Consider the following 72,089-nt stretch of genomic DNA (forward strand, 5'->3'; position numbering starts at 1 on the left):
ATTCTTTATGAACTTTGAGTTAGTTAAGACATACTTATAACTACCTTGGTTTATAATTTGACAAACAAGAATAATTGTAACCTCTTTGTATTAAAAGTAAATGATCACTTTATTTTTTTTCAAAACATTTTTTTTTTAAAAAAAAGTCTAGGTTGAGCTTTGTATAAGATATACCACCTCAAACAATCAAAATAGGGTGCACCTCCAAAAGATGTTGTTTTAATACCAATTTTTTTGAGATGGTATGAAAATCTATTTTCATCCCTAATTTTTATATGGGATTTTCTACCAAGAGGCCATTTACTTTTTGTACAAGAATGTTATAATCAGTCTTGCTTTTTAAATTTTAAAGTAGGTGGTTGTAAGAGTGTCAGTGAATAGATACAAAGTTTCAAAGAAAAATTTTCAGACTTTGTGACTCACCCCAAGCCATCTAATTTGACATCTAATGAGTGAGAAGAGTTGTAACCTCCTTGTAATAAAGATAAATGATCTCTTTGTAGACAATCTCTTATGATATTTAGAACTTCGAAAATAGTGTAGATCTAGTACATCTACATCCACTTGAAAATGGTAAAGTTGGATGATTCAAATAATACATTATAAGATACACTATTTCTAGGACTTGAAATTATTTTCTTTTCACACCCATATATCTTGAAGTCATGATGATCAATTAGAAGGTTTTTCAACAATAGATCAACCTTCACTTGAAAAGTTTATACAAGGTGTCAACCTTATACTGTAGAAGTAAGGTGCACTTATAAAACTCACTAAAGAACGCTAGGCTATTTCAATGGTAGAAAACCCTCCAACGGATTACATCGACCTCGAGATTCGTTGATATGAAAATGAAGTGATTTCAGGCCCTAAAAATAGTTTTATCTCTAATAATTATTTGGACAATCTATTTTCAGGTGTTTATAGATTTGCTTGGTTGATCCTATTTTATGAACTTTATACTTAGGTGGTGATAATAGATTTTTCATGCCATCGCAAGGTTTTGCAAGACCAAAATTGCAACTTTTCGTAACGTTTTGAGGTGCGCCTGACTTCAGGTTGACACCTTTTACAAACCTCATCCTTTTTTAAAAAAAGTGCAAAAGTAAGAGATTGGGTTGCATGAATTAAACAAGAGCTTGATATAGATTTATGTTTGTGTTACCAGAAACATCGGTCTCTACCTACCGGGTAAAATTACTGAATTTACTTTTTGGTCCATAATTTTGCTAATTTTACCTTAAGTTCCTATTCCCATGATTTTTCTTATTTTTGCGCCTAGTTCGATGTTTCGAACATCTAACTAGTTATTTTTTTCTCTTTCTATTTTTTGACATTTGATGCCTAAATATCGAACTGCCCCTATTTATAGGAAGGTCTAATTGCAACATCGTACCACCTTATGTTTTTGAACGGTAAACATCGGAATACCATTTTCCATAGTTTTTTACCGTGTTTAGAAAAACGCCGAGTCCAGTTCGACTCGGGAATCGCCATGGATGGATTGAATTGGCGAAAAAAGCGGGAATCGTCCGGTTTTAGAGAGAACCGGACGCTTCTGTACAGTGACTCGCCGATTCACTGTATTGAATCGGCGAGTCCGTACAGTGAATCGGCGAGTCCCATACGAAATTTTTTTTTTTTTTGGTAATACTTGATCGATTTTTTTGTAATACTTGATCGATTTTTTTGTAATCCATGATCGAATTGTTTTTTTTTTTTTTGTAATCCATGATCGAATTTTTTGTTTTTTTTTGTTTTTTGTAACCCATGATAGAATTTTTTGTAATCCATGATCGAATTTTTTGTAATCCGTGATCGAAATGTTTGTTTTTTTTTCTTGTAATCCATGATCGAATTTTTTTTTTTGTTTTTTTTTTTTGTAACCCATGATAGAATTTTTTGTAATCCATGATCGAATGTTTTGTAATACATGATCGAAATGTTTGTTTTTTTTTTGTAATCCATGATCGAAATGTTTGTTTTTTTTTTCGTAATCCATGATCGAATTTTTTGTTTTTTGCTTTTTTTGTAACCCATGATAGAGTTTTTTGTAATCCATGATTGAACTTTTTGTAATCCATGATCGAATTGTTTTTTTTCTTTCTTTGTAATCCACGATTGAATTTTTTGTTTTTTTTTGTTTGTTTTTTTTTGTAATCCATGATCGAATTTTATGTAATCCATGATCGAATTTTATGTAATCCATGATCGGATTTTTTGTAATCCATGATTGAATTTTTTGAAAATTTGTGATTTTTTTTTTTAATCCATGATCGAATTTTTTTTTGTAATCCATGATAGAATTTTTTGAAAATTTGTGATTTTTTTTTTTTAATCCATGATCGAATTTTTTTTTGTAATCCATGATAGAATTTTTTGAAAATTTGTGATTTTTTTTTTTAATCCATGATCGATTTTTTTGAAAATTTGTTTTTTTTTTTTTTAATCCATATTAATTAAAGAGAAAATGAGAGAGATGATGATTCTGAGGCCACCCTATCCCAGCCATATTATTCACATATCGAGTCCTAACAGCAATAGTGTAGGGATGAGCACAACAGTGCAGGTGAGCATGAAAGATGGACAATCTTCGGGGATTTTAGATTGAAAACACAACAAAACACTAATACTCAAGGATTTGGGAATAGTCAGACGCTTGCTAATATCGATGATTCGTTTTTAGATCGAATCAATGAATTGTAAATGAATTCAATCAATGGCACTAGCGTGACCAAGAAGAACAATAACGTCGTCTATCATTTTATTTTTAGATCATATGTTACTAATTTTATGCTTTATTGTAGTCCATGTATGTTGATATACTTATTCCATGATAATTATATGTTTATCCTTTTGTGTGATGTAAATTAAATGCTGAATGGCGGTTCATGCAGGGAAAGAACATATCAATATTCGCATATTCATTCAAAAAATATGAAAATTCTTAATGGAGTACCCTCATTTCTTATTGAATTCCTAAAAAACAATATTTATAATGAATTTTAATAATTTTTTCGGATTTTTTTTAAACTTTATTCTGACCGATTCACCCGATTCCCGATCCGGATCGCCGATTCGCCGATCCGGATCGGTTTTTTAGAAGCCCGATCCGGGTCACCGATCCTTTTCTTAAACCATTGGTTTTTTATATTTTAGTTGTCCAAACTTCCTAATATCTGACCGTATATACTTACGGGAGAAAAAGCAGTTCAAAAGTGGTTTAATATTTGAAAGCTCAAACTACTAAAATATTTCAAAACTATAAAAAAAAAGTGGTCCGATGTTTGCAACATTAGATTGCTCTATATACAACGTTGGAAAAAAATGTAGGGCAGTATGATGTTGCAATTATCAAACTGCCTTACAAATGGGGTCGTTCGATATATTAAAAACCTGGCCGCCCCAAAAATCCCCCTTTTTTTTTTTTTTTTTAAAAAAGGTCGTTCAATATTTTAAATATACAATCGAGGGCAAAATTGAAAATATATGATAAAAATGGGGGAGAAAGTCCTGATGGTAAAATTACCAAACTTATAGATAAAATGGTAAATTCAATAATTCTCCCAGGTTCGTACGTAGAAATCCCCAAAAAACCATGAAATCCCTTTGACATTATTTTTATTTATTTTTTTTGTTTTTAAGGATTTTGTAGAGGGAAGACAACCTCAAGTCGGAAAAAAAACAAAGTTTAGGACGGCACTTCCTTTTGTTATTGCTTAATGAATTTTATTGGCCTCGATTTTCCTTTCTCAAAAGAGTTTTTCACCTATACTTGTGTACCATTTTTCACTTTCTTTTTAAGTAGATTTCTCCATTATCTTGCATTCTTTTAGTGGTTTTCTTGGATTTTTTTTTGGTAGTGGTTTTTTTTTAGTCGGTTTGCCCAAGTTTTGTACAACGATTATTTCATGAATAGACGAGAAACCTTTGTTCTCAATAAGTGGATACCTCATATGACGTTACTGTATCTAAGTTGTTTCCTGAAACACAGGCGAGTGCTAATAGTGCTTGTACTTTTTGGTACAGTGTTTGAAAACTTGGATCAGCTACCCGGGGATAAATCTCCAACAATCGAATTCCTTCATGGTAGTACATTCATATGGTCGACCCATATTATTTTTCTTACATTGTTCTATTTTTTGTTTTATCTTATTTGTTTTAGTTATTTTCATTATCTATTTAGGTTATCAGACATACATATCTGTATTTTGAAGGGCAAGTTTTATAGGACAGTTGTGATATCAGCTTTGCTCTATAGGGCGAAATGTTGGGCAGACAAAAAACAGTATACTCATAGAATGAGTATAACGAAGATGATGATGTTGAAATGGATGAGTGGCATGACAAGAAGGGATAGAATTCGAAATTAATCAATTTGAAAAAATTTACGTGTAGCATCAATCGACGATAAGATGTGATAGAGTAAATTTTGATGAGCTGGTCATGTGTGGTGCCGACCCAGTATAACACCTATTAGGAGGTACAACTTAATTCAAGTAGAAGGGTTGAAAAGCGTAAGGGATAGGGCCACAAGGTTGTGGTCGAAAATATTCCGAAAAGATATGAGGACTTATGGCCTCACTGAAGGTATGACAATAGAGCAAACTGGCGGACCAGGATTCGTATAACCAACCCTAAATAATTGAAAAAAAGCTATGATGATGATGTAAACTATCGGAATGACGATCTCAATTTTGAAAATCACGGTACTAGGATTGATTTTGGAATTTTGAGAATCACGGTACTAGGATTGATTTTGGAACTTTCATTTTGAGTTGCAGTTTACTTGTGGAAGCAATCCATTTGTTGGATGTTGTGACAGCAGTTGTTTCCCGTTTTTTTACTTTTTTGAATGTTAATGAAAATCGTTAGTTTTTTCGGATTTATGCTTTGAGTTTTTTGGTGGCTTTTCTTTCCACCTTCGTCCTCTATTATTTTCTTATTTTATCATTTTGTGCTTTATCAAAGGTTAAGAGTTTTGCGCGCTCTCATACCACTCATGAAATTGAGCAAATTTGTGTTTGAAAAGGATAAAGGTTCGATCATCAGTTTGATATGGTTTTTACCTTTCGTTCATCAGTTTCACATCTTTACACTAATTTATTTTTTATTTTTTTTCTACAAACTATTTTAACGCCAAATTTTGTATGCCAATCCTCTATTAAACTCGCACAAACGAAAAATATAAAAACAATATTCCCAATAATATAAAAGGTATTTTAGTCATTATATTTTATTTAAAAACTTTTTAATATTTTTTTATAGGTGCGCCCGTATGAGAAGATGACATGTACCAAATTTCATGTTCATACACTTTGTATAATAAAAATAAAAATAAAATACTTTGAGACGTCGGATCTTAAAATCAAACAGATAGTGGCTCTCTTGATTAAAATTGGACGGCTAAATGGTAAAAGAAGCATAGATCTTCTATGCTTTAGGGAAAATATAGAAACCTTTCCCGGCAATGATATACCAAAAATAGACCTTTCAAAATTGACAAAAGATGGCGTTTGATGACCTAATCTTAGAAAATGATCGATCTAAAAGGGAATAACAGGTACGCACATGTAATTTTGAAGAATCTATTAAGGCCTCCGGAAAAGAGCCCAAGCTTAATTGGTTAGCACTTGACGAATTGCAAGGCTATGTCCTAGGCTCAATTCTTACCAAGGCTAAAGGCCCTCTTCCCACTAACGCACCCAAAAAAAGAAATTACGGTTAACAATAAAAAAAACAAAAAACTATTGGGGCCTCATCCAATTATCATCCGATAAGGCTGCTATACTTCGCACTAATAATCAGCCTGCAATTAGTAATTTAATTTTGGAGAATCTATTAGGGCCTTATCCAATGACCATCCTTATGGAGTATGGGAACATTTTAGCAAATAAAATCCAGAATCACATTGTTATTAATTTAATTTAATTTTTCTAATTTTTATTGTTATTATGACATATGAATTGCAGTATACGATATACGAGGGTACCGATAACACACGTGTCCAGTCATATATATGCCTATAAATTGTATAAATGTGTTGTATCTAGATGAACTTCTCTCAGTTTCACGCTTCTAAAACTCATAAATGAACACATCCCCGTTTCTATGTAACAGGGTGTCGAACATTCAGTGGGACGGATAGAAAATGAGAAAATCTTTATCCCTGTAGCATCTCTTCTGTCACCCACGCCCTTCTAAGCCGCAAATTTCCCTGCTGCTTCTCTTGATCACTATGAGCCAGAGGAAGGAAGCGGGGAGAGATCTATGAACAATCTACTCCCTCTTCTTTTTGGGCTTATAAATCTCAGATCTCACATTGCAGCCAGTTGCGCCATCTGCTAGCCCAAGTCTTTGAAATCCCCATTTGCTAGAAGAATCGCCATTTGATTTAGATGGTTCCTCTTCAAAAACGATCGCAATTTTCCCTCTTCCAGTTCAATGCTCTCACGAGTTCAGAGAAGTCACAAGTTGGCTCAGTTTCAATTTGGACTAATCAACTCTGTTGATGATATCCCTAGCTAACTCGTTGGTCTCAAACCCAAGAAGAAGATTTCCAAATCGTTAAAATGGAACGCTTGAAAACCACATAGCATTTCTTCTAGCAAACGGGGATGCAAGCTTCTGGATTAGTAAGGATGAAACAAAGCAATGACATATCCAAGACTTGAATCCGAATCAACGCATAAGCAGGCAAGAAAATTCACACATCATTGAGAGAACCATGAAGACTATATGGGTGGTTGTAACGCACAACTATATTAGCATAAAAGCAATTAGATATTTACGATTAACACATAATACAAGAGAAATATTGAGAGTTTTGGTGGCTTCGTCAAAAAGAGAAGGGACGAAATTTCACATTGTGATCACTGCTGCAGATGAGAAAACTGCTACAAGGATAGCTCATTCTATGCCTCGCCATTCATAACTTTGTATGTCATGTTGTCTGCATTTCTCTCACCTTTTTTCCATTCAGCCACTCGAACTACTATCCTCTTTTAATATAGTCGAGAAAGGTCCCTTTAGATACCAGGCTTTAAAAGATTTTCTTACCTCCAATCTCCAGTGAGCCTACGGTGCTGATTTTGATTTTGGGTTTCAAATTCGATTGCATTCTTCATAAGTCTTTTGGTCCCTGTTGAACTTTACGAGCTCGGTCACGCCACGACCCTTGCTGCATTGCAAACACCTACATGAAAACCTAGAAATGAGATTTTCCAGGTCCAATACGAGAGAGAGAGAGAGAGAGAGAGAGAGATTTCATACCCTTTCACTGATGATGTTCTCGGCAAATCCATTCCCTTTGGTATCTGATCTGTCCTCATCAGTTGGGGCCGGCGATCTTTCATCAGATAGGGCAGCAGAACCAACAGGTGCACCAAAGATGGCTTGATCATGAGCAGCCTCTATCTGGGCTTCTCTGTTGGCCTTTGAAGCCAAAGAACCAGAATTCAGATGGTGCAGCTTATAAGAGGTTGCACAAACAACATGCTCACGGTGTCTTAAATTCTAAAGAAATTCAAAACATCAAATATAACACATACCTCCATCGCAGCAAAGCGAAAGTTTCTTCCTGTATCAAGCCCTGCATCATCTCCACCACCAGCTGTGGTTTAATGGGAAATGAAAATTACTACCATGGGTACACCAGGTTCATGAATACTAAATAACGAAATCTATCTCAACTTGCAAAGGCTCTTGTTTGGCCAGGTCACAAGGTTTCACATAGCCAACAAAGGAAATAAAATTTATTCAAAGTTCTTATGCCCAGTAGCCAAATGAAAATATTTTTACACGAACATACAATTTTTTTTGCCTAAATACATCAACCAACAAGCAATCAGTTTATTTAAATTCAATAATTGTGAGACATACCTTCCACCTCCACATCATCACCATCAAGTGGAGCATCCTTGTCAAAATCAAAGCGCTCCCATTCACTACTCATGCCCTTCGCAGCATCTGTTACCACTGCACCACACAAGCCCCCACTAAGTTTTTCTTTTCTTTTATACTGCCTTTTTTTCCCCCTACAGTATTTGAAAACTTTGTGAGTCCCAGTCGGACTTGCAATTGGACAACCTAGTAACTTGGAACTGGCACCCTGCTCGTCCTGGATGAACCCGACTCCGGTGACCAGAGTCTACCCGGATCTGCATAAGTCCCCCTCCAAGTCTCCCCAGCTTCAGGTTTTAAAAGATGTTCTATGAAAAAAAAAAATCCTACTACTTTTTAAGACTATTTCTTTCTTTACACAATTTCATTAATTCGAGGAACTAACTACTCAACAATAAATCAAATGCTGCAGGGAAATGATCTTTACACTTCCATGAGGCAACATCGTCGTGCTCTAGTGCCTATAGAATCAAAGAATTTTGGCTGGAAACCCATCCCATTTCTGAGTTCAAATGAACAGCATTGGTGACAACAATTTGTCACATACTGGTGTAAACTATTTTCACCTCTTTCTCATAAAAGCATTCAAAAGAAACTTCTCAAATAGAAAAATGTATCCCATAACAATATTTGTCACCACAAAAAGTTCTCAGTTTCTACAACAGAAAAAAAAAAAAAAGGTTCTCAGTTTTTAAAACTCAGCCACTTCAAGTATCTTCCAAGCAAAGAACAATTTAGGTTGAAAGTTGAAACCAAGTCATTCCCATTAGAAGAGAGGATGATTGGAATGGAGACAAATGATAGATTTGAAAACCCTAAACCACCTACAAATCATGCCTAGTCATAGGCGTGTGAGAAATCACCAATCAAGACAGAAAAGTATAAGCATGTGTCAGGCACAATTAGAGAATACTGCATTCTCTTGTTTACAGCGTTGAAAAAGTCAGCCACCCAGCTACCTGGCCGATAATCCGCCTAGGCGAGGAGGTCTAGGCAGGCATGCCCAAAGACGCCCACCTAGGCAGGTAGGAGCACCAGCCTAGTGCCAACCCCTTGAAAAAAACAGAAACCTACATTGAAAACAAAAATAAATAAGGGCTCCTTCAGGCCTCTCTCTCTCTCACACACACACACACATTGGCATTGACCCATGTGCTCTCCATATATAAGACGAAGAAGATGGCCTCCAAGTGTTTAATGCAAGGCCTGTCTCTCTCGCACATACCATACACACACAAAGGCATACATGGACCCATATGTTCTCTCTTTATATGTAAGAAGAAAAAGAAGACCTCCAAGGAATTGGGCTTGGGTCAAGACGGTAGCAGCTGGGTTTTCATAGCACTACATCTCAAGTTTATTCCTATGTAAACTTGTCAAAGAAAAAAAAGAAGAAGATCTCCAAGTGTTCGATGAGATGTTGAGATGTTCCCCTCACACACACATACACACATGCACACGCACACAAGCTACATACACGTACACATACACAAACATACAAGGACAGATGCGCCCCCACCCCAAACCCTCCGCTTAAGGCCACCTAGGTATGTGGGCGCCCGCAGTTATGGTCCCTGGCTAGGTGGTCGCCTCCACCTTTTTGAATATTTCTTGTTTACTTATTATCCATAATCTCAGGTCAAATTTCTATACTGTTCTAGATATGTCTTTTGTTGCTCTGTCAGTATGCGCTTTCTCTGTTCATTGTTTCCTTTCCACTGAAAATTAATGCAATAGAATTTGTAAGGATATTGCTGTCTTTCCCACTAGGATGAACTTGTACTTATTGTTACTTAGGATCTTAAGTAATTTTCTCTCATGCATACGTACCCTATTTGGAGTTACATAAAATGAGAACATCAGATCATCCTCTCCACTCCAATTGGTCCGTATGATAACAATATACGAAACTAGTATTGTTCAGAGCTTCAGGCTGCTCATTATTTACACTTTTTTTTTTATACATGTTTATTCATTGCTCGTTTCTATTTTCATACACTGCAATTGTTTGAACTTTCATCATGAAATGACTCTCTCCCCAATCAGTCAAAGCTCTGGCTAGGGAAAGAAAAGAGAGGCGGGGCTAGGGAGGGTGGCATCGCACTATTCCATCCGAGGTTGCAGGGAAGGAGAGATTGCAAGCAGGGAAAGAAAGGGATTCGACAATTGATTAAACGGCCGATCTCACTCGAGATGCGCCGCCTCTAGCCAGTCAAGATATTAGTTTTTGTTGAGTGGGTCAACCATCCCTCACTTGCTCAGACATTTGCTTCCTGTCATTAGGACGTCTCTCCCCCCAATCCGGACACTGAAGAAGACAGAGCGAGAAGATATTGAAGAGAATCAACAGAGAATCCAACAGTTGGAGCTTTCAGAAGGAACTAAGAGCAGCAGTGTGGGATCTCCAAGGGTAGACTGTAAAGGATGAAGACACATCAATTTCTCTTAAATTTGGGTTGGTCATAATGAATTACAACTTCGTAGTTTTTTCCATAGTTATCTCAAAATATAAAGGTTAAAGTATAAGCATAACCAACCCCTCCCCCCCCCCCTTCTCTTCCTTGCAGGCAAAAACCATATATGAAGATCGATCATAGTTGTTGAGATTGGAAGAGGGACCAGGAGTGGGAGTGGGATCAGGATCAGGATCATAAAATATTAGAAGATCCCTATGGCTGGGAGCATTGTCCATGCAATGCATTTGTTAGGGATCTAGATCCCCAAATGTTCAGGAATTGAGAACCTAACCTTTTGGGGAACTCGCTTTAACCTCAAAGAACATGTATAGTCCAGGTCTAGGTATATTATTTAAAGTAGGGATCTCTTTACTATAGCTGCAAGTAATGTAACTATAATAAAAGTATAGCTAGCTGGCTGTAAATAATGAAAATCATCTATTTGGTTGTCTTGATCTTTAAGGTTGGGATCGAGATCCCTAATAGTAAGAACTAGGATCCCTAAGGATGTATTTGTTTGTAGGAGAAACTTTTCTTTCAGAAAGAAAGCGTTCCTAATATTATAGCAGTTCCCTGTTTGGCTGCGCAGGAACTGCTACAGTAACAGGAACACAAACTTTTTTTTCCCTTTTAAAATGGGAGAGTTTAAGTTCCTTGTGTGTGTGTGTGTGTGTGTGTGTGTGTGTTTGGACGGGGGGGGGGGGGTTTAGGTTTAAGTCCCGCAAAACAACTCTGCCTGGCCCTCTTTCTTTCTTTCTCGCGTTGAGCCGTAACCTGCCCCTTGCTTCTCCATCTTTCCTTCTCGCGTGGAGCCCTAAAACCAGGCCACAACTTCTCCATCTCGACAAGCTCTACAACAGGTAGCTCCATCTCTCTCTATTATCTCTCTCTTCTCTGATCTCTCTCTCCTCTGATGTCTCTCCTCTTAGCTCCCTCGCTTCTCCATCTTTCTTTCTTGCATGGAGCCCTAAAACCAGGCCCCAGCTTCTCCATCTTGACGAGCTCTACAACAGGTATCTCCATCGCTCTCTCCCATCTATGCTCTCTCCTCTCAGCTCCCTCGCTTCTCCATTTTTCTTTCTCGTGTGAAGCTCTAAAACTAGGCCCTAGGTTCTCCATCTCGACGAGCTCTACAACAGGTATCTACATCTCTCTCCTCTGATCTCTCTCCTATCTCCTCTGATCTCTTCTTCAATCTTCCATCTTTATCCCTCTCTAGAGGCTAAAAATTTCTCTACCCTCTCGATCAAGGTTAAACCTCTCTCTAGAGGCTAAACCCTTCTCTCTCTCTCTCTCTCTCTCTCTCTCTCTCTCTCAAATGGTGAATCGGAATACGGAAAAAATGAAGACCTCCGCTGATTTTCCTTGACTTTTGTACCATTGCTAGCCTATGGATTTGGCTATTCTATGGATTTCCCAGTTGTTCCTTATTGTTCTTTTTTCTTTATGGATGTCATGGCCAATTGTTAACTGTGAGTTGTATCCTATATTTAGATAATAGAAAAGAAGACCTCTTTCCATTGCTAAGGATGCATATCTTTATTGCATGGTTTTATATATCTCCCCCACATATTTTTTCTTGTCCATAACTAAATCTACATGTCTAACATTAATGTTACGAGTGCGGTTTTATTTCTTTCTTGGCATACATTTTTTCATTTCAAATTATATAAGCTTCCTTGTTTATTAAAATTATTTTTTCTGAAATTATTCTATAGATTTCCTAATTGCTCCTTATTGCTGTATTCTCCACTAAAGATGTTAAATCGTGCCCATTGGTTCATAAGATTGCTAAAGTTGCCATGCAAGAAATGGAGGCCAAACCTATAGCTAACATGGCAAAATTGGTCAGATTTAGAGACTTCTTCCTCTATGGAGGCAAATAATTTGTTCCAAGTTGGTCTATCTTCAAATGCATCCAAAGTCCAAAATTCCATCCCTACAATGTTCAATAAGAAGGACAAAAAAAGTAAGAGATCTAATTGTAGCAAGAATTTTAATTGCAAATAACATTTTCTCCAACTAATTGAATAGTCATGGCAAATTGTTAACTGTGAGTTGTATGCTATACTTAGATAATAGAGAAGAAGACCTCTTACCATTGCTAAGGACACATATCTTTATTGCTTGGTTATATCTCTGCAACATATTCTTTCTAGTCCATAACTAAATCACCAAATCTAACATTAATATTACAACTGCTGTTGTTTCATTCAGATAATCGATAAGAAGACCTTATGGCAGTTTTTTCTTTATGGATGTCATGGTTTGCTTGTCTGGGTTTCACCGTTGTCCCCATGGAGTGGACCAGCCTAGGTGCACCTTGAAGGACCCGCCTTAAGCAGGCCGCCTAGTCCACAACTATGTGTTTTCAGAAAAACATCCACTTAAGCGGCAAGGCAGCCGTTTTTTCGTTCATTGGTTCCTGTTACTGTAGCGTTCTTGCATAGCCAAATGTGGAACTGCTAAAGTATTAGGAACGTTTTCTTTTTGAAAGAAAAGTTTCCTGCAAACAAACACGCCCTTAGGATATGGCGGCAACTTTAGAGAGACCAGCATGGTAATAATACACTATTGACTTTCTCCATCAACATAGGACTCATGGATTCCACAAAGGCTAAAACTATGCCATGGCAGAAGGCCCTAGAAGGTTGGACCCTTTTTGGAATTTCTCCCTCCTCATCTTGGAAGGGAACTACAAGCACATTACTCAATGGGCCTTGGCAACCCAGTCATGCGAGTGGAGACTCAACGACCTGTTTTACCATATATCCTTCCTTTGCAAGCATCTCCTAGTGATATATTCGTCAATAAAGCAAGGGAGGCGAACCATGTGGTCAATGGGCTCGTAAAGGAAGGGCCAAGGGCTCTGCAAGGCCAAGGTATTGCCTACAACGACACTACACCGACAGCAGCAAATCCCCAATCACCTTCTGGTCACAAGTATGCTATCAGCTCACCTACCCTCTCTCTTCTCCATCCTTCCTCTCACACCACTATCTCCCTCTCTTAGCACTCTATCTCTCTCATCTCTTATTTGAAACATCATTTTTGTAGTAGTGGGTCCCATGTCTCTTATTACATTATGTAAAGCACCTGGATTGTGGGCTGCATCATTTTTTGGAAATGTACACTAAAAATATTTAATAATATACATCATAGTTGACGATTACAAAAAAAAAAATTCTGAAGGTTTGATTCATTATTGTGAAATATTCCGGAGTCGAATCCAGAAGATACTAGGTCAGAATCATGTAAAACTTGTAAAGGTCATTTGGATCCTAGGTAAGACTTTCCCTGTATTCACAATCCAGTATTAAAATTATCTCACAGAGCCTGTTTAGGGGTTTAAAGTGAACTTTGTCAAGATATGGTTTTCCAGAAACCTAAGGTAATTTTTATCTGGGTCATCAAAACAAGCCCTACTCACAGCATAATCACCATGTGTAAGGTGGGGCCCATTAGATCAACAACTCAAAACGTTAAAAAATAGGGTTTATGCAAGTAGGAGTAGGACGAAGGTGCCTAGAAAATACCCAAAACCCAGATTTTACAAACAGGTGAGTCCAACCCAATGTTTAAAAAAACGAACTAGAGCTCCGACACGCCTAGGTCCCGAGCTCAACTCCATCATAGAATTAGGTCCGACTCGGCCAAAAATAACAAAAGCATACTCTGGGATTAGGATATTTGCCTGATTTTTGGGCTTCTACCTCTGAAATCAAGATCTCAATCCGGTCCAAGTCAAATTAATTCCCAGTCCAAACAGTGGGAACGCAAAACCTGGGTTGTATCCAGATGCTATCCAATGGCATGTATCCAAGACCCAGTTCAAAATTACCCACCGTCGAAAATCCCAGGTTTTGTATAAAACCCTGGTATTTTTTTTAGGCTCAGGGCAAATGCCCTTGTAATGTCACGGATATCCAACTACATTGGCAAATTTGATGTTTATATGTATGGTGGAATTAGCACAGAGAAATGTTCTTTAAAAGCACTCAAGCAATATTTTATAGTTAATATAAATGATTGCAGCAATGAAACAAGCAGAGTGGTACCAAATATTCAAGTGACACCATAATTGTAATAATTCAGAGAAAATAAAGTACCTTTTTGGAATGAAAAATGCAACGATTTGGAAAATTAAATTATTTGGATAAAGCATGAAAGGGATTATATATGCCAATCACATCATGAAAGCCTCCAGTGAGATTCTTTCGTGAAAACTACAGAAAGACAAGCGGTATGATACCAGTTTGCGAAAGTTGAAGCTTCATCTTTGCTTTCACTCTTTCAGCCGGTGTCTGCCAACAATCAATGCAAGAACAATAGTATCATAACCTGGATGACGGCAACAAAACTTTTGAAGGACACAAGAAAATAATAGTACAGCAAAGAAACAGATGGTGGACAGAGTACCAACAATGAGGAGGCACCCAAGAAATGCCCTCCTTCCACGAATTTAGACTCGCTAATTTTCATTTTGATATATATTCATCAAGAAAAAAAATGAAATTGCAATTGTTTTATAGATAATACAATAGGAGTACATAACACCATAATTAAGAACTCGGCCCATATCCTTGAGAATGAATTGAAACTTCCCTAGGCCTTGTTACCAATGAAAGAACTACAAAAATTCAGGTTTGTACTATCTGAAACAAGTCATGACCACCCATGAATTCCATATTCAAATGCACTGAATCACACTAGCTTCACATACCAAGTTTTGACAATGAATATGTTACAAAGAAAGAAAAAACCAAGTGCCGACAGACGAGTACCCTCATGCCAACCTGTTTCTTAGACTCCCCAAATGTCTAAAGATCCAATTATCGTGCTCCTTCTGAATATGCCACAGAAAATAGGGAAAACACAGCAAATACAGCTTCATGGAATTTCTAAAACAACTGTTCAGACCTGGACTATTTTCCAAATAAGTCCAATAGCTCCAAATAATGGGAAACCCCAAAAAATATTGCAACCATCAACTAGGGCATTTCACTCAAGACTAATTGTGATTTGACTCTGCTTTCTTAAACAAAAGACTAGGCCCACTCGAATGTTGAAATTCTTGTCTTCAAATTTTGCAATTGACTTGTGCCTTCTGAGGATCCATGAAACACATAAGGTACAAATAGATAAAAAGCAGTGTCTCAAGCCCAAGCTGGTTTGTGAAACAATGGATGCAATATAAATAAAGAAAACAAGAAATGAATTGAGTTCGAGGAGAACAATGCTTTCTTCTCCTCCCAACAAGGAAAGCAAAGCTTGCGAACCAGAATGCCCAATGATCCTCATGGTCTCCATAGTGGCCTTGACCTTAATCTTCAACAGTGAGAAAGATGCCGTACGTGGCATGCCGGTGTATAGAGTCCATAGACCCCATCTGCTGGAAAAATAACCCCAATCCCCAGACCAACACCTCTATAAAAGCTACAATGAAACAACGATGTGAGCCTATCTCATCTCCACGACACTCATTATTATAAGAAATCAGGCCACAAATTACACCTCCCATTACCATCTATCCAGCAAAAAAAAGCCAACCACTCATCCCATAGTTCCCAGGAGTAATTCAGAAACCGAATCAATTTAGGAATCGGAAGCGCAGAATCGCCTCTGGCTGGAAGTTCATGTTTTTGGAATCGACATCCGTAAAAGAAGAATCGTGGGGGACAAGATAGAATCGAGATTCAACCAAAATAGAATCGAGATCCCTACATAGATGGAACCAAGACTCCTAGGTCTTTGGAATCGAGTTTCCGACCTAGTTGTAATCGACCAATATAAAATCAAGATTCCTTCATCTAATCGAGATTTCGACATCTTTGGAATCGTGATGAAACTGAGAGGGAAACAATGCATGTTTCAATGTCATTCATTGACCGACATGCTATACATGCATGTTTACATTATTTGTATTACATTATTTCTAATACGTTGGAGTTGCAATTTCTCCATTGGATCAAGTACAATGCATAATCAAAGAATTAAGTAGAGAACGCAGACCACCACTTTGGTTTCTATTCGTCATTAATCATTTCATGCCAAAAAAGACTACTCCTAGTAGCTTGAGATTGAACGTCTAGCTTGAGAAGTTTGATACCTTGAAAACTTCTAAACATCAGTTCTCAGAAAAAAAAAAAAAAACTAAAAGAAAAGAAAAGGGGAGAAGTGGTAGAATTCCGGCAAATGTGGAAACCAATTTCAACAAGTATAGAATCGAGAATCAGTAAATATTGGAAACAAGATTTTATAAGTGTTGGATTCGAGATTCTTACAGTAAGGAATCGAGATTCTAGACTTCAGAAAAACTAGTTCACTGAAGATTCTTAGTTGCAATTGCCGAATTGAGGTTCCAAACCGGAATTACAACCTTTGGTGATAACACAACTCTTAAAGGGCAGTGACAATTATAATAACTAACATACTACAAGCCTAGGTATTTAACTGTGACCATCAATGCCAAAAGCCATTACAAAGATTGCTTCATTATAAGCATTACTTACAAGCCCTAATTATCACTAATCAAATACAATAAATTGCCAAGAACACCTTCCTTATTTATCACACTCGACTTCTTGAATCACAACCTTTTGCTTTGGCCCGCATGTTTCAAAGAGCTTAAAATTGCACGAGATCCTACATCTCCCTAGATCATGAAATATTCCACCAGCAGCTGATCAAGCATGCTGGTCTCAAAAAGTCATTTGGAACAAACACACAAAAGATTATAGAGAATAAGCAAACCTACCAAAAAGAAACTATGACTAAAAGAGAAAACAACCAACGACTTTTAAGAGTAGAAAGCCCCATAGACAGAAAGAGGTGTTCATCTAAAACATCTCCATGACCATCTCTTTAACCAAACCTGGTAGATAGCAAAGTAAGTGAAAGACAAACAATAAGGAAAAAGAAATATGGTATGAAGTTTTGATTTTGGTCTAAGAAGGACAAGGACCTTAAAATTTCCCTTAACCCATCCCAAACCCAGGTAAAGGAGGTGGGTTGTGTTAGGTAGGCAGCCAATGTAAAACTTTGCCAAAACTTTCTATGAATATTGAATCTATTGTATCGGTTTATGCTAGGGTGTTCCCCATAAGTGACATGTTGTACTAGAACCCGAGTACAATAAGAAACAGGCAAGGGTTAGCTAAGGCATTCCCCATAACCAACACGTCGTAGCGCCACCCAATTGCTGTGAAAAATAGGCAAGGGTTCCTCCAACATTCTGGACAAACATGGGTAGAGAAGTTAGTCTAAGAGGAAATGATTCATCTTGCCACATGGAATGTAAGCACACTTACAAATAAGAAAATGGAGTTAGTGGATAAATGAGACACAGGAAAGTAAACTTAGCTTGTCTACAGGAAACTAAGTGCAAAGCGAAAAAAGCTAAAGAAATAGATGGGCATAAACTTTGGTATATGGGAAAGGATTATAACAAAAATGGCATAAGCATAATACGAGACAAAGATTTAAAAGATAAAGTAGTTAATATCAAGAGAGTAGGTGAGAGATCCTATTAATTCAACTTATACTAGGGGAAGAGATAATTAACGTAAGTAGTGCTTATGCACCACAAGTAGAACTGAACGATAGAATTAAAATGCAACTTTAGGAGGACATGGATGGACTAGTCCAAGACATAACAAATGGAGGTAGGACCTTTTTAGGAGGGGACTTAAATGGTCGTGTAAGGAAGGATATTAGAGGATTAGAAGGGGTACATGGGAGATATAGGTTTGGTGTAAGAAATGAGATGAGTGAGGCTATTCTAGATTTTACGACCTAGTAATAGCAAACACTTACTTTAAAAAGAAAGATGAACATTTAATAACCTACTAGTTGGATTTCGTGCATTGCACATAATAATGAAATATGAAAATACATAAAAAAAAATTGATAATTTAAAAGATCTTAGTAAAAATATAAAAATTAATCATGAATGTTGATAAATTTTAAACTTTACATTATATAATATAGATTTATTAAAAGTTTCCTAAAAGATACAAAATTGAATTTCTTCTTCGTGGTAAAGACAAAAAATTATTTTCTAACATTCTAAAATTTATAATTATAGTAAAAATTCGTTATGGCTAATTATGGATACATGATAATTCATAAAATTATATTCAAATTTTTGAATTGATGGTATGTATATCTAAAAAACAAAAAGTCAAAATATTTTTAAACTAAAGTTTATTAATTTAAAATGAAAAATTTTAATAGGAATTTTTAAGATGCATCAAAACTCCTAAATAAAATTAGGATTACGTGTGTTACACCTAAGAATGAAATATGAAAAATACATATAAAACAAATCTCTTCATATTATAGAGGATAATATTATTTTGCTGGACAACATGATCAATGCACTGGTATGATGATCGTACCATATCAAGATGACTATAAGCATTTAAAAATGCCACGATATGTACCATTCATGCAATAAGAGTGCTCAAATCATATGTGCCACAAATATAGAAAATCACGATTTTGTCACTCCAAAAACTTTGTTCATATTTAAAAGGAAAAAAGAAAAAAAATAGAAAACCTCTAACATGTTGAGAAATTACTTCGTTTCAATGCTCTCAACGATTACCCTTGGCAACTCTTGCAGTTTTGATAATATTTAATACGGTTTTCTAATGAAGAATCATTTTTCAAAAAATTTGCATACATATCTAATAAGATTTTAAATGTGGAGAGAGAGATCAAGTTGAGCGAGAACAACCAAGTTGAAAGACAAAAGGAGAGAGACCATGTAGAAAGAGAGAGAAAGGCCAGAGTAACTAACAAAGAGAGAGAGAAAAGCCAAGTGCTAGTTTGAATGTACCCAAAATTGCAATATTTTTGGATTGCAATCCAAAAATCTTGTGAAATAGATTTGAACCGTTTGGACACCCGCAAGATTTTACTAGATTTTTAGATTTAAATAAAAAATACTGCAGTATCAAGGCAAAAGTTACTGTAAAAAAAAAAAAATCAAAGTCAGACTTAAATTTTTTTTTACGAAAATGTGGCTCTCACACCCTATGCAAACCCCACCTTGTGATCCAACAACCAAAGCGTGAAACCTCATAAACCCCAAATCTACTCTTTCTAAACTACTTCAACCCAACATCTACTCTCTCTCTAAACTACTATTAGTGAGAGAGCTCCTCTTTCTCTCTAGAACCAATCTCTCGAAAGCTCATCGTTCTCTCTCTAGAACTCATGTCTTGAGAGCTCCTCTTTCTCTCTATAGAACCAGTGTCTTGAGAGCTCCTCTTTCTCCCTCTAATGGCATAAAAAATATTGCATTGCGACCTGCCACATGAATGGGAGAAACAAGCTAGGGTTTCCAAGTATCTTGTGTCGATGTCTGAGAGGGTTTCTAGGGCAGAGTCTTGAGAAGAATCAAAGCCTGAGGGCTTCACAATTTTACAATCGAAGCATTATAAAAAGACTGTTTTGAGCTTCGATGAAGCCATCCATGGCGGGAGTTCGGAGCTTGCAAAAAGATTTCCAAGATCATCTGGAGATTGTTCCAAAAACAATTGTTTTCAGAATGCATCCTGTTTTTACAAAAACAATCCCCTTTTGGAAAGTTCCTGTTTTTGCAAAAATAGTGGAGATCATCTGGAGCTTGCAAAAAGATTTCCAAAAACAATCCCAAATTTTATCTCTCTCTCATTATCATTCTCCACTTGTAAATTCTTTTTCGTAAAACGATTGTTTTCCACTGAGCTTGCGCCTCCTCTACCGGTAAAAAGATTTCTTTCCATTGAGCTTGTGCCTCCTCTACATGTAAATCCCCTTCTTGTTGAGGGAGAGAATCGCATAGTTTCCATTGAGCTTGCACCTCCTCTACTTGTAAATCCCCTCTTGTTGAGGGAGAGAATCGTAGAGAGAAAAATAGACTTTAACACCCAAACGGCTTTATAAGAAAGGAAAAATAGCTTGGTATTATTTGCAATTGGTATGTGAAAAACTGTAATCAATTTCTTTTGATTTGACATCCAAACTGGCCCTAAGAGAGGCCATAAAAACTTGAATACAAATCCAACAAAAATTCAATAAAATAACATACACATCCATAAGATAAAAGACATCTTTGATAAATTTTAAATATAAACATAAGAATAGACATGAAAAAAAGAAAAAAATTGAAATAGTTTTATTTAAATGAAATGCTGATTTGTTTAATATGTTACGGTTGAATTCATAAAAAAATAGTTTGAATTACATGAATAAACGTTTCACCATGAATTTGAATACATATCCAAAAGAAATCCAATCAATAGCTTTCTAATAATATAAATTAAAAATAAAATCTATACAATAAAATTAAAAAGGTTAGATGCATACCTTATTTAAATATGGACTTTGGATAAAATGAGAGAACGCCTTGATTAGTCAAATATCTAAGTAAGCCTACATGATACAATAAAATATATAAAAAAAAAGAAGGGCAAATAGTCAAATAAACATTAGATCAATTATTTCGAAGGTAAAAAACATAATATTGAAATGATATTCAACTACAAAGACGATTTAAAGCAAATAAAAAGAAATTATAAAACATTGTACCACACTAAGCGAGAGGTCAAATATCTAAGTTAACCTACATGAAGAGCAAATAGTCAAATAAAATATCAGATCAATTATTTCGAAGGTTAAAAGCATAATATTGTAACGATATTCAACTACAAACACGATTTAAAGAAAATAAAAAGAGACTATAAAACATTATACCACACTTCATATAAGCGAGAGGATATCTGCATAAGAATAATGCATCAGTAAAAATTTGGTCCAACATATAAAATTAATAAATCAAAATTCTATTTATAATACAGGAACTTCTCTCTTCTCAAATCTCTCTCATGTCCCCCTCTTTACGACTTCTCTCTCATGCCCCACTCAAGACTTCTCTCTCTTTTTTCTTTCTCTCTCATGCCCCCTCACGACTCCTCTCTACCTCTCTCTCTTTATCTTTCTCTCTCTCTCTCAGGCCCTCTCATGACTCCTCTCACTCTTTCTCACTCATGTGCCCCTCTCTTTCTCCTCCCACACCCCTCTCTTTGTATGAGACCTCCCTCTTTCCCTCTCAAGCTCTCATTCGACCCTCTCCTACCGTCTCCTCTCTTTCACTCTCTTCCCCCATGCCCCATATCTTCTCCCCCTTGAGCCTCTTTCATCTCCTATCTCTCAATTTTCATATATCTTTTATATTATATATGGACAATTTCAAAAATTTAAGATTTATGTATATCTCTCTCTTCCCCTACGTGAGTTCTTTCTTTTCACCCATATCACCTTAAATCTCTCAATCCCTATATTTTTTTCTATATTATAAATTTAATTTTTAAAATTTAAAATTTATCTTTTTCAAAAGAGATCATTTCTAAACTTATCGATATATATATATATATATATATATATATATATATATATATATATATATATATATATATATATATATATATATATATATATATCTCCCCCATGCCTCCTCTTCCCTCAACGTGAGCCTCTCCTAAAATCTCTCTCTACCCTCATTTCCTAAAATCTCTCAATTCCCATGTATTTAAAATCTCTCTCTACCCTCATTTCCTAAAATATCTCAATTCTCATGTATTTTTTTAGAAGATAGGATCATTGAGGAAGTACCACGGACTACTTTAAGGAGTTCTCTCTCTCTCTCCCATGCCCCCTCTTCCCCCACGTGAGCCTCTCCTAAAATTTCTCTCTACTCTCATTTCCAAAAATCTTTCAATTCCCATGTATTTTTTAGGAGATAGGATCATTGAGAAAGTACCACGCACTATTTTTTTTTTTTTGAGAGTTGTTAACATTGTATTACTAACAAAATGTGTTGGACTGAAAGCACCCTCACTGGGTGGCAATCAGTAAAAAATACATCAATCGATTACATGCAGATGGGCTTATAAGATTCGCCCTAAAGACAAGATTTACAGTGTGAAAAAGAAAAATAAAAAACTGAGAAGTGTCTTGGCATTTATGAAGGCAGGCTATCTAGAGCGGTTGTGGTCCTGAACAAAATAGGAGTTGGACCTGGCCTGGATATCCATATGTAAGTTAGCTCCCTCTTTTGCCAGTAGGTCCGCGAGATCGTTGGACGTCCTCCAAGTATGCTGCCATAAGACGCTCGTACCCCTGCAAAGGTGGGTAATTTCATCAAAAATGGAAGACAGTTGCCAAGGTGGGGGAGACAAGCCTCTTGCCCAAGAGATGGTGTTCAAAGAGTCTCCTTCCACAATCAGACAAGTGCCCCAGGATGGGTTTCAAAATCTCAAGCCCAAAAGAACGGCCGAAGCTTCAACATATTGGGAGTCAAAGGTCCCACAAGGTGCATAGAGAAGGTGAAGAGGACATTTCGCTGGCAATCTCTGAAAACCCCCCCAGCGCCTGAAGGGCATGGATTACCAAGAGAGCAGCTATCAAAGTTTAACTTGATGCTGCAATCTAGTGGTGGCTGCCAATTGCACGCTCTTGAGGGTTTTGAGGCCATGTGGATGTGGGCATTTTTCCATTGAGAGAGAAGGGTGTTCCTAGATAGGCCTGAGAAAGTCTTGTGGTTAGAAGTAGTGGTCAGCGAGACAACCTTGTGGAAGAGAGCTGGTGGTGCAAGGTAGGCACCGTTGAAAATTCTGTTGTTCCTTTCAAGCCATAAGGTCCACATGGTAGCAGCCACCGTGGCCTTCCATAAGGTTTTTCCAGCCAGGGGCCACTAGGCTTCAAAGTTGTAGGAGATCAAGGCTCTGACTGTGGGTGGCGAGACCCAATGGACACAAAAAAGTTGAAGCATAAGGGACCAAAGATTATGGGAAAAGGATTCCTCATCACAAAGACAGAGAGCACATCTACTGGGTGTAGAGAGACCTTGTTTTTGAAGTTGGTCGATAGTGAGGGCTCTCTGAGAGTAGGCAATCCAATTGAAGAACTGAATTTTAGGTGGGGCCATGGTGGACCGCACTTTTGACAAGATAGAAGTGGGGTTAAGGGGAAAGGTTGGGGGTTGGGTAAGGCTCTTGTAGAAAGAGGTAACAGTGAAAAGACCAGAGGGAGAGAGGCTCCAAACGATAGTATCACTCCCAGAAAGTGGGAGGAAGTGAGAGGAAAGGGCACCCAAAAGTTGTTAGAACAACATGCTTTCTTCATCCGAGAGGTTTCTACAGAAGGAGGGAGCCCAGGTTCTCCGTCCACCAAAGAGAGGCATTTCGTCGACGATGGTGGTTAATATTAGAGGAGAGAGAGAAAAGGGTAGGGAAGGCCTTGCACAGAGGGGAACTACCGAGCCAAAGTTCAGTCCAAAACTTGACCCTGCGGCCTTCTCAGGCATGGAATCTAAGGTGCCTTCTGAACTGAGGCAGTGAAGAGGCTAAAGACAGCCACACCCCTGATGCTCTGTGTTTTTGTATCCTCTTTGGCACCCACGTACCATCCTGTATATGGTATTTGCTGTGTAGCACCTAAGTCCAGAGGGAGTCTGGTTGAGTGGCATCTGAAACAGGAACATGAAGTAAACTAAGATGTTTGCCAAAGTCACTTAATGAGAGTAACTCTTCTTGCAGGGGAGAGGTATCTACCTTTCCAAGTTGCCAAGCATCTCTCTACATTGTCTAAAACTTGAGACCAGAGTCTCTTTTTAGGTTTCCCCAAGCCCAGAGGTAGGCCCAGGTAAGTGGAAGGGAGGTCTTCCACTTTACATTCCCAGTAACGGATGAGCGCAGCAACTTCTGCTTTTGACAAGGCAACTCCCATCATTTTGGATTTCATCATGTTAACCTTGAACCCTGTAGCTTTCTGAAAGCACAAGAGGAAGAGTTTGAGTGTGTCGGTTTCTTCCCGAGAGGCGTCAACGAATACGAGGGTGTCATCTGCATATTGCAAGTGTGACACCATGGGGCCTTGAGAAGTGGTAGAGAAGCCTGAGAGGAGGCCAAACTAGTAAAGGCAGGAGAGGGATCTAGAGAATACTTCCACGGCAATGGCGAAAAGGAAGGGGGAGAGGGGATCCCCTTGACGGAGTCCCCTGTGAGCAGGGATGTATTCTGTCAGTGACCCATTGATGAGGATGGACAAATGGGGGTGAGTAACAACCTCTCATCCAATTCCTCCATCGATTCCTGAAACCCATTCTCCCCATGGTTTCATCCAAGATGGACCAGTCGACGTGGTCGTCCGCTTTCTCCCAGTCTATTTTGAAAATTAATCCCGGTTTCTTGGCTAGGTGTCTCGAGTGGAGGCACTCATTGGCTACGAGGACCCCATCCAAAATCTGTCTATTTTGAATGAAGGCGGATTGGGAGGGAGATATAATAGTGGGGAGTACAAGCTGGAGTCTAGAGGCTAGGACCTTCGCAAGAATTTTGTAAGTTGAGTTCAGGAGGCTGATAGGGCAAAAGTCCTTGATTTCCTCTGCCCCTTGTACTTTAGGTACAAGGGCAATGAAGGTGGCATTTAGAGCTTCATTTTTAGGAGCTCTCTTTTTAAAAAGTATGATGAGTACCCTGCCTCTTCAAAAAGATGGATACTCTATCTCTTTCTCTTTTAAAAAAGATGGGTACTTTTGCCTACTCTCTCTCTCTCTTCAAAAAGAGTGAGGCATACTCTCTCTTCAAAAATATGTGTACTCTCTCCACGCACTATTTTTAGGAGCTCTCTCTAAAAAGTATGATGAGTACTCTCTCTTTTCAAAAAGATGGATACTCTATCTCTTTCTCTTTTAAAAAAGATGGGTACTTTTGCCTACTCTCTCTCTCTTCAAGAAGAGTGAGGCATACTCACTCTTCAAAAATATGTGTACTCTCTCTTTCTCTCTCTTCCCTTAAAGATGAGAATGTCTCCTACAACCTCTATGGAGTTAGGGTCCCTTCTTATTTTCTCAACATGTGTCCGCTCCTTAACTCTTGGTTAATAATGTAGTATAGATAAAAGCAGATAACATAAAAGACAGACAAACTTCTTCCTAGTTAAGAAGGTAAATCGACAATAATGTAACGACTGTAAGATTGTCATGGGAAAGAGTTTGACTACACAATATAGGCTCGTGGTTATGGACATCTGCATAAAGAGATGGAAGAAAAGGGGTGAAATTAACAGGTGTCCAAGAACTAGATGGTGGAATTTAAAAAATGAGAAAATAGAGTTATTTAGAGATAAATTAATTAAAGAAGGAAAATAGAACTCTGAATATGAGGTCAATATTATGAGGAATGAGATGGTTGACTTATTAAGAAAGTGACAAAAGAAGTTTTAAGAGAAACTAGAGGAAAAGAAATTTCAACAAGGAAACTTAGTGGTGGAGTGATGAGGTTTAGAGGTCATTAGTAAAAAATGATTAGGCTATAAAACTTGGTAATATAATAGAAATGATCAAAACTTAGATAAAAATAGAAGTGCTAAAAAAAATGCCAAACTATAATTACTCGAAGTGATTCGAAAACCGAACCGATTTAGAAATTGGAAGCACGAAATTGCCACCGGATGGAAGATTCTTGTTTTTGGAATCAGCATCCATACAAGACGAATCGTGCGAGATAAGATTCCTATTTTTAAGAATCGAGACTCGACCAAAATAGAATCGAGATCCCCACATAGATGAGAATCGAGATTCTAACTCTTTGGAATTGAGGTTCTGACCTAGTTAGAATCAACCAATATTCAGAATCTTTCATTTATGGAATTCAGAATCCAACATCTTTAGAATTGAGAGAGAACTGAGGGAAACAATACATGTCTTAATGTCATTCATTGACCGACATGTCATACATGCACATTTACATTATTTTTAACATCTTGGAGTTGCAATCTCTCCATTGGATCAATACAATGCATACTTAAAGACTTAAGCGGAGACCATTTTTTTTATATAATAATTAAGTAAAGAACATGGACCACCACTTTGGTTTCTATTGGTCATTTCATGGCAAAAAAGATTACCACCTTGTAGCTTGAGATTGAGTGTCAAGCTCAAGTAGTTTGATGCCTTGCAAACTTCTAAACATCACTTATCAAGAAAAAACAAAAACAAAAAAAGAGGAGGAAAAGGAGAGGGGGGATGGCAATAGAATTTCGATAAATGTGGAAACTAATTTCAAAAAAAGCAGAATCAAGATTCACCAATTGCATAATCGAGAATCAATAAATATTAGAAATGAGATTCTATGAATGTTAGAATCAAGATTCCTAAAATAAGGAATCGAAATTCTAGACTTCACAAAAAAGGGTTCTGTGAAAATTCCTAGTTGAAATCGTCGAATTGGTGTTCCGAATCAGAATCGCAACCTTCAGTGAGAGATTCGGGTAATTATGTGCTAAACAAATAGTAAAGCTAAACTTAAGATACATGATAATCTATACAGTAAACTGAGAATAATAAAAGGTGAAATACATGCCTTTAAATTAGAAAAAATGAGTAAAAAAAATGTAGGGATCTAGGCCATACTAAATGCATTACAAGTGAGGATCAAAAGGTCTTGGTGAAGGATGAAGATGTCAACAAAAAGTGGAGATTTCAAAAATTATTAAACACCGAACACAATGGGAACACAGCAGTAGAATGAACTGTTGGTATAAATGAGGATGGAGGTCATAGATACATTCATAGGATTAAGATATAAGACGTGAGGGAAGCTTTGAAGATGTTGCAGATAGGAAAAGCTTTAGGACCAAATGGTATCCCGATAGAGGTTTGAAAGCGCATGGAGGAAATCGGCATTGGCTGGCTGACCAAGTTGTTCAATAAGGTGTTGAAAACAAAGAAAATGCCAAATGAATGAAGGAAAAGTACTATAGTACTTATTTACAAGAATAAAGGAGCCATCATAATTATGCTAACTATCAAGGGATCAAACTTATGAGCCACACCATGAAGCTGTGGAAGAGCGTGATTGAGCAACGACTAAGGCATGAAACGAGTGTATCAAAAAACCAATTCAGTTTTATGCCAAGGAGGTCAACAACTGAAGCTATTTTCCTAATTAGGCAACTGATTGAGAAATATAGGGCAAAGAGAAAAGACCTCATAGTCGTTATCGATCTAAAGAAAGCTTATAATAAAGTACCTCGAGATTTAATTTGAAAAAGAAAGGAGTCTCCAGATACTACATCGACTTAGTGAGAGATATGTACAAGGGAGAGCTAACTAGTGTGCGAACAACTAATAGAGAGATGAATAAATTTTCAGTGACAACAGGTCTATCTCAGAGGTCAGCGTCGTGCCCATACCTCTTTTGTCTTAGTTATGGACGACTTAACTAAGCACCTAGAAGATGAGATACCGTGGTGGTGTTGTTGTTTGTGGACGACATAGTTTTGATTGGTGAGACCCAGAATGACGTCAATACAAAGTTAAAACTTTAGAAGGATGCTCTAGAATCTAAAGTTTTAAAATTAGTCTGACTAAGAAAGAGTATATGGAATGTAAGGTTAGTAATAATAGAAGGAAAAGTATATAATGAGACCATTTACCTTTGGTACAAGATGGTCACAATTAATCTTGACCATTGGATGTAAAATTAGGTAGCTGCATTTATTTCATTGACCAAGCTCAAAGTTCAAAAGAAATTTTCTCGAACTTTACGACACACTCAAGCTATTAGATTTCACATCAGATGGTTGTAAGTAATTATGACCTCCCTGTACTAAAGGTAAGTGGTTTCATTGTATACAATCCCATAATAGAAATAGATACGAGGAAGTAGTTAAGATTGATGGTCAAGAATACCAAAAAGATTGTGTTTTCGATATCTTGGGTCAATAATCTAGGAAAATAAAAAGATTGAGGAAGATGTCGCACATAAAAATAAAGCTGGGTGGGCGAATTGGAGATGTACAACCGGAGTTTATGCAATCGCCGTATTATCAATGAAGTTGAAGGGTAAGTTTTGTAGGACAACTGTGAGACTATCTTTGCTTTATAGGGGGAATGTTCGGCGATCAAGAAGCAACATATCATAGGATAAGTGTAGTTTAGATGAGGACGTTGAGATGAATGAGTGGCAAAACAAGAAGGGATATAATTCGAAATATATACATTCATAATAACTTAAGTGTGGCAACAATAGCAAATAAGATGAGAAAAGTAGACTTAGGTGGGCAGGCCATGTGCAACACCTGCTAGGAGGTGCAAGTCAGTTCAAGTGGAAAGCTCAAAAAAGGCAAGAGGTAGGACCAAAAAGACATGGTTGGAAGTAGTGAGAAAAGATATGAAGACTCATGATCTCACTTAGAGTATGACCCTTGAGAACAGAATGGCAGACCAAAATTCGTGCAGCCGACCCCAAATGTTTGGGAAAGGGCTTTGATGATGATGATAGTATAAAATTTTGATTTTCTTTCCTTCATGCTTGAAGTTTCCAACTTGATGTGACTATATAGACCATCTTGTATACGACATAATTATTCCACAAACTTTACACAACAGAAATACACATTACACATTATAAGCATTCTTAAGTAAGGCGACTTTGACAAAAAAATGAATGCTAAACTCTTCCACATATTAGAATAGGTGACCCATCAATTCAGTGCAGATTCCCAAGTTGAATAACAAACAAGTAGCAGCAACAGGCATTCCTCATGTGCTTTATCAGTGGCATGACATATTTACAAACTTCAAACCCATGTTACTAGAATATTCAATATATAGAAGGATTAAATATTTTACATGTTAAACACAGCTGCATGCCACATGCTTCTGGTGCATATCAAGAACTTCAGTTCATTGGGAAGATTTCATCAAAATGAAAGAAGCTATTGGTTTTTCAAGAAAGTGTTCATCAAAATGAGAGTGAGAGAAACTAACCATTTTCTCATAACCATTGATGAGTTTTGAATAGTCGACATTTTTTGAAGAATTTGAGTGCTTTGAAGTTACCCAGGAACCCTTTGCATCATGATTCTTGCTCTTTGCTCGACACATATCACCTGAAGTCTCTCCATTCTTTCTCTCTCTCTCTGCTCTAGGGGACAAACTCCGGCTTCTCCTCTCTCTCCTATGGTCACTTCTCTCTCTACTATGAGAATGTCTCTCTCTTTGATAATGCCTCTCTCTACTACGAGACCGATCACGACTTTCAGCCCTACCTCTCCTATGACTCCTCTCTCTGCTTTGTGACCTATTTCGATTATGTCTCCTCTCAATTCTCTCTCTACTACGAGACCTGTTATGACTCCCTCTCCTCTCACTTCTCTCTCTACTACGAGACCTTCGACGATTCTCGAGCCTATCTCCCTCTCTAAGACGACTATCTGAATTTCGATTGAGCTTGTTGTGTATGCTCTCTATGCGCAACTGCTTCTGCTTTGAATCTTCCAAGAATTTATCTGTGTTTGTGGCCTTCACAAAATTGCTTAGAGAAGAATGAGAAGAGGCTTGGAAAGTTGATTCACCAGAAGAATAACCAAGCCCTTGCTTAAACCTTGCTGCGCCCTCTCCTTTGCGAGTGAGCTCATCATAATATGATGCAGCTTTATCTTCCTCCATTGAAGCCCTAAATCATCAGGACATTATAATCTCTCTCTCAATGGAAACCCCAGAATATCACAAAGGCTGGGAAGACCTCTGAAAGAGACTCCCTCTATCTCTCTGAACAACAGAAGAACACCAGAAAACCTAGAGTCAGTTAACTGCTGGTATGGGCTTCTCTTCCTCCGCGGAAACCCTAGGAATTTAGAACCTTAGGGTTCAACTGCGATTAGACGACATCATAACTATGAGCTCTTCGGACATGGATTGGAGGGCAGAGTCCTTATGGCTTGTTTGGCTTCCTGGGTTAACAAAACCGGGATTTGAATCAACATCTTATTATGGCAGATATTTGGTTATGTTAAAACGTGGTTGCTAAAGCAGGACTGCTGGACGGCTTTCAATGGTAATCATCATCTTTTTGTGTAACCGGGTTTGTCATTATGGGTTGTTTGGTGCGTGAAAGTTCAACTTGAAAAATATTCACCAAAACAACATTTACATACGCATACCACCATTCAAAACATCGGATCGGGCCGACTAGTCGGTCTCCACTGATCCTATTATTCCGATCGATTCGATTATAAAGTGCGGTTTGTACTGAGTCAGGCTCTAAACAATGAAATTAGAGCCTACCCTTCAAATAGTATCAAGAAATGTGATTTCAATATTAGAAATTTTTGTGACACCTTTAAAATGTATTTTATATTTATTAAAAAAATTTAAAGCTTCAAAACTAGTGTCCATCGACAGATATATGAAAACTTGAAAATCTTGAAAATTGACGGTCCAAAAATGTATTACAAAATACACTATTTTCAAAACTTGAAATCCATTTTTTTCTCGTGTCTATGCATCTTGATGTTGAGATGATCAATTTGAAGATATTTGAGCATTAAAAAACCTCTTCTAGTGAAATTTTTGAGGTAGGCTCAAATTTGATTGTTTAGAGCCTCGGCTCTATATAAAAATTTTCTTTTTTTATATTGTCACTTAAAAAAGGCAAAAAACTAAATATTATAAGCATAATTGGGTTTCGGAGAAAATGATTAGGCACTTGAAGCGATACTTTTACAGTGATCAATATATAATAAATATATATTAATATTATATATAATATATAATCTATATATGCTATATAAAATAGACTATATCAATAAAATAAAGACAAATCTATAATATATATAATATGATATAATATTATAATATTTCAACTCAGGACCATGTTTGTTTTTCTCGGTATTTTGGAATTCAATTAAAAACATAGGTAAAACATAAAATTGTTCGTCTCTTTGTGACAATTTTGATAAACTTCCACCTCTCTCTCATACATGTCTATGTGTATGTGTATGTCTATGTGCCCCTCGGGGGGTTGGTGGTGTAGGTATTAAATTGATGATAAAATCAGATGAACAAGAAATAAAGTTTGTATCCCCTGAGTTGAGGGACTTATGGGCTTGGCACCCTGTCGCACCCAACCAACTATGGTGCGTCTGAGTCTACTTGCCCAAGGCAAAAAACCTTGCAGTTAGCAAATAAAAAATTTGTAATAATATATAAATTCTTAAGTCGCGAAGTACAAGAGAGAAAAAAAGGATAAATATATAAAAAATATTACAAAAACAACTTTGCAAACCCTGCACTATGACAGTGCACTTATCAGTCGATTTTTAGAACAAATCGCCGATTAGTGCACTAATTGGTCGATTAATTTCGACTAGTCCAATTAGTTGGACAATTAGTGCATTGAAAAAAATTCATGCATACATGACCATTGGAATCGGGCCAGATCGGGATCGGCCAGTGACCTATCCCAAGTTAGTTGGCCGATTTTTTAAAAATTGGACAATCTTTTGAACACTGATGCAAAAATATTACCTCATGAAAAATTACTTACACATGCTTTTTCCCTTTCCAATGGGAAAGGTTTCTATACTTGTTGCATAAAAGATGTATATTTTCTCCGTCATCCAGCCATCCAATTTAGATCAAGTGAGCCATTAACCATGTGATCTAAATCTGACACTTTGGAGTATTTTATTTTTAGTTTTTTTCTACATATTGTATGAATATGAAATTTGGTAGGGGTGGACCCGAACCTAGACCCGATTAGATTTGGGTCTAGGTTTTGGACCTGGATCCGACCCGAACCATTGGGACCAAAAATTGGACCCATACCCATTGTTCATAACAACGCTCGAGGGTGGCGAGGTGGGGCATGACTCTTTGACCGTGACGACAAGCATCTTCGAACGGGAATGGAGTCGATCAGAGGTAGAGATTGGAGCTCCGTCAAATTATGATCCGAGAGGGAGATAGGCCATAGACCGGTCTATCTCCCGAAACATAGGTGGTTACTGACTTATGGGACGATGAGGCCAAAAATTCGCAAACAAGAAGAAATTTTGGAAATTCTAAAGCAAAGAAGAGGAGAGATTTTGAAATAGCAAACTAGGGCTAAACTATACTAAATGTGCCAAATACAATCCAAAGAAAAGGAAAAATTGATGAACTTGCTTGAAACCGAGCCCACATGCCCGGCACCGGGAGTTGGTGGTTTGGCTCAGATTTAAGATTGTGCGCCGACCTCTTTCGCTTGTAGACACTCCACTTTAAATCAGGCAAATTCGATAGTTTTTTGAACCCTTTGGACCACATTATCCTAGTAGACCTAATTTAATTACCCCAAAACTACCCAAATCCTATCCCAATTTGAAGTAGAGCCCAAGAGCTTTCCAACGGTCCAAGAATCTTCTGAATCGGACTTACAAATAATACGATATAACAAATAACAATTTAGTCCCTATGAGACCCAAATGTCAAGCTGCGGGCTGTACTGTAATGGGCCCGAACGCAGGCTGATGACACAGTAAATGCGTTTTCTTTAATTAAATAAGCCTTAAACTTCAAGATAAATCCAAAAAATTCCAAAAAAACTCCAAAAAAAATAGAAAAAAAAGTACCAATTGAATCTTATAAATACCCCCTTTCCCTAACCCAAAAGGAGAGAAAAAAAAAAAGGCCAAAGAAACTTAGAAATTCCCGAAATTAGGAAAATTACTCAAAAATACCAAAATAGAAAAAACCTTTAAAAATTCCTAAAAATTTAGGAAAAATCCCAAAAAGTTAGAAAAAATATCAGAATTCATATTCAACCTTTGGAGATCACAAAGCCCTTAGAAAACTAAAGAAATTCTCTTCCGGACCCAAGAGAAACAAAGAGAAACAGATAGAGATTGAAACCTTAGAGCTTCAGAAAAACATAAACTCTAACCTCCTGAGACCCTAACCCCCAAGCTTAAGAAAACCTAGACCTAGGGCATAACAACCCTATATCTAACCCTTCTACACTAGATATCTACTGGTCAACATCCGAATAAGAGAGGCAAAGATGACCGGTTCTGATATGGGCGAGCCCTCAAAGGCTCAGGAAGCTCGGGGCATCCGGCCTGGTTTGGTATTATTTTTTCCTCTCTATTTTTTATTCTTTTATTGTTTATTTTTGTTTTTATTTATTTTGATATGTTAACTTTGTCTTAAAATCGTATTTTAATGCTTTAGATCATGCTGGCTCTGCCACAGATCTGAGAGTAGATCTGCTCATTTTTTGACAGATCTGGCCTCATATTTGAATTCAATCAGTCCCACTTTCTCTACCACTTTATTTACATCTATTTTATTATTTTAAGGTGTTAAAATTTGAGAGATTTTCATCGGACGATCTGTCAGATTTTCATCATAAACAGTTTAGCGCCCACCGTGGGGTTATTTTGAGCTTGATCCAAGCATCAAAATACAATGTTTTTCGCTGTTTTCAGTCACAAAAGATCTTAAAAAGTCGTTTATGACCAAAATCCACTCCGAAACCTTGCTTTTTCTTGGCAACACTACCAGTGTCTCCCAAATTCAAAGGTCTCAGAAACCTCTGAAACTTTGTGGATATGTTCTAAGGTATCTTTTGTGACTGCACAAAAAAACTTCATATCAAAATAAATTTTTTAAAAATACAAAAAAAATATGTTTCAATTCATTATAGGCTTTTTGTTTTTACTCTATTTTAATTTATTTCATCATAAATATTTTTATTTCCTACTTCTTCCAAGGTTAAAGTAGTCTTATTTCATTAAGATTAACAAGATAAAAATATAAAATCATAATAATTTTTTTGGGCGACACCAGCCGTGTCGCCCACCTTGCAAGGGCGACACCAATAGTGCTGCCTAGGCGACACCACCCGTGTCGCCCAACTGCAAGTATCCCAAGAAAATTCTGGGACCGAACAAGACCATTTCGGGGACTTTTGGCTCCCCCTTGACCAATTTTTTACTTTAAATAAAAATATAAAAAATATAAAAAAATATTTTGCTTCAAATAGATTTAATCTGTTTCTACCCTTTTTTATTTTATTTTAGTTTGTTAATTTTGACTGAAATCATATTTTCCCTACTTTCACCAAGGTTAGTTTAACTGTGTTTCATCAAAATTAAAAATATATATATATAAAAAATAAATACATTAGGGTTACTTACCCCTGCAAACCTATACCCACTCTTGGTCCGAGCCAAGACTCGTGCACTATCTAGCCTAGATCTTAGTCTAGGTTTTAGCATAGGTCTAAGCATAGAGTTGCTTCTAGAGCTAGACTAAGCTTACCCTAGTTCAGAGTCTAAACCAAAATCCATTGAGTCTAGCAAGTCTAGGTTCTAGTCTAGTCTTAGCTTAGGTCTTAGTTAGGGCTTTTGCCCTTAGAGTCTAGTTCTACCCCTAAGGTGTCGAGTCTAGATCTCACCGAGTCTAGGAATCATGACCCAAGATCATAGCAGAGCAAGGTCCTACCCTATGGCCTAAGCTCAATCTAAATCCAGATAACATAGTCAGCCCGAGAGGCACCGTCACAATGCTCCCTCACAAATCATCCATAGCACTCATGTCAGTGAGCCAACTCTCGACCCACATAGAACCAAACCTAGTCGTCTAATGAAGGCCACCCTTTAGAAGTCACAAGCCAACATGTTAATAAGGTTTGTAATACCATGAATAGTCAAGGGGTCAGGCTGGGGGCAATCCTCCAAGACATAGGGGTTAACCTCAAATCCAGTCGGCACAACAATAATAAAGCCCCGACCCGAATCTCTGAGTCAGTCGATCTTAGCCATGTGAACCCCGATGGTCAATTAGCAGCCCAACATTCCAGTCTTGACAATCAGCCAGTTAGTGGGCGAGTGGGTTCACATACAACTAGGGAAAGTCTACCCAATCAACCCATCACCAGTGAAGATCATGGTTTTGACCTAACTCGATATAAAGACAATCCTAAAGTGCATGCCTACTTTCAAGACCTGCTTAATAGATGATACACCATCCTGCGCACTCAATCCATGAAAATCGGGTTAGAAGCTCAAGCCTTAAGGCAAGCCCAACATTTTGGCTCAAACCATGATAATCCTAAGGTTGTTAGCCCTGCAATCCAATCCACTATGGGCCAGAGGTCTAGTTCTAATCATCACTCGAGCCCAAGACTACTTAGAGGGCAGACTCCATCTGGCAATAGCTATGGCATTCCTTCACTCTTTCAGTCCAATGTTGAGGCAAGAGAATACCCTAACCCTATGGAATGATCATACAACCATTGTCAGAGTCAGGTAGACCTAGCCACCCGAGGTCAGAGGTCTAATCGTCATAGCAACTTGAGTCGTCCATCCTAGTTAAGTGGTGATCCTATCCCATAGACCTCCTTGTGTGGCCAAGTTGTGCAACCTCCGAGTAATGGATATGCTCTGACCCAACTCAGCTCGGGTGAGTCTACAAGCCGACAATCGGCACTTCAAGTTCAACCTCAGGCTCAGCCCTTGGGGCAACCCACTACATGGGCCCAACAACAAGTTTATACGAGCCACATACCACAAAGTCAGGTTCAACAGACCATACAACCGAGCATGTTCACAGCTATAACGACGACTCAATGTGCTCATATGAAACACCTTCAAGACTCTTTAGAGAAAATAGGAATATGGGATTTCTCAACTCTTAAAGCTTATGTACAAGAAATTTTAAGACACCTAAAAGATCTACCAGTGGGATTTGTGATGCCACAATTCAGAAACAAATTTCTAAGGAAAGAGGATCCTGAGGCACACATCAATGCCTACTTATTGATGGTCCACACATTACGAGACCGACCCAACCAACTTAAGGTCATGTTCTCACATAGCTTATAAGAAGAACCCTTGATGTGGCACCGAAGATTCATGAAGGATGACCCTCAAGCAACTCCTGACGAAATGTTCAAGCAATTTTCCTCCCGCTATAGCAGATGAAGACCAAGACCCATCACCTTTGGTGAGTTAACTTCCACCAAACAGAAGTCAGGTGAGTCTCCTTCCCTGTTTACAACCAGATTTAGAGAGGCCGCTATGCGGGTTATCGAAACTCCACTCCCTGAAGCCACAAAGGTAAGCCTGGTATTAGAAAGTATGACTCCAGAATATGTCACGTTCTTCAGTATGGGGGCAGTGCCTTACTCATTTAATGCTATTCTTGAAAGAGTATCAGGGTATGAGCGAGCCAAGGAAGATAACGCCGCAGCCAAAAAACCCTCTCAAGAAGGAGAAGTGAACATTATCAAGAGAAGCAATCATTCTGCAAACCATTCACAGGGAAAGACTAAAATTCATTCTACCACATGGAGAATACAAATTTCTACACCAAGGCAATTCACTCCCATTAATGAGCTTATGACTGATGTCATGAAGAAGTTGCTTGAGGCAAGGCTCATAGAATTACTGACGGAAGCCAATAGTCCTCTTTTCTATGGAGGCGATTCATCTCAATGATGCGATTGACATCAAAACTATGTCCATAATACTAAGGAATGTCGAGCTTTTAGACATAGAGTTCAGGACCTCATTGATAATGGCACGATAAGAGTTAGAAAGAAAGAGGCCGATGACATAGAAAAACCAGAAACTCTAGATGTTTCGACAAACAAATCTGATGTCAACCTGATTAACTTAGGAGAATCACAAGTTGTGCAAGACCATCCCCAACGGACTTGGAGTACAAGAAGAAATTAACTGGAAAGTCCAGTAGATGAAGAATAAAACGAGTATAACCTAACCATGAGTTAATGACTAAAGATTAAAGCAGCGAGGATGATCTTACCTCCAAACCCATAACCGAAGAAAGGGAAAAAGAAAGGGGTATCACATATGGAATTCCACTCCAATATACATTCCCAAAAGTGGCACAAGAAATTCTCATCATCGAGAGCCATACTAAGGCATATGAATCCTTCAACACATACTTCCAAGTTAACACAATAAAGGTTCACACGTGTGTGGCAACAAATCAAACTCGTAAGAGTAATATGAACTCGAGCATAAGCTCAACCAAGGGTTTGAAGCTATGGATTTTCAAGCTCATGATGACCAGAATTATCTTAATTTTGGGACAATAACTTGTAAGGGGGCAAATGAGTAAGTGCTAAAAGGAAGCCCTTCACCCCACAACCTTGACAACCCACCTAAGAGGGATCAATATAATGAGGACGACGTGTTAGAAATTGATGTGATCCAGATCAACGAGAAGGGATCATCTTCCAAACAAGGGGTCAACACCCCAAAGTCTCCCATTACGCTTCCAAACAAGGGGCCAACACCTCAAATATCAAAAGAAGTCGAACCTTTGGAAATTCTAAGAGGCCCACCTGGGCCACCTTCACCAGACTTTTTCGCCAACCCACTTATATGGGATGAGGAGCCAAGCTTAGAAGATTTAACCAAGTCACCTCTCCAGGTGAACCTAGTTATAGATGATGGAGAAGCAAAGAGCTTGAATTTGATTATTTCCAAAGATTTGGCATCGTCACTAGAGTTGATAGAGCTCGAACCTTTGAAAATTCTAAGGGGCCCACTTGGACCACCTTCACAAGATTTCTTGAATGATCAACCAATCTAGGATCAAGAATTGGATATTGAAAATCCGACCATGTTACCTCCTCAAGAGGCAGGCTCTCTAAAAGTCATTAACAACATGAGCACAATTCCGATAATTAGAGCACCATTATATCAAGAGAATTCATCATGTGAAGAACAAGTTCCCAACGGAACAGAAAGCCCTGCAAGGTAAACCCCACCAAAATATTCAATAAGGACAAACTCCTCTCACGAAGAGATTACAACAGGGGCAACTAATGAGATTGAATCCTTCTTTGTTGACTCTCAACATGCAGTAAGACCATCTGATACCAACTGAATCACTCTTCTGGTGCGAGAGTCTCACCTAAGCTCGACCACTGAGCAGGAGCCTACTACAAAGTTAACCTCCAAAAAGCAATTCGAAATTTGCAATAAACAATATTATCAAAAAAGAGTTGGGTGATCACTCACCCCTTTCAAACAACCAAGTAAGGCATTCATGCATCATAATTCAAAAGGAATTAACGCTTAATATGTAACATAAAATACTCCGTTAACGGATATCTGTCCATACAGAAGACTGAGGGATTAGAAAACTGAGAGTAATTTGTAGTCCTAAAATCAAGGTTTAAGTGAAGTAGTTTAAAGGAAAAGTTCAACGGAGACTCAGCAACCATTGTCAAAGAGATTTTGGATGCCAACCTGGTTTAAGGGAAATCAGAGGAAGACCGATATTTGAACCCTCCCTGCCATTGGAGGAGAGAAAGATGACCGACTTCTTACATGATCTTAAGGTGAGTTGCTAAAAAAAAAAAAGCGGGGGGGGGGGGGGGGGGTACCTTTTGACTCTTCTTCTTCCTCCCCCTCTTCCTTTGTCATTGTTTTCTTCTTCAAAAAAAAAAAATTTCCGCTGGGCTGAAAATCCGAAAGGAACTCCAAGCGTTGGAAAAAAGGCTACTGGGCTGAACACTCGAAAGGGACCATGGAGCGATGAAAAAAAAAAAAAAAATTCCGCTGGGCTGAAAATCCGAAAGGAACCCCAAGCATTGAAAAAAAAGGCTACCGGGTTGAACACCGAAAAGGGACCCCGGGGCGATGAAAAAGAAAAAGTTCTCTCCTTCCTTCTACTCTCCAAAGTCTTTTCTCTCTAAACATCTTTTCTTCCACCCCTTGAGTCAAAGTGGTGTTAAAAGAAAATCAATAAACATTAGCCTGATGGAGCATTGTTAAGAACCTCGATCGTCTGAAACTTCGAAAGGTGAGTGGTGGTGGAACGAAATCAGAAATGCAAAGAGATTCTGAAAACCCGAGGGCGGTATCCTGTATGTTCAAGACTCTATTTCGCTTGAAACTCTAGAGAACTCTCCTTGAATTGCAATACAAGAGCTAAGGTTGGAAGATAAATAAATACTTGATGATTCCTCGTCTCGAAGATTCAAGCAAGGATCCGATACGCTCACATAGGGACCACCAAAGGGGCCACAGGTGGCAAAACTGTAAGGCCCGTCCCTTTTAAAATCGCTTTTTCAATCTGATTGTTAAAACCCTCCATTTCCAAAACCTTTTTAGAAAGGACTTCCTCCATCACTACAAGAGGTTAAACTGTTAGTTGATCTGGCCTCATTCTCGAAGCCAACTTCCTACGCCTGTTATGAAGGCTTGAAACTAGCCAGGCACTCCATGGTTGTATCACTATAACTACCAACTACCACATATCGGAGATGAGTGAACCTTGCCAATGATGATATTGGCTAGTCTGGGAGCGTTTTTCTCTCGACTGGGTCCCTTGAGGCGAAATGAGGCAAGCTCATCCTCGTGTGTGCGTAAGATGTCTCAAAGTCCAATTCGAAAAACGTCAAACTCGTGCGACGTAAATGAGCTGAAACAGGATAAACGTCAAACTCGTGCGACGTAAAAGAGCCGAGACAGGATAAGTGTCAAACTCGTGCGATGTTAAAGAGCCGAGATAGGATAAACGTCAAACTCGTGTGACATAAAAGAGCCGAGATAGGATAAGCGTCAAACTCGTGCGACGTTAAAGAGTCAAGACAGGATAAACGTCAAACTCTTGCGACATAAAAGAGCCGAGACATGGGAAAAAAAAAACGTCAAACTCGTGCCACATTAAAAAGCCGAGACAGGAAAAACGACAAATTCATAGGACATTAAAGAGTAGAGATAGGAAAAACGTCAAACTCGTGCGACGTAAAAAAGCCGAGACAAGGACTGCTATATGACGTGAAAGTCGGGTGTATCCAGGGCATAACAACCCTTTTCAATAGAAAAACATCAAACTCATGCGATGTAAAAGAGCGAAGACAGGAACCGTCCAGCCCCGTATGCCATGAGAGGTCGGATGTATCTAGGGCACAACCACTCTGTTCAATAGAAAAACGTCAAACTCGTGTGGCGTAAAAGAGTCGAGATAGGTATCATCTAGCCCCGTATGACGTGAAAGGTCGGGTGTATCTAGGGCACAACTACCATGTTCAGTGAAAAAACGTCAAACTCGTGCGACGTAAAAGAGAAGAGACAGGTATCGTCTAGTCTCGTATGATGTGAAAGGTTGTGTGTATCCAGGGCATAATCATCCTATTTCAATGGAAAAATGTCAAACTCCTACTACGTAAAAGAGTCAAGGCAGGTACCGTCGATCCCTATATGACGTGAAAAGTTGGGTGTATCTAGGGCACAACCACCCTGTTCGATAGAAAAACGTCAAACTCGTGTGATGTAAAATAGCCAAGGCAGGTACCGTCTAGCCCCGTATGACACAAAAATGTTGGGTGTATCCAAGGCACAACCATCTTGTTCGATGGATTTCGTCTATCCCCGTATTGACGTAAAAGGGTCAGGTGTATGGTCCATCACTGCATGACGCTAGAGTGCTTAGAGGGATCTATGGTTGCAGGAGTTAAAACTGCTAACCAACCTTTTTTTCTTAAATATCTTTATCTTTTCAAAATTTTCATTATATGTCTTGTGTTTTCCAAAAACTTTAATTTCTTTATTAAAATCGTAACCTGTCCTTACTCCGAGTTCTATTTCAAATCTCCCCCTACTTTCAAAAATTCTAGAAAAGTCTTAAAACAACTAAGGATCTTGGACACCCGTATATGATATTGCGATTGTCACGTTGCTGCCTCGTCTCTCACTTCGGATTCGGTAAGAAAAGTCTCTTCCTATAGAAAGCCTTTTCCTATAGACAGCCTTAGGAAACCCCAAGGAGATCAAAGAAAATGTCAGGGTTAAAAATTCAAACTACAAAAATCCCTGAAGTTAAGTGGCATGGTTAGAAAATCCAACTCGAGTTTCAAGCTTGTGTAACTCACCGACATCTCACGCCAAAAACCCTAGGAGGTAAAATGCTCTAGGTGGGTGAGCTCGGTGAACACAATAACTTGGAGGGATAGTTGGTGTGCCCCCTAACCACGTGATCTCAAGAAAAAATTTAAAATGTTTGCTTTATCTTTGACGTTCACTTGCCCCTTGAAAGACAGGGAATGCCAAAGTGTCTACTTCTTTGCCACTCACATGTCCCTCGAAGGATAGGGAGTGCTAAAGTGGGGCAACTGTAGACACCCAATTTAAATCTGACAAATTCTATGGTTTTCTGAATATTTAGGGCCATATTATCCTAGTAGACCCAATTTAATTACCCCAAAACTACCCAAATCCTATCCCAATTTTAAGTAGAGCCCAAGAGCTTTCCAACGGTCAAAGAATCGCCTGAATCAGACCTATGGATAAAAATATATTATAAATAACAATTTAGTCTCTGTGAGACCCAACTATCCGGCCGTGGGCCAGGCTGTAACGAGCCTGACAGGGCCAGACGAGGCTTGATGATGTAGTCAACACATCTGATGATGCAATAAACATGTTTTCTTTAATTAGATAAGGCTAAAACTTCAAGATAAATCTAAAAAATTCCAAAAACACTCCAAAAGTTTTAGGAAAAATCACCAATTGAATAAATACCCTCCTCCCTAACCCAAAAGGAGAGAGAAAAAAAGACCAAAAAAGCCTTAGAAATTCTTGAAATTAGGAAAATTACCCAAAAATACAAAAAATAGGAAAAACCCTTAGAAAATTCCTAAAAAATTAGGAAAAATCCCAAAAGTTAGAGAAAATATCAAAATTCATAGTCAATTGCTGTAGATCACAAAACCCTTAGAAAACTAAAGAAATTATCCTCCATACTCGAGAGAAACATAGAGAAACATATAGAAATTGAAACCTTAGAGCTTCAGAAAAATAGAAACCCTAACCTCCTGAGACCCTAACCCCAAAGCTTGAGAAAACCTAGACCTAGGGTGCAACAACCCTTGATCTATCCCTTCTACACCAGAGATCTGTTGGTCAACATCCGAATCAGAGAGCCCTCGAAGGCTCGGGAACCTCGGGCCATCTGACACAGTTTGGTATTGTTTATTCCTTTCTCTTTTTTATTCTTTTATTGTTTTATTTCTGTTTTTATTTATTTTTCTCTGTTAACTTTGTCTTAAAATCGTATTTTAATGCTTTGGATCATGCTAGCTCTGCCACAGAACTAAGAGTAGATCTGCTCGTTTTTGGGTAGATCTGAATTCTATCAGTCCCACTTTCTCTATCACTTTATTTCCATTTATTTTATTAGTTTAAGGTGCTAAAATTAAAGAGATCTTCATCGGAAGATCTGTCAGATTTTCATCGTAAACATCGCCTCTTAGAGTTCGCCAATTAGGATTGAACATTGTTAAGATTGACTGGGTGCTAACTTAGGCTTGAACTGGATACCAAGCCTAAGGTGTAAAGGAAGAGTCTACGGTCCATGGGTGTAACTGAAGGTCTTTTGATTTGATCGGCTTGGGGGTATTTCTTGGCTTAGGATAAGGTTTCAGATGTTCTAAGTAGACTCAAAGATCTATGAGAAAGGAAATTAGGCTTCTTGGCTTTAAGGTTTCTAAGGATTCAGGGCGTAGAGTGGTAGGGCTTCACCTAGTTCTGTAAAACCCGAGGTCTTTATACCATAGGTGAGGGTCTATATTTATAAGCTAGGACCTAGATAACGGCTCTTGCAAGTGGCTGCTCAATCTGGGTCATAGATCTCTTGCGAAACACAATATTACATATGCGTAAATAGGTGTTACGCAAACATGGTGGACCCTACAATTTTGGCAGTTTCATGCAACTTGCCTTGTTATGTCCTTTTCAATTTTTTAAATTTGTAAATAAGTCGTTTTAGGTATGTTTGGATAGTGGTAATGGGTTTAAATTAAGGGTTTCAAAGGTTATAAAGGTGGGTCAAACTAAGGTTTAGTAGGGTTTATGGTTTTAATTGGGTTTGACCTAGGATTAAAGGTGTGACCCAGGTTTAGGCTAGTTTAAGTAATTTTTAGGTCGGTTTAGGCTATTTAGATAGGTTTCAATGGAGCTTAGGTCTAATTGGAAGGTTCAATGATGGTTAAATGCTTATTTAGGGAGGTTTAATGGGGTTTAATGGACTAAGATGGTTGAACTAACTTAATTAGGCTCTAAATGTGGGAGTTCATTAACTTATGTGGTTCATGGGACAAGATATGGTGTATGGAGAATGGTGGTCCTAGGGTGTATGGCAATAGTACGGTCCCTAGTATAGTTTTAGGCCAAAAGATGGTTCCCAGTGGGGCGAATTTCAAGGTTTTGGTTAGGGGCTGGTTTAGGAATGGTTTAGGCTTATACTCTAAGTTTTTTGAGGTATTGGCTTCCTAGAATTTCATTAGCCGAGAATGGGGCATCTACACCCATCCATCATGTCTCGAGTTTGCGCCATTGTGACTCGGATCCATTTTTAGGCCCCTTTTTTTTACCATCATATACTCGTATTATTGGCAACAAGGTCATAATCACCTGCTATAAGATTTGGGAAGGCTTTCAATGTGACCCCACCTACATATATAATATATATGACTAAGATGGCTTGAGTCACAATGCCACAAATTCGCTTTTAACGGTCAGATCTTGATCAGACGGCTCAAAGTTTATTTATTTCTTTGTTATATAAATCACTTTAAAGCAAAATTTGGGACATGCATAAATTTGATAAGAGCGCACATGATAAAAATAATAATAAAATATTTTCAATGATGAATAATTACCAGAATACCCTTGAATATTTTAGGGAATTTGATCATTTATTTTTATATAAAATATTTATATTTTATTTTCCCAAGTTCACCCTAAATTTGTGTTGGGGTGCCCAAAATTTTATTCAAATATATTTTGTAGAAAAAAATGAAAAATAAAACAGTGTTTTGTATGACATTGAGGGTATGAACAATCGTAGCCGTTCGATTCAAATCGAACGGCTGAAAAGTGGGGTCCCATATAACTTATATGTTGTTGGGCTCACATAGAAATATTTCCCATTAGGTTTTAAGCCGTGTGATTTGTTGTTTAATAGCTAATGATGAATACTAGTTCTAATTATATATGATCCATAATACACCCAAATGAATAAGGCTTAAAGTAAAGTATTTTATCTTTGACAATTTACGGGTACGGGTCGGGTCCAGTTGGATTGAACCCGTATAGTGTTCAGGTCAAAGTTTTGGACCCGGTACCTAACCCACCAGGTCCAAATGCTAGATCCATACCTAACCCGTGTCGTGTATACCTGGCGGGTCCGAGTCCATTGCCACCCCTAAAATTTGGTACGTGTTATCATATTAATAGGGTGCACCTAAAAAAATATTAAAAATAATTTCTCAATAAAATATAATGACCAAAATACCCTTTGAAATTTTCAGGGGTATTTTGGTTATTTTATTTTATTGGGAATATTTTTTTATATTTTTTGCTGGAGCGAGTTTAAGAGAGGAGTAGACGCCCAAATTTGGTGCCAAAATATTTTATAGAAAACAATAGCGTAGAGATGTGACATTCTGGTTGGGGCCATCTCCATCGTCTATTCAAAATAAATGTTTGGATAGGGGAAGTATATAAATTTTATGTTGTAGAGGAAGTATAAAAAGCTTGCCCCTTTTCCAATATTTGGCAAACACAATTGGAAATAGAGAAAGAAAATACATCAAACTTGAAATTTTGAAATAGTTTCCCTTTTTAATTTTAAAATAGTTTTTCTTTGAGATGGTTTCTCTCTACTTTTAAAATAGTTTTTCTCTCTAAAATTTAAAATTTGATATAATTTTTCTCTAAAAATTTTGAGACAGTTTTTCTCTCTAAAAATTTAAAATTTAGGGTAGTTTTTCTCTCTAAAAGTTTTTAGACAATTTCTCTCTCCAAAAATATTTGAGATAGTTTCTTCAAAAAATTTTAGATAGTTCTTCTCTATAAAAAAATTTAGGTAGTTTCTCTCTCTATAATTTGATATCGTTATTCGTTCTAAAATTTTAGGAAAACTCTTCCCAACGCCCATAGGCGAAAATGAACAGTGATTTCGCCTACCATCATCATCATCCAAACTTCATCACACAGTCACAATTCTCCGATAGCGTTTCAATTTTCATTATGTTTTCTACAAATCAAAATACTTAAAACTTAAAGATTGAGATAGTTTCTCTAAAATTTTGATATAGTTGATGTCTCTAAAATTTTTTAGGTAGTTTCTCTCTCTAAAATTTGATATAGTTTCTCTAACTAAAATTTCAAGATACTCTCTATCTTTAAAACTTAAAATTTGAGATAGCTTCTCTCTTCTCTATAAGTTTTATAGAGTTTGTCTCGCTAAAAAGATTTAAGTAGTCTCACTCTCTCTAAAATTTGATAAGTTTATCTATCTAATTTATGGGGATGTTTTGGTAGAATTAACTGTATCCGGTAAAGTGGGTGCCTCCGGTGTATGAAAATAGTATTATCGTCAATTGTATTATATTGTATTCTCTCTCTCGCACATACATAACGTCATATTTTGCACTAGGACATAGTTTTTGTGAGTCCATATAGAAATGAGTCACCTTTTAAAAATATGTTTTTTAGATAGATTTTTTGACCTAATTTTTAATATGGAGATCATGAATATGGATAAATAAATAAAATTTTAAAATTAAAAGCAATAATTCTATTAAGATAACATTTAGACTATTAGTTTTAATTATTTTTAGGTGGCCACCTATTTACATCCATCTTTAAGATGGATGCTATATACCTAGGGGACCCCATATGTTGAAATACAGGCGCCACTACATGAAACAATTTTCCTTTGGATAAATTTTTCTTTGCTTTCTGGCTTACAAAAATCGAGATTATGGGTCTAAAAAGTTGCCAAACATGTTTTTGTGCAAGTATACAAAACATGATTTAGCGAACAATGAAAGTTATTTGGTCTCGACCTATTAAAATATGCCCTTGCAATTTGATTAGAGAGTGAGAAACATGAGCAATTCTCCGAAAAGACTACAACCCAAAAGGTTCTATGCTTTCGCAGGAGCATGTTGTTGTTGGGTTTATGTGGCCTTTAAAGGCCTTATGCGTGCTTGTAAAATGAAATGATATAGTGGAACATGAACTCAGTGGTAGTGTGGTACCTCATAGACCATACGATGTTTGCAGATACTGAACTGTGCTTGACGATATAGGCTAGTCAGTTGGGAAAAACACAAGTTACCTAGGTATGAAGAACAAACCGATGAGGGTTCGTGGGTTAGCCCTTGATGAGGTCGAAGAATATACCTTAATGAGTGAGCCGATGGACTGTGTGACCTTTGTGTGTTATGGTGGCCTATAGCGACAGGGGCCAAAGCCTCATCCATGTGGCATCACACGATATGCATATCAATAGATCATTCAGGAAAGCCAAAAATCCACATTTTAGGGTAAAGCGTATACATGTGCGAGAGATCCCCTATGCACCATAGAGCCGTGGTCGCATCAGGTCTTGATGACCTAGACTTGTCTCTAGGGGAGGACTTGTAATTCACAGACTGGGGTTGTGACCCCTTGGCTCATCGACCAGACTTTAGTGACCCATTAATGAGCACTTGTTTGGACTATGGGTCATGAAAAATACTTGGTCGGTCTGATAAAGCAAATGTGGTCCATAGTCCACAGTTGAAGGTGGAGTGCCCCATGATTATTGATTCAATTTCTAAATCATATAGATCCATTTTCGATCAAATTAATTTAATTATGTTTGTTTTATGATAATGATTATTTTAGAATTACTATTTGAATTTTTATGAACATTTGGATATTTTATTTATAATTTTTGGATTTATAAAATTAAAGATATTGATTTTACAATGTTTTAATATTCACTATCAATTATTTTTAAATGCATAAAAAAATAATCATGAGGGCCTATTATGCACATGTGCCCACTATTTTTTTGGAAGGTGGGGCCCACATGTGCCTTCCATGGGTGGCAATCCCCACCTCTTACTACTTTCTATTTTATGGAAAGTTTTGTTTTATGGTCCATGTGACCTTATGTTTTGGTAACTTTGAATTGTGACATGTGGTTAAATTATGGATTGAGTATGTATTGACCATATATTGACTTAATATTGAAGTAGATATTGACTTGATATATCTTTGATGGATTTTATGGAAAATATGTGCAGAGATGTACTATTTTATGGAATACATAATATTTAATTAAAATTAATTTTACTTATTTTATATTGATATGAAAATGGTTTAGAAAAAGGGGATAAGGGTTCATGCACTTTCCATAATGTTGATGACCCATCTATGAAATTGGTGGCTCAAATCTCTCACCCCACAAATCACGCTTGATCGATAGTTCATGTTCAATCTTATAAGAAGAGGAAAGCCAAGGAAAACCCTAAGAAACCCTAATCTTGTTCATGCTTATAAAAAAAAGATTGTCTCTACCAAAAATCTCTACACCTTATCTTTTTATCTCTCTCTTATGTTTGATCTTTCTCTCTCCCACATTGTGAAAAAGGGCTGCGGGATTAGGCTATGTAAATGATATAGTAAATCGTTTGAATGAATTGGGGAGTGTTTCTCTCTTTTTTCACTCTAGGGTTTCAAGTGTAACAGAAACTATCTAAGTGAAAGAAAGACCTATGTGATCTTTTGTCGGGAAATACAATTTTATTATAATTATTATTATTATTAATAACCACCCCTTATGTTTCGGCAACAAGATCACTCACAGATGGTCTTATTACAAACCATAGATGTTTCAAAAATAAATTGCACATCAATAAAATAAATCTCAACTACTTGATGCCATTCATACAACCTAATACTGTGCTAAAGAATATAAAATAAAAGAACAAACAAATAGAAGAAAATATGCCAGAGATTACCTCAACTGGGCTTTTTACACCTCACACCGATTCACTACATCCAATGACGAGAGATCTATAATCTAGCTTTAATCTCAAACTGGGATAGTTGATTTAGGCCAAACTATGTAACCACCACTAAAATCTTTACTAAACCTTAACCCCCAAAATTAACTTAGGCTTCCTTCTAATATTTTCAACCCTTAGTTTCTTCTTAGGTCTAGAGAGGAGAGAGAGTACTACCTAGGGTTTTGGAGAGAGAAATTTAGAGAGAGAAATATGGAGGAGAGAGAGTAGGGCATGCCCCTCTAAAAGAGAGAGATGAGAGAGAGACTAGGGGAGAGAGAGAGAGGGTGTGTAGAGATGGGGGTAGAACACCCCTATTTATAGTGAATATTTAGGTTTAGGGTTTTTTAGAGTTTTGCCATAGTTTGCCTTTATGAGATTGAATTTAGACCGTTGATCAATATGACTTGTGGGGTGAGAGATCTGAGCCATCTATTCCATAGATGGGCTATCAACACTATGGAAGGTGCTTGGACTATTATCCCTATTTCTTTAAACCATTTTCCCATCAATATATTTAAATAAAATAAATATCATACATTCCATAAAATTGCATGATCCATCTCACATATTTCATAAAGATATATCAAATATTATCAAATACTACCAAATATAAATAAGATAAGGTCAATATTTACTATGTATTCAAATTGACCATATGCCTTTAAAGCAAATTTGCTATAAAACAAATAAAGCCATGGTCAATATTTCCCTTCCAAGATTTGACAACATGACACAAATCAAAGTTACCATAACTTAAAGACTTGAACGCAAAGCAAACAAAGAATCTAAAGGGTGGGGCCTGCCACCATTTTGTGGCACATGTGGGTTCCCATGGAATTTTATAAAATTTTTTTAAATTAAATAAAACTAATTAATATATATTTGAAATTTTACAACTTTGTAAAATCAATAATTGTATTTTTATAAGTTCAAAAATCATAAATAAAATATTGAGAGATTCATAAAAATTCAAATAATAAAACCAAAATCATTTCAATAATAAAATAAATACAATTAAATTAATATGATGGAAAAATGATCCATATGGTTTTAGGAATTCAATCTGTAATAATGGGGTACTCCACCTTCAATTGTGGACTACATACCACACTAGCTCTATCGAACTGACCTAGTGTTTTTCATGGCCCACAGTTCAAGCAGGGCTCATTAGCGGGTCACCGAAGTCAGATCGATGAATCAAGGGATCGCAATCCCAGTATGTGGATTACAGGTCCTCCCTTAGAGACAAGTCAAGGTTACCACGACCTGATGTGACTACAGCTCTATGGCTCATAGGGGTATCTCTCACATATGCATACGCTTCACCTAAAAGTGGATATCTGGTTTTTCCGAATGATCTATCGATATGCATGCCGTGTGATGGAACATGGATGAGGTTTTGGCTCTCGTCTCAGTAAGCCTACCATCACACACAAGGGTCACACAGTCCATCGACTCACTCATCTAGGCATGAGCTCCGACCTCATCAAGGGCTAACCCAAAACCCTCATCGGTTAATTCTTTATGCCCAAGTACCCTGGGTTTTTCAACTGACTGGCATAGATCGATAAACACAGTCTGGTATAAGCAACTATCATTCGTTTAGTATGGTCCTCCAGGGACCACACTTCTACTGAGTTCATATCTATAATAAAAATATTTCACTACACACTCATAATGCCTTTAAAGGCTACGTAAACCCAACACTAAGTGCTCACAATTGAGTTTTAGTCAACAAGGACCATCTTTGGTATGCTCCTTTATTTAAACAAACTTAGAAAGGAATGATTGGCTCGCATAGCCAAGTTGGACAACCACAAGAGCTGTCAAAATTAGCTACACACTAAAAATCCCGAGCGAGACAAAAGCTCACAAATATTCTTAAAAATCAGTTACACATTCTTACAAATTGCAAAGTCCACGCTCAACTCTCTCATGTACAACTTATCTTTCAGTGGGTTGGGTATCTTCTTGCAACTTAAAGGGGAATAGGGTTCTCTTTCAAGTTGAATTGCTTCATTGTCTCACACCTTGGCTTGAGACGCACATCCCAACCCCATTTATAGTGAGAGGAAGGTCTCCCTCATGCCCTCATTCACATAGATATAACTTCATCATGAATGAGGTAGCTGTTAGAATACATGGTGCATGCCCTCGTGGGGTGAACTCTTCATGAAGAGGGTATAACTTTCTCGACTCTCTCTCATCCCTCACGGAGCGGGTATGGTTAACCCTTAGGTGTGCCCTTCAACCAGGGGTGCACCTCATGCTCACATTTTCTAATTACCAGTCCTCCCTCTCTATCTATCAAAAGGAAAAGTAGTTTGTGCATTAGGGGAACACATCTCCATTGTAGCTACATTGACACATTTAACCCCCATCTTGTAGATGGATGTTAAAAGATGGTGGCCCAACCAAAACATAAAATTGATGGTGTTAAAATTATATAAAAAATCCTATATTTTTTTTTAATTTGTTTTTCCTTTTTCAGATTCATGTTAATATTTTTAAGTCTTAAATTTTTAAATCCAAAATCCGTATTTAAAATTGATTTTAGAGAGAGGATTCATAAACAGCTTGTTTCTATCTAAAAGACCCAGTTCCATTGGATTTACCATTTCGCTCTCTTGATAAAAAGAGAGAGAGAGAAAAGGGTGGGATTACTCGATAACTAAATAGCTTCTCGCTCGCGAAGAAGACATGGATTGAGACCTTCATGGCAAGAACCTTGATCACACCCCATTTTCCCAACATCACCGACGACTTGCATTAACGTTTCGCCACCAAGCGGAGTCAACTCAGCTTGGCCCAGTAACTCGGGGTACATTAAAAAGTAGGTAAAATTCTAGAAAACATATAAAAATATGGAATTGAGCATGAAATTTTTATATATAATTTGGGTGTTGTTGGTAAATATAATTTTTTTCTCTTAACATGCCCTAACTTTACGTTTTATTTGTTTGGATTTTTTTAAACGTTCCAAATTATAAACCAATTTTCTTTAAATTCATATTTTATATAATTTTTTAAGCTATTTTGGACTTTCTAGATTGTTTTTGGTTTTTTATGACCATTATTATATTATATTATTTTTAATATTTTTAATTTTTAATATTTCAAGGGCTTTTGGCCCGTAGGGTACTCTGCGAGTCCACTAAAATTCGCCTGGGATCAAGGCCACGTACTTGAGTGAAAAAAATCTGGAAATTGATCAGCATTAACAACTAGAAGTAAAGCCCAAACGAGCATAATAGTACACGATACAAAAACTTTCCGTGCATTCTCTATGGGTTAGAACAAATTTATTCCTCAATATTGAATAGAAACCATCCGAAGGGTAAGATCTAGGTGTTAGAAAATTTAAAATTTTTATTTTAAATATACTAATCTAGTGATTTTTAGGCGATCCTCAAAATTTCAGATAAAAAAAATTCTTCGGGTCCTTTACTAGAAACAGTGAGTACCGGCGGGACCATACGTATCCTATTGCCTTTGCGGAAAGCCATTCACGGAAAGCCAGACTCAGCGGCTGCCAGCGAGTAGATGGTCATGATTGGTCACTGTTAATTAGGCAGCCGCCTGCCTAATTAACCCATGGTTAACTTATGGTCAATCATAGCAGGGCCTGCCCCTCTATCTCTCTCTCTAAACTTTCTCTCTCTAACCCTCTATTTGAGGGCGGCAGCGCCGAGTCGATTGCTCGACTCTTTTTTTTGCCCTCTCCTCTGTTGAAAGCGCTGCGTCTCTCTCTACTCGCCCTCTCATGGGTTCTTCCTCTCTAAGTCGTTGGTTGAGGCCCGAGGTAATCTCTCTCTCCCATGTTCTTGAATCCAATGGTTTTCCCCTCCTATTTTTATACGTTCATGGACCTCGATCTCATTCATCTCTCTCTCTCTCTCTCTCTTCTGGTGTAGGTTTATCCACTGTTTGCAGCGGTTGGGGTTGCGGTTGGCATCTGCGGTTTCCAACTGGTTCGTAACATCTGCATCAACCCAGAAGTCAGGTAACACTCGCTTTTGAGCTTGTCATTGAGATTGATCCAGTTTCTAGTTTATTGAAACTACTGATCTTGATTTGCTCTGTATTTATTGGACGACCATTTTCTTGGCTTTGCTAGGACATATGTTCATCTCTATTTATTTGTTGAAGTTTTTATTGATTTTGTGGCGTGGAATTATCTTGTTCCTCTTTGTTCCTCTCTTTTTTTGTGGATAAATTATCTGGTTAATCTCTTGATTATCTTCTTCGCTGGTCTGTTTTTCTTGAATTATGTGACGTGGTTAATCTCTTGATTATCATCTTCTCTTGATAATTATTATTCAGATCAGATCATCTTGTACTTGTTTCTTGACAATAATGAAGTTTTAAGATTGAAGCAGGATGTTGTTCTGTTAAGAAAAGAAGCGGTTCTGTGTTTCAGAAGTTATCTGTTTAGGTCGCAAAATCACCAATTTCTTTTCTTTAAAAGGAAAAGACATGTGTAGTTCGTCTTGAAGGATATTTCTCCCTTTTTTTTATAGAGTCTAAGATTTAGATAAGTTTGCTGGGATATGGCAGCTTCTCCTATTTGTTTTTCCTTTTTTTTTTTTTTTTTTTTTTTTTCTTCTCCTCTTTGCATTTTTGTTTTTGTTTTCCTTCTTTTTTCTCTGCTCTTGGTAACTGCCTTAGTGAAGGAAGTTAACCTGGAGATAAATGTTAAGATTGAATGGGAATAGCTTTCTTTTAAGGGCTTTTAAGTATCTATGACTGATCAAGAAATAGAACACTGCCCATTGGTGCCTCATCACTAGCATTGGGTCATACCACAACTAACAATGCTCTTTGTCCAATAAGTAGTTGAAATTATATAATTGAATACATCTCGTTTTTCTGTTTTGTGTGGTTACATGTACTTGTTTATGTGTGCACCCACACAAACACACACACTCATGAATGTGAACACACTTGGATATAATGGGCTTATCAAAGTGCTTTATAAGTCCTAGCATGTTTGAGCATTTCTTTGCATATCTTCTTGGCTAAGATGTTATTTTTCTAGAATTAATAACCCCCGCAATATCGCCCTTACTTTTTTTGGATCAGGTCTAACTTCTCAAATAATTCCTTCATAACTTTAGATTGGATGTAGAGTTCTTTATCTCTTTTAAATATTAATGCCATTTTTCTCAAATGATGATCTCCACTTGATCACCATGTTGCCCAACATGACAACCATAACAATTGAATTTGACGGGCTAAAATTCCTTTCCACAAATGTGGAGTCTATTATAACTTGGCAATGATTCTTGAGGGTTCGTGATTGGAAGTGATGTCTTTGCAAATTGTTCCTCCCAATTAGAGTTGAAAAAAATATTGTAGTTATGCATCATCGGCTTAGATTTGTTGTGGGACTGAAAGTTGTGGGACTGAAAGCATTGCTCACATGTTGTAATTTTGAATAATAAATGACAAAGTCTCACCTAAGGAATTAAGACTCTTGTGTGTGCAGCCAACATCCCTGATGAAGAATTAAAAGCAAAAATCAATAATAATCTTATAATAATGTTGAAATCTTCTTTGAACATCCAGGGAACACATTTGAACCACATTTGAAGCCCCTAGCAATGTGCAATTCTACATGAGGATCCTCTTCCTCTCTAATTATGTCTTTCGGTTTGTATATTGCAACTCTTCTAGATCACTAGCTAGGGCCTTCAGGACCATCAGGAGAAAAAATTTGGCAAATTGCAATGTTAAATTTGGATTTTTATTCCCGAATGCTTTGCAGATACCTCTTAGGTGGTGTATGGATATAAAGATATATTCGCATACTTTTTAGCTTATCCCTCTCTTCATGGAGTTCAAATACTTTATTTCTTTATCTTTCTAATCGATTTTCAGTTTTCCCCACACAATTGCCCTTGCTTATCCGCTTATAAAAACTTCAAAAGTATACATGGTGGGATTCAAACCTAGTTCATCCCCAAGCCATATCTCCATGGTGAGATTTATACCTAATTCATCCCCAAGCCATACCACACCTTCCAGGCTACCACCCTTCTGAATACCATTCATGTGAGAAAACAACCTGAACAAGATATGCATAAACAGAAAGATTCGGGTAGGACCAGAGTTTTTCAGCTCTATATTTTTGAATTTGAGAATAGTTTTTTAGCACTGTTGCCAATAACATGAGGAACTCCAGCCTGCTTGATGTTTCCTTTTGGACATACTTTCTGAAAATAAATAGAATATCGGCCTTTGCACCATGCCTTTTCAACCTGCCAATATTATGTCAAAAGAAAATAAGAATACCAAGAGGGAAACAAATATCTTTTAGCTCTTGTGGTCCTATTATCTTCTTCAAAGCTGCCAAGTTTGTTGGTAATTTATCCCTCTAGGGACTAAGCAAAATGTGCCAACATCCCCCTCCTCTGAGGAGTGAATTGAATCTGAAAATAATCTTGTTAAGTGCATCTTAAAAGAAATGGTTTGTCGCCACAAAACTTGTATGGTTATGTGCATGGTGTCTTGCAAAATTGAAGAGTTTTCATTGAGCATGGGCTATTGTAATAGCAGCTTCCTTGGTTTGCTGTATGTCTAATGGCAGTCACACCTAGAATTTTGTTAACTGTAACTAGGCACAATGAGAGGGGGGGGGGGAGATTTTGGCCTAATACCAATTTTATATGTGAAGGCTAAGGGCTCGTTTGGATTCATGGGTTAACAAACCTTGGTTTTGAATCAAAACCATGTTATGTCAAACCTTGGTTATGTTAAAACCTGGTCACTCAAATAGGACTTATTTGGATAGCATTCAATGGTACCCAGGTTATGCAAATCTCGTGTTTGGATGATTTTTTGTATTACCTGGTCTGCTGTTGCACATAGAGAGAAATATTTTTAGCTTTAAATTTTGAGATAGTTTCCCTTTCTAAAAAATTTGAGATAATTTATCTCTCTAAAAAATTAATATTTAATATAGTTTCTCTCTACAAATATTTTGAGACAATTTCTCCATCAAAAAATTTGAAATTTTAGATAGTTGACAATTTCTCTCCAAAATTTTTGAGATAGTTTCTATTTCTAAAAATTTTCAGGTAGTTTCTCTCTCAAAAATTTGATTCTCTCACTAAAGTTGTAAGATACTTTCCCTCTCTAATAATTAAAATTTGAGATAAACTATCTTTCTAAAATTTGATATAGTTTTCACTCTCTAAATTTAAGATTCTTTCTCTAAAACTTAAACTTTTAAGATAGTCTCTCTAAAATTTTTGAGATTTTTTCTGTCTAAAAGATTTTAGGTAGCTTTTCTCTCTAAAATTTGATATAATTTCACTTTCTAAAATTAGGGGTGGCAATGGACCCGGACCAGACCCATACCCACGGGTATACCCGACATGGGTCCGGGTATGGGTCCAAGTTTTGAACCCGCGGGTAGGGTCCAATAAAGGATACCCAGATAGTCCTGGGTCCAGGTACAGGTCTTGCTATACCCAAACTCCATTGCCATCCTCCCTCTTTGCAATTCTCCCTCTCTCAGTTTCTTGGAGACAATTTTCCCTCTCTCAGTTTCTTGGAGACATAGCTCTCTTTGGATTTCAAATGTCTCTCTTGCTCTCTCTCTAATTGCCCACCACTAAAAAATCAGTTCTCCATTGTAGGCTACAAAAAAGGAAGCTCATAGTGATGGTGGCAATGGCCCCGACCAAACCTGAGACTCGACGGTATAGACCTTGGACTTGATGGGTACGGTTATGGGTCCAACTTTTGTACCCAATGGGTCGGTCTGGGTCTGGGTCTGGGTCTAGGTCTAGGTCTGGGTCTGGGTCTGGGTCTGGGTCTGGTTCCAGTCGGACCAGAGCCATACCCGACTCATTGCCACCCCTTATCTAAAATTTTATGATACTTTCTCTCTAAAAATTAAAATTTGAGATAGTTTCTCTTTCTACAAAATTTCAAGCAATTTTTCTCTCTAAAATTTGATATAATTTCTCTCTAAAATTTTCAGATAAGTTTTCTCTCTAAAACTTAAAATTTGAGATAGTTTTTCTCTCAAAAATTTTTGAAATAGTTTCTCTCTAAAAATTTTCAGGTAATTTCCCTCTAAAATTTGATATAGTTTCCCTCTCTAAAATTTTAAGGTACTTTATCTATCTAAAACTTAAAATGTGAGATTTTTTCTCTCTAAAAATTTTGAGATGGTTTCGCTCTAAATTTTTTTTGGTTAGTTTCTCTCTCTAAAATTTGATATAGTTTCACTCTTTAAAATTTTAAGATACTTTTTCTATCTATTTAAAGCTTAAAATTGGAGATACTTTCTTTCTCTAAATTTTTTGAAAAAATTTCTCTCTAAAAAATTTCAGGTAGTTTCTCTCTCTAAAATTTGATATAGTTTTTCTCTCTAAAAATTTTAGATACATTTTCTCTCTATAACTTGAAATTTGAGATAGTTTCTCTAAAAATTTTGGGATAGTTTCTCTCTCTAAATTTTTTTTGGTAGCTTGTCTCTCTAAACTTTGATATAGTTTCTCTATTTAAAATTTTAAGATACTTTCTCTCTCTAAAACTTGATATTTGATATAGTTTCTCATGCTAAAAAATTTGAGACAGTTTCTGTCTCAAAATTTGCAATAGTTTAATAGTTTATGTCTAAAATTTGTTGTAGTTTCTCTTTCTAAAATTTTAAGATACTTTCTCCCGCTAAAACTTAAAATTTGAGATAGTTTCTCTCTCTAATTTGAAAGGAGGTTTTTGCGTGATTAATTTTGTTTATGAAAGTGGGCAGCTCCAGTGTGTGAAAATAATATCATCAGTTGTAGTATATTGTATTCCTTCGTTCATGCTTACACAAAATCATGGTTTGGATAACCCAATTTTTTTCATGATTTTGTATACCCATGGTTTGGCCTTCTTTCGTGGTCACACAAAACATGATTATGTATCCAAAAAAGTTGCCGAAAATGTTTTTATGCAAGATACCCTCGGTTATACAACATGGTTTTGGATACCCTAGGATCCAAACGACGCATAAAGGAGGATATGGCCCTTTCATCTGCAAAGGCTCTCACTGAACTGAAGACTGTCCGCCATGAAAGCAGTCCACAATATAATTAACAGTTGAACTGTTACGTAAAATTGACTATCATTGCAAGTTTGGCCCCCAGGCCTATGTTGTGTGATGTCCATGTAACTCAATTATTGTCTAAATGCTTGTGAATGCATCCACATGTTTTGAAATGAAATTGTGTGCTCAATGGTAAAATAACTATGTCTTTAAAAACTTGGGAGACTTCAAATATTTAGTGAAAATTCTTCGAAGTAGTATGAGTTTCAAAAATTCAGACTCTCACTTGGCTGGAGTCCTGCGTGGTTCCATGTTTTAGTTGCTAATAGATTATCCGCACTTTCAATACAATGTTACCGCTGGTGTTTGAGCCTAAGGCCTTCTAGAATTTGTAAACCATTCCTCTTTGGTTTGTGTGTTAATTTTTCTGATTCTTTTTGTTTAGGGTGAACAAGGAGGCGAGAGCTGCGGGGATACTTGAGAACTTTACAGAGGGAGAGAGGTACGCCGAGCACAGTCTGAGAAAGTTTGTCCGCAACCGATCCCCAGAGATCATGCCTTCGATCAACGGTTATTTCACAGACCCTAAATGAAACCCTCGCTTTCTCTGTCGCGATAAACAAACATGGCATTAATGCTTTCAGTGAGTCAGGTCTCCATTTTAATTGTCTGCTAAACTCTTGTATGTGTTGCGAAACAGCAGATTGATTTTAGGGTAGTTTGAGTTACATGCCATTGTCGTCAATCAAAGACTCAAGCTTTGCAATAATTTGGACTTACCTTCTGTTCTCTTTATTGGTTTTGGATGTGGGGCTCATTATCCAGTCTATATGATTATTCTCAGCTTTAAGGAAATGTTTTGAACTTGGATTCTCTCTCTCGCTCCCTCATCCTCACCCTCACCCTCATCCTCATCCTCTCTCAATACATAGGTCTTCTGGTGATCAATTACTTCTATTGTATAGAAAGACACTTAACGACCTGATCACAACGCACAGCCAATTTAAAAAAAAGAAAGAAAAGGGTTAGCCCCTACCCATCGTAGGACTTGTTGTTACTACTGCCAAAGCCCCATCTCATTCTACAAATAGGTTTTCTCAATTTTCTCTAAGCCACAAATAGTGTTAGCTACCCATGTGCGGAATGATGCATACCTAACTAACACTTCACTGGAGTTTTTTTGTCCATCAAAACTGGGTCTAATGCTTTACCAGTGGAAAAGTATAATCTTAATTACAAGTTTCAAAAAAAAAAAATTCTTAACTTACAGTGGAAATCGATGACAATCATTGTCGCTCGAAGCATAATTGTACTATGAAGATAGTGTGGAACCATGAAAATGCTTTTCAATGGTCACGAGAAATAAGCATGGTATCCCTCGTCAAAGACTAATGGTTTTTGCCGTGATCTGCGTATCAGTAAAATCCATGCCCTCACATATTACATGGGCAGTCCTCACATATTACATGGGAAATGATGCAACATCTCTATTATAATATAATGTAACCATACTTCTAGAAAATATTATAATATAATGCATCCACATTTTCAGAAAATCATGTGTGTAGCATTTGTATGACTTAAAATTTTGTACACTCTTTTCATCTCAATAATCAATCCAAAAAAAAAAACTTCGATTTGAATCCTAGATATGATCAAAATGAGTCCCTTCCAACAATGAATGTAGATCATTCATTTGGTGAATTTCAAGATTTTAGTTTTTACAAATTCGAAATTATTTTTTTCTTTTTTAACATTGTTCATCTAATGATGATAAAGCTATCTAAAAAAATTTAAAAAAAAAAAAATCCTTGAAAAGCCTAGATTTAAACATCTTATCAAAATGAATGATCTATGTTAATTAGGTTAAAAAAAATATTTTTAAGATTGCGTTTTCAAATTTTACTTTTGTGATTGTTCATTAGAATTTTAAAAAAAGTGTATATTTTAAATTTTGGTTCAAACAAATAACCCTAACATGATTTTTGAAGGTTGTTGCATTATTATTATATGACGGTTGCATGAAATATTCTCCCATATTACATAGACTGCATGCATAATAAAAATGGTGGCACCAAACGGGGAGAGACGGATTCCCAACTACAGGAGGCCCTTTACTATATGGCTAAGAGAATGACTTCATTTATATCATCGATGAAAATCCAAAGGAGATCATGAAAAATCCAAGCCCACACATGTAGAAATGCAGGCCCCTTTATAAATTTATTTTTGAGATGGATTTTTGGGCTTAATTTTTAAGGATATGTAATTTCTAACATGGAGATCATGAATATGAAAAAATAAATAAATTTCAAAAGCTAAAAATAATAATTATGTTAAGAAAACATTTGGACCGTTAATTTCAATTGTTTTTAGGTGACCATATATTTGCATCCATCTTTAAGATGGATGCTTTATACTTCTGGACCGCATATGTAGCAATTTTGTCCGGCCTGCATGAAACAACTTTCCTAATCCGAATAGTGAATTTTTTTTTTGCATATCGTCACAGCATGATCCATATCACCCACAAATTTTAAAAAGTGCAAGTCGCTTATAAAATAAGTATCGTTGCAAATTTCACCTATCCATGCCTTCCATGTTTCTAACATACCAAAAGAAAGCATCACCAAAATTCTGAAAGACATATCAGGAAGCACCCCACTAGCGGAGTGAAATTAATCCTTCCGCAGCTCAACATACTCTCTGCGAATACCCTCAGAGTTCACAACGACAATCTCAACCCGGTCACCCTGCATGGTTAATCATAAATTCATCATTTATCCCACTAAAGATAAATAGCATGAAATTTTGATGAGGGGAAATTTGATAGAAACTTTTTGGGAGGAAATATGATAATGAGGGCCATAAAAAATACGCTCACCGTGTATATATCCCTCTCTGCAGCAGATGCAAAAACATCTTTTACCATATCAACAGCTTCTGTCTCTGATAATGGCGTTATGGCATCCTGCACCAATTATATTGTTCCCTCGGTTTTAGACTACTGTATCTTGGTTATGGACTAAGTTTCAGCAAAGGGATGGAATAAAGAAAGGATGCCCATTCTCATTACCTTAGCTGGTAATAGAAGAGGACTTGGGGTCTTAAGTTGGTTGTCCAGAACAGGTGTGATGAGTGTTGCACCAGATCCCTGAGCGCTGTATCCTACTCTTTCATATGAACCAACCGCATCATATGTGAACACACATCCTTTGCCTGAAAATGTACACAGAACCACGTAAAGTATGGCGTTATTCATGGAACTCTTTCTTTCTAACTTGACATACATGCATATGCATTAGAAGACTATCAAAACCACTTATTACACAAACACGCTTAGCCTTAAGTGCAATTATTTGTTTGGAATTGGTTAGGGTATGTCATGTCAACACCACCTAATAAATGTCATTATCCATAACCACAAATGTTAAGATACATGTTTTATAATTTTCATGATATCCCAATGTCATGTGGCATTTTGTTACCTCAGTAAAACTACTCAGCAATATTCAAACCCTGTGCAATGCAAGGGCACACAAATGGGTGGGTGGGTGTGTGCGTGCGTGTGCGTGTGCGTGTGCGTGTGCGTGTGCGTGTGCGTGTGCGTGTGCGTGTGTGTGTGTGTGTGTGAGAGAGAGAGAGAGAGAGAGAGAGAGAGAGAGAACCATTTCGAAATATTTACCGGACAAAAATGTTATTCCTAAGAACAAAATCTAATGGCAATTAATTCTCAAAAGGACATGAAAATAGTGGTTTCAAAAGTATCTAATAGAACATTATATGCGTGCTCTTATTATGAACTTGTGATGTGGCTATTAAGCAGAAGCAATTTTGTAAGAAATTCCCCTACATGTGGTGAAGGTATGATCAAATTCAAATAACCAAACAAAAAAGGCATTTTTTTTTAAAGATTTCTTGCATTTAAGTATGGTATTTTGGGAACAAAATCTGAAACACCCCTCCAAACCTCACATTTCAATTATTTAACATTTTATTCTTTTTCTACCAATCCAACTCAAAATCTAGCATTTTTTTTGGCATTTTGAAAAAAAAAAAAAAGGGTAAAATGTTACATAGTTAATGCCTTGGGTGTATCTCGACAAATTTCCCTTAGTATTAAACTTCCTCATAATAGCAATGCCCTACCCTTTAGCAAATTATTGCCCCAGTATCGTATGAACAAAGCTTTGTATATAGGGAAAGGTTTCTATGCTTCCCCTACAACATAGAAGTTCTATCCTCCCCCTACCATCCAGCCGTCCAATTTTGATCAAGCAAGACACTCACTATTTGGCCTTAAATCCGACATCTTAAAGTATTTTATTTTTAGTTTTTTTTTTATACAAATTGTATAAATATGAAATTTGGTACGTGCCATCTTCTCATTGGGGCACACCTATAAAAATATTAAAAATTATTTTTCTATAAAATATAATGACCAAAATACCCTTTGAAACTTTCAGGGGTATTTTGGTCATTTTGTTTTATTGAAAAGATTGTTTTTATATTTTTCGCTAGTGCGAGTTTAATAGAGGAATGGACGTCCAAAATTTGGTGTCAAAATAGTTTATAGAAAAATAAATAAAAATAAAATAGTGTAGAGATGTGACATTGTGATTGCGGCCATCTTAACCGTCCATTCAGAATGGAGGGGATAGAACTTCTATGCTGTAGGGGAAGTATAGAAAGCTTGCCCTTCTATATAATCATATAAATCATCGTTATACACATAGGGTGTATAGAATGCTCCTGCAGGAGCATACTGTACACTTGCTCCCTAGTGCAAAACAATTAGGAAGATTTGGTCAACTTCAAGAAGAAATTCTGGGAATCACCTTAAGCTCACCAGGTAAGTAATTTTGAAAAGAAAATATAATTTGAGTCTGTGAACACCAAAATCTGGACATCTAAAATATGACAGTCTGAGTTGAATCCCAAGGCATGAATTTTTCCCAGCACTTTTAAGAGTGCATATCCAGTTATTCTGTTTTTTAGGTTGGTTGCTATGTTGAATATATTAAATGCCAAATTTTGGGTCCTAAAAATATGCCCCCGTGAGCGTAAAACTTATTCCTTAAACATATTATAAATTAATAAAGGGCATTGTCTATAATTAGGTGGTTTACTGCTAATCTTAACTTTCAAGCATGTGTTTGGCCATGCTGTCTTCAAGAGGAGATAAATAGGTACCTTCGGAATCAAGGCCTCCTAAGACATTGAAAGCATAGTATGGAAAGAAACGCTTATAATAGAGAGTATTTGAAAGGAGTTGAGCCATGGCGGGGCAGCTCATTTGCTTGTTGTGCTGATGTTGATAGATCTGCAGAGATAAAAAGTAAATATATCAGTACCACCAAAGAAAGTTAAACAAGTGCTGCTAGTGGAGACAACAAAACCTCAGCTTAATGAAAATCAACATGAAGTGCATACAAAATGAAAATATAACTCAACAGATTTAAGTCAGAAACCGATTTACAGATACAAGTCTGTAGAATAGGTATCGGAGAGAATCTGACTAAACAGTTTATAGAAGTGCCCCAGTACTGAAATTGAAGCTTATATCAGAACAAAACGCACTAATTAGCATATGCAAGTGTTGGCAAAAAGTCATTTCAAAAAGTGACTTTTATTAACTGCCTACCTTACTAAAAAAAACAAACAAATTTTTATTCATTACCTACAAATGTTCTAGGTAACCTGATGTGTAACTAGCACCCCATTAGTTTGCTAGACATTATTCATAACAAGAAGGGAATCAATCATTTTCATTTTTTCTGCATAATGGTTAACTTTGTTATAGTGTTGCAAATCAATCATATCAAGTGTCGCCGACTAGCGAATCAAAGAGCATGAACGCAAGAAGCATCACAAACATGCAATTAAAATAAATTTCTATTTGCATACATCTCATAGAAGATGCCGCATGTCGCATGCCATGAACAGACGATGTGTGCTATAACCACCATCACGTGATTACTTACCATGATGTGATAATTTAAAACCTTATCCACAATTCAGAGTTCCACAAAACATACGTTGCATGCCATGAACAGATGATCTGTGCCATAACCACCATCATGTGATTACTTACCATGATATTATTATTTAATACCTTATCCATAATTCACAGTCCCACAAAAAATTCCAAGCTCTTTACATGATCACGGCTAGAAAGCAAATTATGACGAGGATGACATCCTCATTATCCCTAGATTCAACTGGCTACAGATACAAAATAATTTTTCGGTTATGTACTAAACTATAACATCTGAGAGCAGTATAATAGGAACTAAATATAGTTAACTAGAGAACTAATGTCAAGATAGCCCAGCCCATCAGTTTAACAAAAGATTTTATCTCCCACTCACCCCACCCAAACTAGCCAACATTGATACCCTGCTTTATTACTCATATTCATCCCAATAAAACAGTTTGTTGTACCATCTGCCTAATCTAGGCTGTCATTCCTCTAATAACTCACAAATGTGATCAATGTAGGCCCGTACAAAACATCCCCGCCATTTCAAGATTAATCAATGCCCATTAGTAGGATTCTTACTAATATAACGTATTTGTATTACACTTTCCTATTTGTATCAGCCCTTGACAGACTATGAGCAGAGGCACATTTTACCTCAAACATCCTTTGACGATACAGTCCCAACATACAACATGGTAAATTCCAACATATAGTTTGTGGCCTCACTGAGGATATAACCCGTTATAGAGCAAAATGGCAGACTAGGATTCGTGTAGTGAACCCCAAATAGTTGGAAAAAAGCTTTGATGCTGATGATGACTTTGTGGGCCAGTTTGGATGGCAGTATATGAGGCACTTCAGAAAGTTGCCTCATCACTGATTTGGGGAAAAATTGCATTTTAAAATTTAATCTCAATTGTAGATAATTCTCGTTTAACATACAATATTGGCATACTTAATATAGATAAGCATGCCCCATACACACATGGGGTGAGAGAGAGAGAGAGAGAGGGAGAGAGGGGGGGGGGGGGGGGGGGGGGGGCGTGAGGGGAGAGAGACACCTACAAAGTGCTATAGCGTTTGTCCTATAATTTACTGAAACTTTTTCTTCCTATAATTTACCGAAACTTTTCTAATTTTTTCTAGATCTTTTCTGGCTTTTTTCTCTCTCTTTTTTTGTTTTTTTTTGTTTTTCTGTGAATGGATGCGGTGCAACTAAACCAATGCCCTCACTGGTGTTTGGTCTATAGTTACTTGAATCGCCTATGAGGGTAGCGATTCCATTTCGGAATCTCGATTCAGCGTTTCCCATGGAGAAAGTCGATTCTAAAAGAAAGGAATCACGTTTCCATTTTTTGCGGAACGCGATTCCACCTAGTTTAGGAATCTTGATTCTTGGATTGCCGGAATCAAGATTCCATATCGAGGACTTTGCGATTCTTAGATACACAAGAATGCGATTCTGCTTGGAGAAACATTGATTCCAAATTTTTTGGAATTGCGAATCCATGTTGTTTGGAATCAAGTTTTTATATCGCAGATCGTGATTCCTTGCTACACAACATTGCAATTCTACTTATGCTAAACGTTGATTCAAAGTATTAAGGAATTGCGAATCCATGTTGTTAGGAAGCAATGTGAGCATAGGAGAGCAGAAACCCTTCGATGTATGCTCAATCATGAGTGAGCGTGACATGTATGAGAGCGTGAGAGAATTTGAAGCTCTTACGAATGGCAATAAAATCAAAATTTAAAATATGAGTAATATGTGAGCATAGGGAGAGCAGAAACGCTTTGATGTATGCTCAATCATGAGTGAGCGCGACATGTATGAGAGCGTGAGAGAATTTGAAGTTGTTGCACACGGCAATAAAATCAAAATTTAAAATATAAATAATATGTCAAATTTTTTATTTTCTTATTTACTAATTTCCATCCTTCATTCCATGTTACTTTTTAAAAACTCTTACCAAGAATAAATAATACTAAAAAAATATGTTACTTCAAATTTAATAATGTTTGACAAATGGTGTGGGTACTAAACTATTAATGTAATAATGTTTAATATATCATCGGCACCATCATTTCTTCAAGTTGAATAAGAGCATAAAAATGCTTTTATTTAAGTAAAGTAAGAAGATAATAAGGATAAGAGCAAAGTGCCTTGTGTGGTGTTTTAGGTTAAATTAATCATTAAATATCAGAGAAATTGACTAAAAATTGAATAACTCATTTTTCAAAAGTCAAAAGACTCAAAACTATATTTAACAAAAAAGAATTACTATGTCATGTACTTATTTTATAATTCAAGGAAAGGAGATAAAGGAAGCTTGCCTTGTTCTCACTCCTTGTGTGCCGTAGACTAGCTCCATACTTTGTAGGCATAATAGGGTTATCGGTAGACCGAGTCCATTGTATGGGATTGTCCACAAAGATATCATAAAGGTTGACATTAATACTTGGAGTCTTGGACTGAGTATATACATATCAAAATTCGATCTTGTAGTAATGGGTAAATTTATATATTTTCTGAAGACTTCTCTCATATACTAGAGGGAATTGGTTCGCAATTTTAGTAAGAGGAGAATCTCGATTCCGGAATGGTGAGAATGTTGATTCCAAGTTGATGGAGACCGATTCTAGAATTTTACGAATCAGGATTCCATATTTTTAGGAATCACGATTTCAGCAACCACCGAAACAAGTGGGGTCATGTGGGATGCCATATAGGTATGAAATGTGATTCCAACATAAAGGGACATCGATTATTGTAAATAGGAAACTCGATTCCTAATTTTTTGAATTGCGATTCCGAAATAGTGATAATCATTTTTCCCAAATCCGAATTGTACGGATAGCGATTCCTAGATTCCGAAACTTCTGATACATGCGATTCCGTTTCTAGAAGCGATTCAAAATCATAGACGTTTCCAACAACTATAGCTTGGTCCCATCTTGATAACATTGAGATCAACACATTATCCACAATGCTCGAGAAACCAAGGTGGGGACTAATCAATTATGCTTACCAAAAACAGTGACATACAATGAAAAATTCACCTAAACCAAGCCAAAGTCGTAATGCTTTATGGGCATAACAAAAGTTGAGCCACCATGCGTACTCATTAAAAACAATAAATCAACTATGAGTGAATCAAATGTCCAATCAAGCTGAATCCAAATACGCATTTAGGCTACTTAATGTGCAAGAGCATGATTGATGAGGATCAATCTTTTAGTGGAACTCGTTTCCTAAACGATAAACATCACTAGCAACATACTCCCGAACCACTCTCAACAATTTAAACCATCAAGAATTGATGACAGCTTACATTTTGTCATTGCTTGTCAAGTATAGAAAAGTTTGATAAACTCATGTTTTAGGAAGTGGAGTTGTAATTTGTGAATTCCAGATATAAGAGCAGATATATTCATAAAATCGAGATTACCATAAAATACAACGGAGAAAGCCTCAAATAGCTCCAACATCTGTCATGTTTCTTTCATGACACTCCATTGATGGGAGCACCATTAAGGATAGCACCAAGACCTATAATATCATCTCTTCTACAGGTGCATAAATTGGCACATGTCGGAAGCCAATCTACAAGATTTCTCAGTACACATGCAAGGCAGTAAATATCATCAAGGATATCATTATTGCAATGAACATAATATATTTCCAATTTTCCAAAAGCAATATTTGTTAGGTGTGATCCAATTTTCCAATCTAATAGAATGCCCTACATACATCACAATCTTCAATTATATCAATGCCGTAAATTCATTGATGCATGATTTGGATTCAAACTCTTCTACTGACCAAATGTTTAGCAGCCAAATGCTTCTGAAGAGCCTTCACATCAGCCTGAAATCCGGAAGAAGCCATAATACTTTTGTCCGCTCTGCAAAAATATAGGCAATACTATGAACACAGAATTGACTAACCTTGAAAATAGTTTTACTTATTCTGATTGGTATCCTTATAACAATTGTTTAAACTTTAAAGAGAGCCTATTCATGCATGAACACTTCTCTTTCTGATATATGCTTATCTATGTATATGTGCAGTATGCAGGTGGAATCTATGCCTCCATGATATGCTACAGAGATAACAGTTATCAATGTACACACCTAGACATCCAAATAGCACAAGATGACAATGGAAAATGACAAGATAAAACAGTAAATAGAACTCACAAAAAGGAAGAATCGGCATACCTAATTACCATAAACATAAATCTTCCTTTTATGTGCCATTTTATTACCCAGATCCATGTTTTGTCTATTGTGTCATTTCGAGAGAGCAAACGAGATGTAATCTCAGCCCCACCTATTCATATATCATTCTCACGTTTTGCTTTAAATCTCCCTTTTTTTACACTCTCTTGAAGCTTATCCGTACTTGGATTTTGATCTACCTTTCCCTGCATGTTTATACTGATTATTCATGTTAACATTTGCTCATGCTGGTTATTGTTTCAGTAGTTCATCTTTCCCTTGATTCATTTTCTCTATTATTTCAGCTTTCCATAAAGAAAGAAAAGTAGTGAGGTTTTTAGACTTTACACCAGAAACACTAGGAATTGATGCTATAGAATAGAAGAAAAAAGTCATATTGTATGTGAGAGATGTTTTTAAATGTCAATGATTTCAGCTTCCATAAAGAAAGAAAAGTAGTGAGGTTTTTAGACTTTACACCAGAAAGACTAGGAATTGATGCTGTAGAACAGAAGAAAGAACAAAAGAAAAAAGTCACATTGTATGTGAGATGTTTTTAAATGCCACAAAAAGGATGAATCTGGATAATGTAAAAGCTATCACTCTTATTAGTTTCAAATAATTTTCGCCTACAAAACAAATTAATTAAGTAATTAGAAAGAAGTCACTTAAGGCTACTATGGAGTATGGATTGGTAACAAAAATTCAGAAATCTCTCAAAGAACATGCCATAATGGATCAATAATGTGTTCGAAATTGTTGGAGGAGTGATTCCCCATCAAAACCAAAATGATTCTTTGGAAAACCACCTTTGTGAGATATTGGTATTTTTGAGTACCAATATCTCACTCTAAAATACCCAATGAGATATCGCTATTTTAGAACACCAATATCACACTCAGTAAATTACCATGATATTAGTATTTTCGAACACCAATACCTCACTAAGTCACCTTGTGAGAGATTGGTATTTTGAATATCTCCTGGTGTTAAGTTTTCATATGATAATGGTGTTTCCAATCACTAATATCTCACTCTAACTGCCTTTGTGAGATAGTGGTATGTTCGAATAGCAAAATCTTACCAAATAAGTCACCCATGAGACATTGGTGTTTTGAAACACCAGTCCCACAAAGCCACCTGTGAGATTTTGGTATTTATGAATTCCAATATTTCATAGTGTTAAGAGTGAGATACTTCATACATAATTTTCTTCCTAATCACTTAGGTTTTGATGGAGGGGGCACACTGGATATTACCCCTTCATCAATACTTGAGCCCTTATGTTGTGTACTTGATGGCATACCTTGATGGGCTTTATGGAAGTAGGACAAAGGACATGGGGACAGGGGTGAAATGTTATATAGTGATCTCTTGGGTGTGGTTTGATAAGTTCCTGAAAAATATAAAATGAATTCTGGGCTTGTTCTGTATTGTTTAACAACAGCCACGAAGATGAGACTGTTGCAAACTAAACACCCAATAAGTGCATAATTATTCCACAAGTTCATATGAAGGTCAAAAAATCTAAAAGATGAGAGGTTTTAATAATGCCATGATCACACTCATTAAAATGAAGCAGCCTGTGGGTTATCCCGCTACAATCACCTGAAATCAATAGGATAACCGCACTCCAAAGGTGAATTAAACACAAGCAGTTTCTAGTTGAATAAAATGTACTAGGCAAAACATGGGAAGTCAAAGACAATCCGCTCCTTGATGAGGATTGCTAAGATTCTCAATTTAAAGTGTCTGAACTCCAATCATTCAAAGCTACATTGTAGTCACTTAAGACTACCAAGTACAAACTTCTTTTTCTTTTCTTTTTTTCCTTTCTTTGATGGGAAAATTCACGTGGGACAAAAATTTTCAACCCCCATACAAATACGAAAATTCCACAGCAATGCCAAGAAAAAGGAGTAGTACTATTTCACATGTAGCACAGCAACACAGCATGCTACCATAGAATCAAAACCACCAAAAGACATTCTAAAAAAGCACAAAGGTGATACATCAAGGACAACCTTAACATATGTGTAGCAAATAAGTAATTTCTTAGATATCATCTTCTAAAATGTACATCTTGTAATAGAGACAGGGTTTATGTTCCTCAAAAGTGACTTTTTTTTTTTTTTGAAAGCGTCTTAAAAGTGACATTCATCACATGCTTTAATGTACTCATCTTTCTTTCAAGGAATAAAAGGGTGGGGTCCCTAGGAAACCCCTTGGTACCATAAAACATATTTTTATTTATATGGTTAAGGAATAACATCAAATCAATACTTCCAGAATTTATTTATATAGTTAACGAAAAAGGCATCATTTTATTTCAAATTTAGAAGTTAAAAGGCAATCCAATTGAAAGGCATCAAGTCCGTGATGATATAGTTTGTCCTTTCTATCAAGTGAGATATGATTTTGTGGATGAGTTTGATGGTTCATTCTTTCATGTATCCCATTGTCCTCCATTGTCAATTCAAGTTGCAGGAAACTTCCTTTCTCTAAACATTAAAGCATCTCAAATGACAGGAAATTGAAAGTTACAAGAACAGAAACCATTTCCCAGAAGACAAATGTATCCAATGACCAAACACAAGATGAGTGGATACACCATAACCTTGATCAAGCCACTAGCCTCACAACAATAACCAAGATGCAAATCCTCACGCCTTCAACGCCCAAAACTTTCCTTTTCTTTATGTGTAGTGAAATAATATGATAGCAAAACAAAAACATGTCAAACTTGCACCAAACATTATTTTGATCCCATAGAAAGTCAAAAAAAAAAAAAAAAACAAAAAAAAAAGGTACAATGGAACCCTTTGTCCATTTGATTCTCTAATCAAATGACACAACATAGATATCATCATCATCATCAGAGCCTTATCCCAAACATTTAGGGTTGGCTACACGAATTCTATTCTGCCATTATGCTCTATCAAGATACGTTTAGTAAGACCATAAGTCCCCATATTTTTTCTTATTACTTCCATCCATGTCCTTTTGGGCCTTCCTCTTGCCCTTTTAAAGTATTCCACTCAAACAAAATCACACCTCCTAATCAGTATTGTATTGCGTCTACGATACACATGGCCCCCCCACCTAAATCTACTTTCCCTCATCTTATTGCCTATTGAAGCTACACCTAAGTTCACCTGAATGTATTTATTTCAAATTCTACCCTTTCTTGTCTTGCCACTCATCCATCTCAACATCCTTATCTCAATTACACTCATCTTATGGGTGTGTTCTTTTTTGACTGCCCAACATTCCGTCCCATAAAGCAAAGCTGGTTTCACAACTGTCCTATAGAACTTCCCCTTCAGCTTCATTGGTAATACGACAATCACATAAAACTTCAGATGCGCATCTCCTCTTTGCCCACTTAGCTCTAATTCTATGCACAACGTCTTTCTCATCTCTCTATTTTCCTAGATTATCAACCCAAGGTATCGAAAATACTCTATTTTCGGTATTTCTTGGCCATAAATCTTAACTACTTTCTTGTTTCTACTCCTATTATTACTAAATTTGCATTCTATATATTTCGCCTTGGTCCAGGTAATTTAAAACTTTTAGATTCTAGAGCATCCCTCCAAAGTTCTTTGTGATGATGCCGCTTCTAGCCTCATCGATCAAAATTTTATCATCTGTGAACAACAAAAACCACGATACCTCATCTTATATGTGCCTAGTTAACTCGTCCATAACTAAAACAAAGTGCTATGGGCTCAACGCTAACCCCTGCTATAGACCTATTGTCACTGAAAACTCATTCGTCTCTCCACTAATTGTCTGTACACTAATTAACGCTCCCTCATACATATATCTCACCATGTAAATATAGCATCTAGAGATTCTTTTCTTTTCCAACACCTACCAAATTAAATCTCTAGGTACCTTATCTAAGCTTTCTCTAAACTAATAAAGATCATTTGAAGGTTTTTCCCCTTCTTCATGAACTTCTCAATCAGTTGCCTAAGCAGGAAAATGGCCTCAATGGTTGACCTCCCTAGCATAAGTCCGGATTGATTTTCAAATACATTCCTTTCGTGCCTTAGTCGTTGCTCAATCAATCGCTCCCTTAGCTTCATAGCGTGGCTAATAAGTTTGATCCCTCAATAGTTCGCACAATTCTATATGTCTCATTTGATCTTGTAAATAGGTATCATAATACTTTTCCTCCATTTGTTTGGCCTTTTCTTTGTTCTCAACTCCTTGTTGAACAACTTGGTCAGCCAATATATATTAATCTCTCCTATGCACTACCAAACCTCTATTGGGATACCATCTCGTCTTAAAGTCTTTCTTATCTTCACCTCCTCAAAGCGTCTTTCACATCAAATATCCTAATCTTGCACATGTATCGACGACATTTGCCACCATTTATGCCAAAGGTTCTTATTAGCATTGTGTTCCTATAGTGTTTGTCATTTAACAATTTTTGAATATAAACTCTCCACCATTTGTTGACCTCGTCATCCTTTACTAAGACCCTATGATCCTCACTATTAATGTATTAATATGGTCTAGATCTCTACACTTCCTCTCTCTCATTTTTGCAAGTTTGAATACCTCATTTCACCTCTGCTATTCCTAGTTTATTGCATAGATGTTCATATGCTTTAAGTTTAGCGTTACTATTTTCTTATCGGTTTTTCCTAACATTTTTATATTCTTCTAAGTTTTGATTATTTCTATTACATTGTCAAGTTTTCTAACGTGATCGGTTTCTGCTAGTGACCTTCTGAACCTCATCACTCCACCACCAT

General features: G+C 36.8%; 3 protein-coding genes across 15 annotated transcripts in view; 1 reads left to right on the forward strand and 2 right to left on the reverse strand.

Annotated features, from left to right (window-relative positions):
- Positions 1–6,741: 6,741 nt before the first annotated feature.
- On the reverse strand, positions 6,742–30,239 carry LOC18446741 (serine/arginine-rich splicing factor). Of its 13 annotated transcripts, XM_088848751.1 has the most exons (8): positions 29,182–29,246; positions 20,715–20,780; positions 14,611–14,662; positions 12,183–12,297; positions 7,882–8,036; positions 7,551–7,612; positions 7,273–7,434; positions 6,742–7,195 (listed from the first exon to the last, which is right to left on the reverse strand). In XM_088848751.1, the coding sequence occupies exons 3-8, from the start codon at positions 14,633–14,635 to the stop codon at positions 7,124–7,126; spliced, it is 591 nt and encodes a 196-aa protein (XP_088704877.1). In that variant the 5' UTR covers positions 14,636–14,662; positions 20,715–20,780; positions 29,182–29,246; the 3' UTR covers positions 6,742–7,123. The 13 variants fall into 13 exon arrangements, 12 of the variants coding, with proteins under 12 accessions (XP_088704877.1, XP_088704879.1, XP_088704873.1 ...); XR_016041963.1 differs by lacking the exon at positions 20,715–20,780 and having other exon boundaries at positions 6,742–7,180; positions 7,882–7,977; positions 29,182–30,239; XM_088848753.1 differs by lacking the exon at positions 20,715–20,780 and having other exon boundaries at positions 7,882–7,977; positions 29,182–30,239.
- A 21,530-nt stretch (positions 30,240–51,769) lies between these two features.
- Positions 51,770–57,968, forward strand: LOC18446740 (uncharacterized). Its single transcript, XM_006856850.4, has 3 exons — positions 51,770–51,869; positions 51,982–52,070; positions 57,559–57,968. The coding sequence occupies exons 1-3, from the start codon at positions 51,831–51,833 to the stop codon at positions 57,704–57,706; spliced, it is 276 nt and encodes a 91-aa protein (XP_006856912.1). The 5' UTR covers positions 51,770–51,830; the 3' UTR covers positions 57,707–57,968.
- A 1,679-nt stretch (positions 57,969–59,647) lies between these two features.
- PBF1 (N-terminal nucleophile aminohydrolases (Ntn hydrolases) superfamily protein) overlaps positions 59,648–72,089 on the reverse strand; it is a 14,144-nt gene continuing 1,702 nt past the window's right edge. Inside the window, exons 3-7 of the mRNA XM_006856849.4 lie at positions 66,920–67,001; positions 62,307–62,436; positions 60,190–60,332; positions 59,998–60,084; positions 59,648–59,866 (exon numbers count right to left, since the gene is read on the reverse strand). Of these exons, the coding sequence (XP_006856911.1) occupies positions 59,792–59,866; positions 59,998–60,084; positions 60,190–60,332; positions 62,307–62,436; positions 66,920–67,001 (517 nt within the window). The 3' untranslated portion in view covers positions 59,648–59,791. The remainder of the gene's footprint in view (positions 59,867–59,997; positions 60,085–60,189; positions 60,333–62,306; positions 62,437–66,919; positions 67,002–72,089) is intronic.

Source organism: Amborella trichopoda, chromosome 10 (genome assembly GCF_054954075.1).
Source record: "Amborella trichopoda isolate Santa Cruz 75 chromosome 10, AtrichopodaSantaCruz75HAP2 v2.0, whole genome shotgun sequence".
Lineage (NCBI taxonomy): Eukaryota > Viridiplantae > Streptophyta > Magnoliopsida > Amborellales > Amborellaceae > Amborella > Amborella trichopoda.

What these genes read in the sequence shown, in the direction of transcription:
- LOC18446741 (XM_088848746.1), bottom strand. Translation starts at nt 29,862, where the DNA reads ATGGAGGAAGATAAAGCTGCATCATATTATGATGAGCTCACTCGCAAA. An exon ending in TCAATGGTTATGAGAAAATG is followed by an intron (nt 14,663 to 29,181) that starts GTTAGTTTCTCT and finishes GATTGTTGGCAG; the next exon opens with ACACCGGCTGAAAGAGTGAA. An exon ending in TGATGATGTGGAGGTGGAAG is followed by an intron (nt 7,613 to 7,881) that starts GTATGTCTCACA and finishes ATTAAACCACAG; the next exon opens with CTGGTGGTGGAGATGATGCA.
- LOC18446740 (XM_006856850.4), top strand. Translation starts at nt 51,831, where the DNA reads ATGGGTTCTTCCTCTCTAAGTCGTTGGTTGAGGCCCGAG. An exon ending in GTCGTTGGTTGAGGCCCGAG is followed by an intron (nt 51,870 to 51,981) that starts GTAATCTCTCTC and finishes CTTCTGGTGTAG; the next exon opens with GTTTATCCACTGTTTGCAGC. An exon ending in TGCATCAACCCAGAAGTCAG is followed by an intron (nt 52,071 to 57,558) that starts GTAACACTCGCT and finishes CTTTTTGTTTAG; the next exon opens with GGTGAACAAGGAGGCGAGAG.